The sequence below is a fragment of the Artibeus jamaicensis genome, unplaced genomic scaffold, assembly GCF_021234435.1.
Source record: "Artibeus jamaicensis isolate MK-2021 breed Jamaican fruit bat unplaced genomic scaffold, CSHL_Jam_final contig_233, whole genome shotgun sequence".
In the NCBI taxonomy this organism is placed as follows: domain Eukaryota; kingdom Metazoa; phylum Chordata; class Mammalia; order Chiroptera; family Phyllostomidae; genus Artibeus; species Artibeus jamaicensis.
The window spans coordinates 64,887,682-64,959,770 of record NW_026521486.1 but is presented as its reverse complement, the minus strand read 5'-3'; the positions used below and the strand labels follow the sequence as shown (position 1 = coordinate 64,959,770).

The 72,089-nt window shown below is 37.9% G+C and overlaps 1 protein-coding gene across 5 annotated transcripts; it reads right to left on the bottom strand.

Moving 5' to 3' along the window:
• Window positions 1-37,462: 37,462 nt before the first annotated feature.
• Window positions 37,463-66,890, bottom strand: CPSF6 (cleavage and polyadenylation specific factor 6). 5 transcript variants are annotated; one of them, XM_037132138.2, is made up of 11 exons: window positions 66,741-66,890; window positions 58,096-58,305; window positions 56,058-56,161; window positions 53,089-53,234; window positions 52,029-52,202; window positions 51,787-51,897; window positions 50,797-51,301; window positions 48,201-48,316; window positions 47,384-47,537; window positions 44,759-44,951; window positions 37,463-38,074 (listed from the first exon to the last, which is right to left on the bottom strand). In XM_037132138.2, the coding sequence occupies exons 1-10, from the start codon at window positions 66,798-66,800 to the stop codon at window positions 44,762-44,764; spliced, it is 1,770 nt and encodes a 589-aa protein (XP_036988033.1). In that variant the 5' UTR covers window positions 66,801-66,890; the 3' UTR covers window positions 37,463-38,074; window positions 44,759-44,761. The 5 variants fall into 5 exon arrangements, with proteins under 5 accessions (XP_036988033.1, XP_036988036.1, XP_036988037.1 ...); XM_037132141.2 differs by having other exon boundaries at window positions 44,759-44,948; window positions 66,741-66,889; XM_037132139.2 differs by lacking the exon at window positions 37,463-38,074 and adding an exon at window positions 44,386-44,678.
• Between the last annotated feature and the right edge of the window lie 5,199 nt (window positions 66,891-72,089).

Here is a 72,089-nt window from a genome sequence, read left to right as displayed (position 1 = left end):
TTCCATAGTGGCTGCATCATTGTACATTCCCACCAGCAGTGCACAAGGGTTCCAATTTGTTTTTAAATTAAAATTTTATAGTGGCCATTTTAATGGGTATGAAGTGATACCCTATTTTTGCTTTGATTTGCATTTTTCTAATGTTTAGTGATACTGAGCATCTTTTCATATTCTTGTTGGACATTTGTGTGTCTTTGGAGAAATACGTATTCAGGACCTTTGCTCATTTTTTAATCAGGTTAATTGCTTTTTTTGTTATTGAGATGTTAGAGTTCTTTATATATCTGGATATTAATGCTTTATCAGATATATGATTTATAATTTTCTCCTGTTCCATGGTTGTCTTTTTATTGTTGATTGCTTCCTTTAATGTGCACAAGTTTATAGGTTCAATGTGGTCCCATTAATCTATTATCGATTTTGTAGCCTGTGCTTTTGGTATCATATCCAAATCATTGCCAAATCCAATGTCATCAAATTTTCTCCTATATTTTCATCTAAAAGTTTTATCATTTTAGGTCTTCTATTTGGGTCTTTAATCCATTTGGAGTTAAATTTTGTATATTGTATAAGATAAGGGTCCAGGTTCATTCTCTTGTATGTGGACATTCAGTTTTCCCGACACCATTTTTGGAAGACTGTCCTTTCTCCATTGTGGACTAGGCACCCATGACAAAGATCCTCTGACCACACATGTGAGGGCTCGTTTCTGGACTTTCTCATCTGTTTCAGTGGTCTCTGTCTGTACTGTCATTTTTTTTTGTTGCCGAAATTGTCCCCCACGTGGCCAGGGGAGCCACACCCATTCTAGTTGGCTTCTGGCTCATTTTGATGTGTCTGCACCATTCTTTGACAACTGCCTTGCTTCCTGGCACAAGATGTTCTGTTCTTTCACTTTGCCTGTGACCGTCTCAAAATCAGCCGTTTCTCTAAGGAGTCTTGATTACTTTTAGTGAATAGGACATTTAGAAGCCAAGATTCGGATGCCAGCTGTCCCTACTGATATTAAAGTGTCACTGTTCCTAGGCCCTCTCAGTGAACAGACATAGGGAATATATTTACGTACATAAAACTCCAATCCAAAACCGCAGGTTTCAGTCTAGTTTTCACCCTTTCTGTATTTTTAACTCTCTACTCAGATGATGTGAAATCTATCTTCTATTTTCCTTTTCCCCGTTTAATCAGTTCCCCCTGTGTAACAAATCTCCCATCTCCACTGCCACCCGCTGACCCACACAGATACCTCCTCTCCTGCTTGGGCCCTGCCACCCACACCAGGCGGCCCCCCTGCATGAATGCCCTCCTCAGACCCGCTTACCGTCTCTGACTCCCAAGCTGGGTTACTCCCATTCATAGATGCCCCCTCACCCTACACACTGTGCCAACCCACAGTTATTCGGCTTTCCTCACCTCTCTCAGGCTCTGACTCCTGTGCCAGGATACAGCCATCATGGACCCCTCCTCATTCACCTTGGATAATAACACGCTACAAGGCTGTTCCTCCGCATGGCCACTTGGGACCCTCCCCTTGCCCTTCCCACACACACAGCCCTTCCTCAGGCACCTTGCTCATTCTATGGGGGCTCTGACAGCGATGTAAGGCTGCCCCCGTGTGGGCAGCCTCATCCCTTTGCTTGGGCTCTGATACCACACAGTGGGCCAGCGCCCTGCATGGATTTCCTCCTCACCCTGCTCAGGTGAGGCCAGATCAACCTCTTTTATTCTCTGAAAGGTTTTGTGTAATTGGTGTCACTGCTTCCTTGAAAGAACTCACCTGTAGTTTCCTTTGTGAAAAGCACGAAATTCAATTTTTTCAGCAGATGAAGGGCTACTCACTTTTCTTCTGTTAGTTTTGGTAAGTTGGTTTTTGCCTTAGGAATGTTTCCAATGAATTTAAATGTTCAAGAGTATTAGCATAATTTGGCTGTCAAATGTCCTTATTTTTTAAATTATGCAGAAGTTACGTTAATTTCCTCCTTCGATTCCTGATACTGGTTAGTAGTACCTTCTCCTCAGTCTCTCTCTGTCTCATTAGGGTTTATCTACTTTATCATCTTTTCCAAGTACCAATTGTTGGCTGTGTTGACTCTGTTTACTATTTCACTAATTTCTGTATTTATCTCTATAATTGTCTTTCTTTTATTTTTTAAAAAAATTGTTATCATTTTGGTATCTTATTGAGGTATTAATAGCTGCTTAGATTGGGAGAATAGTAAACTTTTCCTGTAAAGGTCCAGATAGTAAATATTTTAGGCTTTGTTGCTCAGCGTTCTCTTCCATCTCCCATGAATTTGTGTATGATCACTATCCTAGAAATTTTTAATACTTTATTTTTTTCATTAGGTATTAGCTTAAAGAAGTACTTTAGAAAGAAGTACGGATAGAAGGGACTTTATATGATTCTAATAAATAATACCTTATTTGGCCTACATTGTTATTATGCTGTTAGTAGTACAAAAGCAGCCACAGACACACACACAAGAATGTGTGTGGCTGTGTCCCAATACACCTTTATTTACAAAAGCAGGTAGAAGGCTGGATTTGGCCCATGAGCCACATGTCGCTGACCCCTGACTTAGGTCATTAGATCCCTTACACACCTGTTTCCATGGTCTGTTATTTCTCTTGGCTTTCAGCCATATCTTGTCTTCTGGTAAGTCAGGTTATTTTGGAGTGGATGTTGGAATTGCACTTGATAAACTGTAGCTAGTTTAAAGTTTGGGGTGATGTTATTCTTCCTCTAGCTAACTACTTTTTCTTCTGACAGGCAGGTAGCCTACTGTCACTTGTAGTCTCTTTAATCCAAACAGGAATGAGATAATTTGATGCTGGATGAACACACATGCATTCCAAATTATAATTGGAGGCGTATACTTTTCCCTTGCAGCTCTCAACTCTAATTTTTGTCCCTTCAGCTCCCTGCATCTATTAAAAACTGTGTTAGCTTCTAGACCTATGGGCCTCTACTTTCAAACCTGACAAGAGAGGTGGTCTTAAATGCCAAACTCATAACCCTTTTCCTAGATTTTAATACCATATTTCTTTATGCATTGCTTGCTTTCTGATACTGTCAAACAGAGATACAGGGGTGGGCAAAAGGAAGTTACTAATAACACAACAGGACTCTACAAGATGGCAGCAGAGTAGGTGGAAGCTATACTAACCTACTCCCAGGACCAAACTGGAATTACAACTAAATTATAGAAAAATCATTCTGAACAACCAACTGAACTCTAGGCGGAGAGAAGCCTTCTAACCAAAGACTTATGGGAGAAAACACATCACCACAACGACACTGGCAGGGACTAGGAAGAAGGCAAGAGATGGCTGGCTGGGCTCCCACAAGTGGCAACTGAAGTCACAGAGGAATATTTCAGCAGCTGGGGCAGAGGGGTTGGTTCCCCCTGAGGAGTGTGGGGTCTAAATCCCAAGCTGGGCTCCCCAGCCTAGAGCACCAGAACAGGGAAAGGAACCCAAGTAACACACAACTGTGAAAAGTAGCAGGGTTTCTGTCCACCAGGGAGATATGGCTATAGATGCAGAGTGCCTCTTAAAGGGTCAACACACAAAATTTCGTTTGCAGCCACTTACCCTGAGCTCCAGCACAGGGAGGGCAGAGCAGACTAGAGACATGTGAGGAGAGACTGGAGTTGGTGGCTCTGGGGAGAAAGCTGAAGTGTCAGCCACCAGGATCCCTGTGATGAATCAATTCCCCACACTGCAGAAGCCATCTTTCTCAGGCAGAGCATTCTCCTCCAAGTGGTATCAGCCTGGGGGAAGCAATAGCCTCACCTGTGGAATCCCTCTATCCCACCCTGTGGAGCTTAAGCCAGGCTGCTGAGTACAGCAGGAGGCTGTTTCAGTGATGAAGCCTGACAGCAAAGTTGTGTCTCTGAGACTTCAGCTGACGTTCCCCTGGCCCTGTTCCTGGTAAAAGCTGGCCTCGGTGTGCAGCTTGGTTCTTTCTGAGGCCCAGCAGAGGGAGCCACAAGCTGTGGATTGCTGATACCTCCAAACAGGTTGCGCATGGCAAGTCACATGACATGGTCTGCACCATGACTCAGTCTGCACCAGACTCTTTGTAGATCTACTTAATACATAGAAACAAACACTAAGATGCAACCCAAATGGGAAGACAAATAAACAGGCCCCAAATGAAAGAACAAATGAAAGAATTCTCCAGAAGAACTAAATGAAATGGAGGGAATACAGCATTACATCAAGAATATGATACACAATGATCAAGTGGGACTTATTCTGGGAAGGCAAGTTTGGTACAGCATTCGCAAATCAATAAATGTGATTCGCCACATAAACAAAATGAAGGATAAAACCACATGATTATATCAACAGATGCAGAAAAAGCATTTGATAAAATCCAGCACCCTTTACAATAAAATACTCTCAGGAAAGTGGGAATAGGGGGAACATACATCAACATAATAAAGGCCATATGTAACAAACACACTGCCAGCATCATACTCAAAGGGCAAAAACTACAAGCGTTCCCTTTAAGATTGGGAACAGGGCAGAGGTGCCCACTTTCGCCTTTCTTAACCAACATAGTACTGGAAGTCCTCATATAGCAATCAGACAAGAAGAAGAAATAAAATCACCCAAATTAGAAAGAAAGTAGTCAAACTGTATTTGCAGATGACATGGCACTGTACATAGAGAACCCCAAAGATTACAGAACCCCAAAGATTCTACCAAGAAACTACTAGAATTCAGTAAATGAATTCAGTAAAGTATCAGGATACAAAATTAGTATCTAGAAATCAGTTGCATTTTTATATGCCAATAATGAACTATTTGAAAGGGAAATTAAGAAAACAATCCCATTCGCAATTGCTTCAAATAGAATAAAATACCTAGGAATAAACCTAGCCATGGATGTAAAAGACCTATATTTGGACAGTTATAAGACACTGGAGAAAGAAGTTGAAGAAAGAAGATACAAATAAGTGGAAACACATATCATGTTCACAAACAGGAAGAATTAACATTATTAAAATATCCAGACTACCTAAAGCAATCTATAGATTCAGTGCAATTATTATCAAGATACCAATGACATATTCCACAGAACTAGAACAAATATTTCCAAAATTTCCATTGAGCCACAAAAGGCCCCAAATAGCAACAGTGATCTTCACACAGAAGAAAAAGGTTTTTTTTAGAAATCACAATACTGCCGTGGCTGGTGTAGCTCTGTGGATTGAGCGCAGACCTGTGAACCAGAAGATTGTGGTTCAATTCCCAGTCAGGGCACATGCCTGGGTTGCAGGCCAGTTCCCAGGGGACACATGAGAGGCAACCATACATTGATATTTCTCTCCCTCTCTCCTTCCCTTCCCCTCTAAAGATAAATAAAAAATTTAAAAAATCACAATATCTAATATCAAACTATACTATAAGGACATAGTCATCAAAACAGCATAGTACTGAGGACTTCTGCCAAGATGGAGGCATAGGTGGAGGCATAGGTGGAGACGCCTTGCCTTCTCACACAACCAAGTTTAGAGACAACTGAATATTAGCAACAGAAAACACAGCCAGAACACAGAAAACTGAACTTTTCGGAAGTCTGATAACAACAAATTCTTCAGCCTGACCGGTAGGAGGGACGAAACCAGCAGCTGGTGGAGCGAGGTAGCACACGAAAACTCAGTCAGACGGACTCAGGCGCGAGGAATCCAGGCGCAGGGTTGGACCTAGTAAGCGACTCAGCGAGTGACCTCGGGGGAAACAGCGAGGGAGCAGGGCTGCGGGTTGACTGTGGTCGCACATTCGTGTGCAGATAGACCAGCGAGGGAGTGGGCGGTTAGACGGGACCCAGCGGGCCCCAGCAGCAGGCGCTGCCATTCCCCTGCTCTGACCCCGCCTCCACATACAGCGTCATAACCCAGTGACCTGAGTAGCCCTGCCCTGGTGAACCACCTAAGCTCTGCTCCTCACCCAGCAGCGCAAAACACCAGAGGGGGTCCACATTTCCCCGCTCTGACCACGCCCCCACATACAGCGTCACAACCCAGCCACCTGGGAGTCCAAGGCTCCGCTCCTCATACTTAACAGGCGCAAACAGACCAAAAATGGCTCAAGAAGATCTCAAAGCCCCAGAGCCTATAAATCTAAGCGATGAAGAAATAGCAAAACTTTCAGACGCACAGTTTAAAACACTGGTGATCAGGATGCTCACAGATCTGGTTGATTATAGCCACAAATTAGAGAAACATATGAAGGCGAAACTAATTGAAATTAATGGAATTGCACAGGAAACCAATGGTGATGAAAAGGAAACTGGGACTCAAGTCAATGAAGTGGACCAGAAGAAAGCAAATAATGGCCAAACAGAGAAGAGTGAAGAAGCAAGAATTCAAAAAAATGAGGAGAGTCTTAGGAACCTCCAGGACATCTTTAAACGCTCCAACATCCGAATTATAGGGGTACCAGAAGGGGGAAAGGAACAGCCACCAGTGGAAAACTTATTTGAACAAATAATAAAGGAGAATTTCCCCAAGCTGGCAAAGGAAATAGACTTCCAGGAAATCCAGGAAGCTCAGAGAGTTCCAAAGAAGTTGAACCCAAGAAGAAACACACCAAGGCACATCATAATTACATTAGCCAAGATTAACATGAAGGAGAGAATCCTACAAGCAGCAAGAGATAAGGGGACAGTCACCTACAAAGGAGTTCCCATCAGACTGTCAGCAAATTTCTCAAAAGAGACCTTACAGGCAACAAGGGGCTGGAAAGAAGTATTCCAAGTCATGAAATCCAAAGACCTACAACCAAGATTACTCTATCCAGCAAAACTTTCATTTAGAATGGAAGGACAGATAAAGTGCTTCTCAGATAAGATCAAATTCAAGGAGTTCATCATCACCAAGCTTTTATTATATAAAATGTTAAAGGGACTTATCTAAGAAAAAGAAGTTTAAAAAACATGAACAGTGAAAGGACAGAAAACTCACAGTTATTAACAACCACACCTACAACAAAAGCAAACTAAAAGGACAGCTAGATCAGGAGTGGAAACATAGAAATGAAGATCTCAAGGAGGGTTAGCAACAGGGGAGTGGGAGGAGGAGAAGGGGGAGAAGGTACAGAAAATAAGTAGCATAGATGGTAGATAGAAAATAGATGGTGGGGCAAGAATAGTATGGGAAATATAGAATCTAAAGAACTTGAGACACATGGTCATAAATTAAAGGGGGGTAATGGTGGGGACGGGGGGTAGGGTGCAGGGGAATGAAGGGGGGAATAGAACAACTGTAACAGCATAATCAATTCAAAAAAAATAAATAAATTTATATAAAAAATAAGGAGTTAAAAAATAAATTCTTTTTTATTTCAAAAAAAAAATTAAATTAGACACCTCACAAGAATAAATTCAAAACTGATTAAAGACTTAAATGTTAGACCCAAAACCATAAAAATTCCAGAAGAAAGTAAAAGCAGTAAAATCTTGGACATTACCCATAGCAATATTTTTCCTGATATATATCCTCAGGCAAGGGGAGAAAAAGGAAAAATAAACACACAGGATTACATCAAATTAAAAAGTTTTTGCACAGCAAAGGAAACCATCAACAAAATAAAAAGGCAACCTATTGAATGGAAAAACATATTTGCTGATACATCTGACAAGGTGTTATTATTCAAAATTTATAAAGAAATTATAAAACTCAACACCAAAAAAATCCCCCAAAACAAAAACAAATAACCTAATTTAAAATGGGAAAAGGACCCAACAGACACTTCTCCAAAAGAAGACATACACATGGCCAATAGACCTATGAAAAGATTCTCAGCATCACTGATCATCAGAAAAATGCAAATTAAAACCACAACGAGATAACACCTCACACCTGTCAGGATGGCTATCATCTATAAATCAATAAACAAGTGCTGGCAAGGATGTGGAAAAAAGGGAACACTTCTGAACTGTTGGTGGAAATGCAGATTGGTGCGGCCACTGAAGAAAGCATTAATTATGGATTTTCCTCAAAAAAATTAAAAATTGAACTGTCTTATGACCCAGTGATTCTACTTCTGGGAATTAAAAAGAAAACAAAACCCAAAACATGAATTGAAAAGAACATAAGCAATAGTATGTTCATTGCAGTGTTGTTTACAATTGCCAAGATATGGAAGCAGCCCAAGTGTCCATCTATAGATGAGTGAATAAAACAACTATGGTACATATACACAATGGAATACTCGTCAGCCATGAATTTTTAAAAATATTTTATTTATTTATCTTTAGAGGGGAAGGGAAGGAGAGAGGAAGAGGAACATCAATGTGTGGTTGCCTCTCATGTGTCCCCTGCTCGGAACTGGCCTGCAACTCAGGCATGTGCCCTGACTGGGAATCGAACCACGATCCTTTGGTTCGCAGACCTGTGCTCAATCCACTGAGCCACACCAGCCAGGGCCTCAGCCATAGAAATTTTTTACCCTGTGACAGAATTAATGGACCTAGAGAACATTATGTTAAGTGAAATGAACCAGTCAGAGAAATACAAGTACCATACTATTTCACCCACATATGGAATCTGATGAACAAACTGAACAAGCAAAATACAGGCAGATTCATAGATAGAGAGCAGATGACAACTCTAGGGTTTGGGGTGGGGTTAGAGGGTGGAGGGATGGAGCAAAAAGAAAAAATACTCATGGACATGGACAACAGTGTGAAGACTGCAGGTGGAGGAGTGTATAAGGGGGTTAATGGCAATGAGAAATACAGTTAAAAGGCAACTATTAATAATACAATGAATAAATAAATAATAAACTATGTATTTTGCATACTCACAACTATAAACCTACTCTTGTCCACTCCTGTATAATTTCTCTGCTTTTAAAATAGTATTCAGTGAAACAGTACACCCAAGACATCTATTCTGCCAATGCTGGAAACAGAATTCTTTGTACTAATCATTATTTTTTAGCCTAGAGGGGCCCTTTTCAATATATAGATTGCTGCCTTCAGTTCAGGAAATTGTTGATTTTCTCCTTAGAACTTCATTCAATTCCTGGTATAAATGTTACCCTTTTTGCCTGCCTTCCTGTTATTTCTGCTATTATTACATTCCTTCTTAAAGCATTAATTCTTAAACTTAAAAAAAAAACCAACCCAGCAACAACACTGATATCATGGTGCTCCTTTCCATTTTATTTCCATTTCTATAATGGTTTTGCTTTTTTACTTCTTTCTTAAGTCAGTCATTTCACAGTTTATCTTCTGTTATCTGGCCATCTGTATTCTTGTATTTTTGCATTGCTTTCTTCTACCATGGCAGTACAGTAGTCTCCCCTTATCTGTGGTTTCACTTATCAGGGTTTCAGTTACTTCAGTCAACTGTAACCTAAAAATATTAAAATTCCCCCCAGACTAGAAAAGGCTAAAGGAGTTTATCAACACCAAGTTAGTATTAAAAGAAATGTTAAAGGGGCTTTCTTTCCCTTTAATTTTATATACTTTTGCAGTCCTTTAAGTTTATTTATTTATTTTGAATTAAAAAAAATTACATTTCAATGATTATGCTATTAGGGTTGTCCTGATTTTCCTCCTTTGCCTGCAATTCACCCAGCAGCCCCCACTCCCTCAGGCAATCCCTACACCATTTTTTTGTATCTCTGGGTCATAAGTTCTTCTCCACTCCACATCCTACACTGTATTTTCCATCCCCACAGCTATTCTGTAACTGCCTATTTGCACTTCTTTTTTTGTTGTTGTTAATTCAGCTTTTTATTTATTCATATTTAGAAACAAAACCAATTACCATAGTCTAGAGTATTATTTTGTATACAGATATTATTTGCACTTCTTATTCTCCTCACCTCCTCACTCATTCCCTCACACCTACCTTCCACCTGGCGACCATCAAAATGTTCTACAAATCCATGATTCTGTCTCTGTTCTTGTTTGTTGTTTGATTTTTAGATTGAACTTTTCATAGATAATGTGTTTACCACTATTTAGTTACTCCTAGTTTTAATCTTTTTCTCAAAAAAGGCCCTTTAACATTTCATATAACAATGGTTTTACGATGATGAACTCCTTTAGTTTTTTCTTGTCTGGGAAGCTCTTCATCTGCCCTTTGATTCTAAATGATAGCTTTGCTGGGTAGAGCAATCTTGGCTCTAGGTCTTTGCTTTTCAGGACTTTGCATATTTCTTGCTATTCCTTTTGAGCCTGCAGATTCTTTTGAGAAATTAGCTTGACAGTGTTATGGGAACTCTCCTATAAGTAATTAACTTCTTTTCTCTTGTTGCTTATAAGATTCTCTCTTAGTCTTTTAACTTTAACATTTTAATTATGATGTCTTGGAGTGGGCCTCTGTGCATCCACCTTTCTAGGGACTGTCTGTGCTTCCTGGACTTGCATGTCTATTTCCTTCACCAAATTAAGTGAAGTTTTCTTTCATTATTTTTTTCATTCATTTTTTTTTCAAATAGATTTCCAGTTTTTTGCTCTTTCTCTTCTTCTCACACCCCTATGATGTGAATGTTGAGCCTCTTGAAGTTGTTCTAGAGGCTGCTTACACTATCCTTGTTTTTTGGATATTTTTTTTCTCATTGTTCTGATTGGTTGTTTTGCTTTTGCTTTCTTATGTTCCAAATCATTGATTTGATTCTCAGCTTCATCCACTCTACTGTTGTTTCCCTGTACATTGTTCTTTATTTAAAATTATTTTATTGTTGTTCAAGTAGTTGTTTACATTTACATTGCCACCACTCCCCCCAACCCCAGGCACCCCCCTCCCTCCCGATTCCACCCTCCATTGTTCTTTATTTCAGTTAGTGTGACCTTTGTTTCTGACTGGATCTTTTTTATGCAGTTGGGGCCCTCAGTAAGTTCCCTGAGCATCCTTATAAACAGTGTTTTGAACTCTTCCTCTGATAGATTGCTTATCTCCATTTTGTTTAGTTCTTTTTATGGAATTTTGATGTTTTTCACTTGGGCCATATTCCCTTGTCTCTATTTTGGCAGCCTCCCTGTGTTGTTTTGATGTATGAGGTAGAGCTGCTATGACTCCCTGTCTTGGTAGTGTGGCCTAATATAGTAGGTGTCCTGTAGGGTCCAGTGGCACAGACTCCCCTATCACCTAAGCTGGGTACTTGAGTTGTGCCCTCCATGTGAACCAAGTACACCCTCCTCTTGTAGCTGAGGCTTGATTGCTATTGGTAGGTCAATGGGAGGGATTTACCCAGGCCAGTCACTTACAAGGAGTGCCTGTGACCACTAGACCACCAACCTCTACCCTCCGTGGAGGATTAGCTGTGCAGGGTGGTGGTGCTCTGCTGTGGTCTGTAGCTGTTCACTGGGTGTACAGGCTTGGAATTTCTTGGGTGGTGCAGGCCAAGGTCAGACTCTACCTGTGTTCTCCCTGGGGCCACTCTGCCTGACCTATAAAGCAATCTGAGATGGCTGCTACTTGTGCTGGGCTTGGAGATTCCCAGGCAAAGCCAAGCTGTTAATCTAGGGTGGCCCAGGCCTGGGGCCACTTAGCAAGAGGTTTAGGTGCAGAGAACTCACTGAAGCCAGCTTTTGCTTGTTTGATTTAGGAAGTTGTGAAGCATGAGCCAAGACCAGCCATTTTATGGAAAAATCACAGTTAACAGTTTGGGTGGGCCCATAAGTTGGGTGGAACAGAGTCTCAGGGGATCTCCAGGGCAGGGCACTGTTATCCAGGTTGATTAAGTCTCAGATACAGCACCCACTTGCCAGCTCTGTGGCTTATGGGTGGAAGGCTGAGAAAAGGGACAACAGCCTCTGCCTTTCTGTCTGGGAGAATGCTGTCCCTCAGCTCCCACCTTGATGGCAGACACTTCAGTTCCCCGTCTGCCACTGGTGCCTTTCAAGCTGCTCCCTTGGTGCTGGAGCTGGGAGGGAGTGAGTCTGAGTAAGTTCATGTGTGCATTCTTTAAAGGGAACTGCTTGGCACTCCAGAAGTTTCTTTCACCTGCTCAACCCCTGCAGGTATTTTGCAGCCAGAAGTCATGGGGACTTACCTTCCTGGCACTGGAACCCTGAGTTGGGGGGCCTGATGTGGAGCTGGGACTCCTTGCTCCTCATATACTCCTCCTGAATTTCTTCTGCCATATGTGGACGTGGGACCAGCCCATTCCGTGTCTCTGCCCCTCCTGCCAGTCTGGATGGATGTGGCTTCTTTAAATCTGTAGTTGTCAGACTTCCATTCAACTCAGTTTCTGACCGTTTGAGTGATGGCTATTCTATATTTTAGTTGTAATTTTTATGTGGTTGTATAAAGAGTTAGGCCGTATTTACCTATGCCTCCATCTTGACCAGATTACATTTTAAATTGCATTTTTCTGTTACCATTTAGCCCTCTGCACCCCCACAAACACCCCACTGTTTCCATGTCCATGAGTCCTTTTCCCTTTCTGCTCAACCCCACCACCCCCTAACATCCTCCCCCCACTAGCTGTCATCTGTCCTCCATCTGAGACTGTCTCCGTTTTGCTTGTTAGTTCAGTTTGTTCATTTGATTCCACATGTGAGTGAAATCATATGGTATTTGTCTTCTTCTGACTGTCTTGGTTGTAAAAAAGAAAATTTTATGCTTTGAGACGGAATAGATGGACCTGGAGAACATTATAAAGTGACTTCTTTAAGAAGGAAACCCCCTTCTCAGAAAAAAAAGAAAAAAACCATAAATATGATAACAAAGTGGCAATAAATATGTACCTAGCAAGAATCACTTTAAATGTAAGTAGATTAAATGCTTCAATCAAAAGACATAGAGCAGCTGAATGGGTAAGAAATCAAAACCCAAGCCCTGGCTGGCTGGTTGTAGCTCAGTGGATTCAACACAGGCCTGCGAACCAGAGGATCGAGGTTCGATTCCCAGTCAGGGCACATACCTGCGTTGCAGGCCAGTTCCCTGCAGGCCAGGTCCCAGCAAGGGATGCACAAGAGGCAACCATACATTGATGTTTCTCTCCCTCTCTCCTTCCTCTCTAAAGATAAATAAATAAAATTTAAAAATCAAAACCCATACATATGCTGTCTACAAGAGCCTCACTGTTGGGAGCTGCCCTGCCTGGTGTCAGGAGCTGTAACCCCAACCCTGTGGCTAAGGCTGAGTGAGAGACCTTCAAACCGTAAGCCACTAAGGAGACAAAGCTTATCTCCCTGACAGGGGCTCCACTTCTGCTCCTTTCACTTCATCCGTAACTGGCCCCCTATGCTTAAGCAGTTAGCCAATGACAGGTATGATTCCCCAAGGGGGAAACGACCTAAGACAGGACAATCATGGGGAGGTTCCAGGGAAGGACTTGGGGTGCTACAGCAAAAGGGGGTGAAGGACCCTCACCCCTTAGCTTTGACAAAGCCCGAGTCTTCATTCCGTCTGCAAGAAGTCTCCTAATCTCTTGGCTGCCTTACTTAGGTCTGAAATAATGACAGAGGGCAGTACAGCCCTGTGCTGGAAAGGGCAGGCTCCCCAGGTGGTCAGGCCTAAGAAAGAACATGAACTCCTGTGAAACCTGCTTTCCTAAGAATACTCTCAATTAAATGATAAAGGTCGGAGCAGGAAATAAGTTTGTTTCCCAAAGTTTTGTAGCTAACAGACCCTGACTCAGAATAAGCCCTCATAGTTCTTTGTATGGTATCTATTGTTTGATCCTTACTGCCTGACAATAATCAATGAACTTTACCTGTATTCCTGTGCTAATTGAACCCAATAAAACCCCGTCAAGGCAAGGGTCAGTGCACTCTCCCCTTGAGGGGCCAAGCTGCTCCGAGGTGCTCCCCCCTTAAGGGAGTAGCCGTGCTGTGCCCTTTTCCTCCTCAGGACTCAGTAGTCCATGTGAATTTGTCTCATGTCTCATCCATAACATCGCGGACACTGTGGGCCAGTGTCTGCGTCACCCCACCTCAGAACAAAATGCACGCACAGACCGAGAACACGGAAAAGGGTATGCCATGGAAGTGGAAACAAACAAGAAGAGCTGGGGTAGCAGCACTTACTTACATCAGACAAAACACACTTCCAAGGAGAGATTATCTTAGGTAAACCTGACCTAATCTGAGGTATCCTTTAACAGAGGACTTAGAGGCTGACTGTGGAAGAAGCCATAGACTGCTGCTGGCCCCACAGCAACAACGTCCAACATGAAGCACCTCTGCACAGGGCCACATGTCAGGCAATGCCAGCTGCTCTCCAGAGGCTGAGCCTTAGACCTACAACCACAAACAACTAACAGCAAGAGGATTCATTTAACTTTGAAACTGCCATTATTTTTCATGTCAAAGATCAGAAGTTTCTGACAGCAAAATCTACATATGCAGTTTATTCTTTTTTTTTAAATGTTTGGTAATAAGCCATTGCCAGATATGTGATTTGCAAGTATGTGACTTTTTTTTTAAAGATTTTATTTATTTATTTATTTTTAGAGAGGAAAGGAAGGAGAAAAGGAGAGAAACATCAATGTGTGGTTGCCTCTCGTTGAGTCCCCTGCTGGGAACTGGCCTGCAACCCAGGCATGTGCCCTGACTGGGAATCGAACCGCGATCGTGTGGTTCGCAGGCCCGCGCTCAATCCTCTGAGCTATGCCAGCCAGGGCTGCAATTTATTTTAAATAATATGGTTGGTGATCTGTACTAGTTATTTGTTGCTGCATTACAAATTACAACATACTTAGTAGCTTAACCTAGCACCCATTTATTATCTCAGTTTCTGCAGGTCAGAAGTCAAAGCACAGCCCAGACGAGTCTTCTGCTCAGGGTCCCACAGGCTGAAATCAAGGTATTGAGGGGTGTGAGTTCCTTATTTGGAGGTCAGGGATCTCTTCCATTTCCCATGAATTTGTATATAATTATCCCAATTTATTTTTTACCCTCACCCAAGAACTTTTATTTTTCATTGTTTTTAGAAAGAAAGAAGGGGGTGGGGAGGGGAGATAGGGAAACACTGATGCAGGAGAAAGATCTATGGGTTGGACTCCCATACGCACTTGGACGAGACCTCACGCACCCAAACCTCAACCCAGACATGTATCCTGACCAGGAATCAAACCCACAACCCTTTGGTTACTGGGCTACACTGGCCAGGGCTATCCCAATGATTTAACATTTTGTTTTCATTAGGTATTAACTTAAAGAACTACTTTAGATAGAAATGTGAATAGAAAGGTCTTCATGTGAATATAATAGATATTGTAATATCTTAAATTTCCCCAACCATTGGCATTGTCATGGTCCGATGCCTAACACTACATCACAATGCCCATACCATTCACCTCACCTCGCCTGGTAGGCATTTTATAACCCACATCATCACTGGAGGGCGAGTACGGTTACGGAGTTTGAGAGAACACATTCCCATAACTCTTACCACAGGATATTGTTATAATTGTTCCGTTTTACTATCATTGTTGTTAATCTCTTACTGTGCCTAATTTATAAATCAAACTTTATCATACACACATGGTATATATAGGGTTTGGCACTATCTGAGGTTCAGGCATTCACTGGGGGTCTTGGGATGTATCCCTCATAAATAAGGAGGGATACTATAACTGCTTCATTGTCTGTCGGTTTTATAATTCATGTCAGGTGTCTGGCAGGCCCAGTGCCTGGGGCAAGAGTACAGATGTGAGTTCTGACCAGGTCTAAATTTAAAAGTATAAATTAAGCTTTAAAACTATTAAGTAAAATATATTCTACCCTTCTACCTTGACAAATGTGGGAGGGGAAATGCCAAAAAAACACCAACAACCCTCAGAATTATCATCTGGAGGTCGGGCCCCATGTACCACAGGCTTCCCCAACGAGGTGAATGTTCTAGGAACCCATCTGTAACAGTGTACCAGCTGGTGGTGTTGTCAGAGGCTGCATTCAGCGTCAGTGAATCCCTTTTGAAGACTCAATGCATTGCCCATTTCATGAAGGGTGATTTATGAGCACGCCCGCCCACACTGTGCTGAGTGCTCAGCAGTGTTTGACTAAAGTGACATGCTCCCCATGCCCTACCCCCTGTTCACCTGATCTTGCCCCCAACAGCTTTTGTTTGTTTGTTTACCCAGATGTAAAAAAAGTCCTCAAAGGGAAACATTTTGCCAATGTGGAAGAGGTGAAACAAAAAATGGCAGAAGCACCAAAAAGTACCAAAATGGACAAGTTCCAAAACTGTTTTCAGCAATGGAAAAAAGTCTCAATAGGTGTATTGCAAAGTAATGGAGAGTACTTTGAAGGAGACTGAAGTTTAAATGTAATAATATGTAATTTTTTAATAAATAAATTGAGTTTTGGGGGCCCCCCACATATACCTTTAAAACAACAAAAATGTGTAAAGCTATATTATTGAAATTCAGTAAATATCAGATAACTTAATTATTATTGCACATGTCTAAGTGTTCTCTTGATGAGCCAGCAGTTCGTATATAAATTAAGCACATATATTTCATGTTATATTACTTGTTCCATGAATTTTAATTTCGGCCTCTATTTCAGCACAACCACTAATAAGATTGTTATACTATCTTCACATAATTTGTGTTCCACTGACAGTAATGATCTACAGCATTACAAATTTAAACATGATTACATTAAAACTAATATTTTCTTAAGTGCAGGAATTTTTGTATTTGTGCTGAATTTGACAAGTTAATCTTCTGTTTTCTAAAATTTGACACTGAAATCCTCCCTGCTCTATGAAGCAATGTAAGTAGCAGTGCAATCCACAAACGTGCTGTGGTGTTTGACAGTTCTTTTGTTTTGAGGATATTGCTCAAAATAATTAGAGAAACATTTCCCTCAGAGGACTGAATGGGGACATTCACACAGAACTTCACAGTTACCAGTACTAATTGCATTGTGCTAATACTGAACACCAGATCCAATGTGACAGAGCAAATTTACTGTTAATTTGTGTGCTTGTGGTATGTGGGTCCCTCCAAAGTGTGGGACCCAGAGCAGGGACCCCTTTTGTCTGGGTTTAAGATTAGTACTGGTATTTGATTATAATTTTCACCTTCTCTATGGAATATTTTCCTGGTTACTCTTTGACGACAAGCTTTACTGATCTTCCTCACTTTTTCCCTCTAATGTCTTTGTATCAGTATAATGCCAAATATTTCACACTATATATCCTTGCTTTTTTTTTTTCACCCCTATGCTGGCTGTAAAAGCTGTCCTTCCTCCCCCACTACTCCAGCAGTCCTCTGTACATTTGCAAGTTTTCAATACTATTTATGTATTTCATCATTTGTGGATTTTGACATCCAGTTTTGCTGGAAATAGTTTGCATGGTGTTACGAGTTGAACTGTGTTCCCCCTCTCCTCCTCCTTCAAAGGCAGGTGGGAGTCCTAACTTCTAGTAGCTCAGAATGTGACCTTGACATTGCAGATGTGATTAGTTAAGAGTCATACCAGAGTAGGGTGAGCCCCTAACCCAACATGACTGGTGTCCTTAAAAACACAGAGCCACAGAAACTCAAGAGACACACAGAGAGGAGGCCATGTCATGGTTAAGGCAGATTGTGGTCATGCCACTGCAGAACTGCCAACAAGGTACCAGAAGCTGGGAAGATGCAAGGATGACCCTATGGTTTTCAGAGAGCACGGCCCTTCCTGCATCTAGGTTTCACACTTCTTGGCCCCAGAACAGTGGCTCAACAGATTTGTTGTTTTTGTGGTACTGTTTACAGCAGCACTAGGAAACCAATACACAGGGTGTGTCTACTGCCATTCCTGCCATCTTCCCAAAGCTCTGGTTGGTTTTAAGGAAAAGATGGAAAGAACTTCGCATCTAAGCTGTTGCCAAGTTCACTGGTCACCATTCTTCACTTGTACAAAAAAATTCAGTCACTAGAACTGCCTACATGATTGCCCCCAAAAGAACAGGTACCTATTCCATATGCTAATCACAAATGATCCTGACTAAATAATAAGGGGTATTTACACATATAGAGGTGACTAAACTTCCCATAGTGTGGGACTGCAAAATGTAAAGCTTTTGAGTGACTGTTTATGTCCTTGCTAAGTGCTTGCTTTGTTACTGACAGAGGCTGTCTGTAGTTACATACCTAGTTCTGGTACAAGTCCATCGTGCCCTCCGAATCCCATAGAAGAACATGAGTGTACTACATAAGAAAATGGGAAGCTCCATTGTTAGAGCTGGTGAAGCCCTAGTGAGGTCTCTATTCCAGACCTTTGTGTACTCCTGCTATTCCCTGACCAGTATTATTAGTTCATTAGAGGGTAGTTTCTAAAAACATGTACTTCTTGGGAGCTTCAACTTTGTACAAGGCAAATATGGAAGATGGCCTTTAAAATGTGGCTTGGCCATTCTGAATAAATCAGGACACTTGGTTTGCACACTTCAGGCTTCTGTTGATTAATAACATCCCCTTCCAGCTACTTTCCCATTTCCTTGCTCTTTGCAATACTCTTAAGACTATCTCCTTTCCTCCCATTCCACCCTGAATTCATTCCAGTCATCCCTCTCCCTCACTACAGTCACCAAAGAATTCCAGATCATCAAATCAAATGGCCAATTCAGTCACCTTATTGAATCCCTCAGCAATATGTGACACACACTTTACTCCCCTTTTGTGAAACTTGGCTTCCGAGACACCCTCATTTTTACCCCTTTGTCTCCTCCTCTCTCCCTCCCTTTTCTCTTTCTCGTCTGTCATTTAACAGGCTGCCCCCTTCAGTCTTCTTCGTGTCATTCTCTTTTCCCTATTTGTAGGCATAGGAGTTACGCTACCATTCAGTCTGCTCACCTTTTCTCTTTATCCATCATCACTCTCCCAAGAATCTCACCTTGTCCCACTGGTTTAAGTACTATTCAGACACTGATACTTCCCACAGTGATTTCTCCAGCACTGAAATCGTCCCGAATTCCAGATGTGCCGAAGTGACGACTTGACACCTCCACTTGGGCTAGTTTGGAAGTAGTTTTCTCAAACTCAACACACGCAACACAAAACTTTTAACTTCCACTCCCACCAAAAAATGTTTTCACCCCACCGCTAGTTTTCATTCACCTCAGTGAAAAACAACATACTTTACTTTGTTTCTTAGGTTGAAAGCTTTGTAAATATCCTTGCCTTCTCTCATTTCACCTCTTGTCCAACAACAAATGAAGTTGGCTGTATCTTAAAAGTATACTCAAGCCCTGGCTGGTGTAGCTCAGTAGATTGAGCGTGGGCCTGCGAACCACATGATCGCGGTTCGATTCCCAGTCAGGGCACATGCCTGGGTTGCAGGCCGGTTCCCTGCAGGCCAGTCCCCAGCAGGGGACGCACGAAAGGCAACCATACATTGATGTTTCTCTCCCTCTCTCCTTCCCCCCCTTCCCCTCTAAAGATAAATAAATAATAAAATCTTAAAAAAAAAAAAAGTATACTCAAAATCTTAAGTTTTTTCCACTGCTACTTAATCATTTAAGCCACTATAGCTTCTTACCAACACTAATGCAAAACCATCCCCATTGGTCTGTCCACTTCCATAACTGCTCCCTAACAACCTGATCTTCGGATAGAAAGCAACGATAAAACGTAGGATTGTATCACTCCTCTGCTTATGCCCTTGAATGCTTCCTGTCACACCACAAGTAGAAGCTAAAATCTTTACCACTGCCTAGAAGCCCTATGTACCCATGTCCTCACATTCCTCCCTAAACCCATTTCTGACCATTCTCTTCCATCACCCTACCAGCCTTTGCTGCTACACTCACCTTTTAGGGCATTTGCACTCAACTATTTCCTCTGCTAGAATGGTTTTCTCGGTATCAACTCTACCTTCAGATCTCCGCCTGCACTGTACATTATAAAGCCCTTCCCTGATGAGCTTACATAAAAATACCCTTCTTTATTTCACTTAGTAACTTAACAGAAACTGGTATGTGACCGTTGTATTTCCTCACTGTAAGTACCAAGAGAAGGATGCCTGTCACATTCAGTGCTGTTTCTAGCACCTGCATCAGTGGCCGGCATATTTGTTGAATGAATGAATCCTATCTGATGCTAGAGAGGCTGACTGTACAGTGTCCCTATTTGACCTCACATAAACCTGTTCCCAGACTTCCTGAATACTGCAGCACCACCTCTTTTGTGGCTACCCCTGGAAAGTACACGTGTAAAAGCAGGCAAATAGTGACATTTCTGAGCTACATTCTCAACAAAATTATCTTCATATTATCCAACAAAAACTCATTCATAGATTAGGGTGCTTCCAAGCTGATGAAAATATACCCATTGTTTCATGGAAAAATTAACTTCTCATTTCTTCACTAATCACAAGATACAGGAATTTCTCTTTCTAGTTTGGCTCTAGAGCAGTACCTGGCACCTAGCAGGTAACTCAGTTCCTGAAAAAACAAATACACAGACCCATGGGCAACAAGGGCCTTTCAAATACTGGAAGACACTACTCACTGCCACCCCAATACTAACCTCCCTCACCGGCTCGGCCCGCCATCTAATGGTAGTTGCTTCCCACACAGTACTAGGGCCCATTCTGCCCTCATCAGACTCTGGTTCTGGTGACCTCCATCTTGGCCAATTTTTTCAGGAAGCAGACTCCAACTGAGGACATCATTCCAAAATTTAGGGCCTGTTAGCATAAATAGCTGTTTTCCAAGAGTATTTTAAAAAGGAGGCATCACACTACCATGAAAAGGGCATAAATGGTTTGGCACTGGTAGATTACTGTCTTGAGTACAAAGGTTTTGGGCATAAAACTCCTGAATGGTCTACCCAGTGAGGGATGGTGTTCAGTGTCCATCCAAGTACTTTACTTGTAATGATCACTGCATCCCACCCAATGACGACAAATTTCAGGATGTTTATCCTGTTACGGACCCTTGCTGGTAACTGTACTCCCTGTGTCCACTCTAGTACCCTAGACCCTGTGACCAGGAACTTGGCTTCCTCTGCCCAAGTACTTCTTTTAAAATTTAAAAAAAAATTTTAGATAGGGGGTGTGGAGGGAGAGAAACATCAACGAGAGGGAAGCATTAGTTGGCTGCCTTCTGTACACAACTCAACTGAGAAATGAACCTGAGACCCAGGCATGTGCCCTGACTGGGAATCAAACCAGCAACCTTGCATTTTGCAAGCCAATGCCCAACTAACTGAGCCACACCAGCCAGGCTGAAAGTACTTTGAGAGAAACTTAAGTGTCGTAAGATCACGTTAGATAAATATCTTATGGCGTCCTTTGGTGTTACTTTTAAAATAAAATGTAACAGTGGTAGTTTTAAGATATGCTTTTTCTTTTAACTTTTAAATTATTTTTAGAGGAGAAGGGAGGGACAAAGAAAGGGAAACTTCAATGTGTGTGGTTGCCTCTCACACACCAACTGGGGACCTGGCCCGCAACCCAGGCATGTGCCCTACCTGGGACTTCAAGCAGCAGTCCCCAGGCCAGCACTCTATCCAGTCACACCAGCCAAGGCTAACGTGGTTTTTCAAGTTACACCATATCCTTTTCCCAGGTTGAGAATCTGATAAAATGAAAAACTGTTTAAAACATTGCCTACTTACTATCTCCATGCCCTCCCTGGACTGTTATCTCCCACTTCAAGTCAACTGTACTTAAAAAAAAAAAAAAAAGCTATACATAGTAAACTGTTTTAAAGCATTTTATAGTTTTGCGAGAAATAACAAGCATTCCTCTAACTCCCTCCTCCAGAACTGACTTCTAATACTTTTGTATTATTTCCCTAATATAGGAATCTCTAACACACATTCACAATTTTGCCTGCTTGGGAACTTTCTAGAAATGGAATAAAACTTTATGAATACTTGCTTTTCCAGGCAACGTTTCTCATTTATGTTGCTGTATGCTGGAATTCTCATTATTTCCAGGCTACCCAGTATTTTGTTGTGAAAATATTCTATTTATGTACCCTTAAGGTTGGTGGATATCTGAGCTGTTCCAAGTTTTTTGGCTTTTTGCTTTTGCTAATAGAAATGTTGTTGTAACATCCTGGTAAATGCCTTCCAGCGCAGAGATGGGAGCTGCCCATGTGTTGTGTGTACAGGTACGTGCACATTTGCTTTACAAAATGATAAACTGCTTTCCAAAGTGATTTGATCAGCTTTATCCCTTTCAGCAGTATTTTTCATTGGACCATATCCAATATTTGGAACTAATTAAACTTATTCTTTTGGTCAATTTTGTAGGTGTGAAACAGCACTGATTTTAATACGCATTTCTTAAATTACTAATGGAATTAAAGTTTCATAGTTATTTTCTATGAAATGGCAGTTCATATCTGTTGCCCCCTTTTCTAAGGGGTTTTTGTCATTCTCTTGCAGATCAGTATTACATATATTTTTAACTTTTTTTTATTGATTATGCCATTACATTTGCTCTATTCCCCCCTCCATCCTGCATACCCCTCCCCCACCATTTCTCCCTTTAGTTCATGAACACGTGTCTCAAATTCTTTAGATTCTGTATTTCCCCTGCTATTCTTACCCTCCCCCCTATCTATTTTCTATCTACTGTCTATGCTACTTATTTTCTGTACCTTCTCCCCTCTTCCCCTCCTCCCACTCCCCTGTTGCTAACCCTCCATGAGATCTTCATTTCTATGGTTCTGCTCCTGATCTAGCTGTCCTCTTAGTTTGCTTTTGTTTTAGATGTGGTTCTTAATAACTGTGAGTTTGCTGTCCTTTCACTGTTCATCTTTTTTATCTTCTTTTTCTTAGGTAAGTCCCTTTAACATTTCATATAATAAGGGCTTGGTGATGATGAACTCCTTGAATTTGGTCTTATCTGAGAAGCGCTTTATCTGTCCTTCCATTCTAAATGAAAACTTTGCTGGGTAGAGCAATCTTGGTTGTAGATCTTTGGTTTTCATGACTTGGAATACTTCTTTCCAGCCCCTTCTTGCCTGTAAGGTCTCTTTTGAGAAATCAGCTGACAGTCTGATGGGAACTCCTTTGTAGGTGACTGTCCCCTTAGCTCGTGCTTCTAGGATTCTCTCCTTCATTTTAATCTTGGCTAATGTAATGATGATGTGCCTTGGTGTGTTCCTTCTTGGGTCCAACTTCTTTGGGACTCTCTGAGCTTCCAGGATTTCCTGGAAGTCTATTTCCTTTGCCAGCTTGGGGAAATTCTCCTTTATTATTTGTTCCAATAAGTTTTCCACTGGTGGCTGTTCCTTTCCCCCTTCTGGTACCCCTATAATTCGGATGTTGGAACATTTAAAGATGTCCTGGAGGTTCCTAAGCTTCTCCTCATTTTTCTGAATTCTTGTTTCTTCATTCTTTTCTGTTTGATCATTTTTTTCTTCCTTCTGGTCCACTCCCTTGGTTTGAGTCCCAATTTTCTTTCCATTACTACTGGTTTCCTTTGTATTACCATTCATTTCAATTAGTTTAGCTTCCGTATGTTTCTCTAATTTGTGACTAAAATCAACCAGTTCTGTAAGGATCCTGATAACCAGTGTTTTGGACTGTGCATCTGAAAGACTGGCTATTTCTTCATCGCTTAGATCTATCGGTTCTGGGGCTCTGAGTTGTCCTAGAGCCATTTTTGGTCTATTCGTGCTGTTAAGTAAGTGGAGCGAAGCCTTAGTTGTTTACCAGGATGGGGAGACCCAGGTCGCTGGTTTGTGACGCTGTGTGTGGGGGCGTGGTCAGAGAGGAAGCAATGGCGGTCCTCTCTGCTAGCCCAGCCCGTCCAGTCACACCACACGCCTCCGGCTTGTTTATCCGATCGGAATTGTGCGAGGCTGCTGCCCCAAGCAGACTTCCCTTCTCACTGGTTTCTCCGCACGTAAATGCACGACCAACCGACCCGCCGCGCCTCTTCCCTGTGCGCTCCCGCTCCGCTCCCACAGCCAGCTCGCTCACGATCAGTGCTTTCGGCTGCTTGCGCGCTCACCGCGCACCGCCCGGGAATTTTTTCTTGCTAACCTGCTCCGCTGCTGGCCTCGCTTCTCGTACCGGTCCAGCTGAGTATCTAGTTGTCCTTTGGACTCCGTATTGTCGGTTTTCCGTGTGGCTTGGTTGTGACTGCTGTTAAAAATAGTTGTTCTTAGATTTGGTTGTGCACAGAGCAAGGTGGTTCCTCCACCTACGTCTCCATCTTGGCAGAAGTCCCAGTATTACATATTCTTGATATTAGTGCTTTACCAGTCTTAAGTATCTTCCCCCAGTTTGGTTCTATTTTGCTCATTTGTTTCATCAGATCCCACTTGTAGGGGAGATTATGTAGTACTCGTCTTTCACTGCCTAGCTTATTTCACTTATATTCTCCAGATCCATCCATGTTGCATAGGAGTTCCTTCTTTCTGCTGCATAATATTCCACTGTGTAAATGTACATTTTTCGATCTACTCACCTGATGGGCACTTAGGCTGTTTCCAGCACTTGGCTTGAACAAGGGATGTGTTAAGTTCTTTTGAATTGGTGTTTTAGTGCTATTATCTGTAGTCTATCATACCATGTCATATCCTCTGTAAATAATGGCCACTGGTAAGTCCCACCGTCACATTCTCTAGGCTGGCTCCTGTGACTTCAAGGTTGACTATTCCTTTGCTACTCAATCTAAATGTTTCTTCACCTATAAAATAAGAAACCCCAGTAGGACTGTTTTGCGTTTACACATGGGGAAATGGCAGCATGGTCTCTTCAATTCCTTTCTTTCAGACAGCACATTGTTTTATTTCTTTGTGTGCTCAAGGGATTTTACACACTGCACTCATTTTGAGTATTCATTCAGTAGAAATTAGTTTATTTCCAGATGTCCAAAGGGTAGAAAGTATATTCCTTGGCTTGTATACCCTTCCTGAATCCTGTACTTAGTACAAGGTAGGCACTCAAATGCTTAAAAATATACGCTTTCACCTAGTGTTTAAAAAAAGCAGTATTGCGTAGCTAAGTAAAATTAAGACCACTCTTTTATGCCTACCATGAGAATTCTGTTCAGAATGACATCAGAACACTACACACTTCTTCAAAGAAATACTAAATATATTCTCTAATTAAAGTATCTGTATATATAAGCACAAAATACGTAGGTACAGAATACCTTCTCTTCAAATGACTTTGTGTGCAACGAGAAAATTTAGAAACATTTTCAGTATAAGAATGAAAATGAAAAAGGTTTAATCATTTCACCAGAATAATCAAAAGTACTCCTTCAATCTGACTGTACTGTTGGTTGACTTAACATGGACATTGATTTAGAAAAGAATCTCTGATATCCCTCTTGGTAACTGAAGCTTGGCTTGGAACTTTTAGTTCTTATGGTTGCCCCCTTTACTGGTGGTATTCCTTTGGTTCTGAATGCACTCAACTAAACTGTTCCCTCAGTTACAAAATGGAGTTCATAAATCATGGCCTACGCTTTTCTTACATAAAGTCACCACTAGATGGCAACACACTAACATTTTAAAATGTTTTAAAACATGTAAAACATTTACGCTGCTGTGAACACAAAATATTTAAATATACCAGTTTTCACCTCCAAAATTGATGGATTTTTGAAAGCATTGTTTTTTAAATCCTCACCCAAAGTTATGCTTATTGATTGTTTGATAAAGAAGGAAGGCGGGGGTGGGGATGGGCCAGAGAAACATGGATTGCTTCCTGTATACCTGGCCAGAGCTAAAAAGCATCCATTATTGAAAAACACGAATGTGAGAAATATGCATTTTCACATACAGCTGGAATGAAGGTAAATCAGAAGGCAACTTCCTGTGTCAAAAACCTTAAATGTCCATATTCATTGAATCAAGCACTCTGACAAAATTATTTTTGTAAAACATTTAGATTAACATATTAGCATAATCACTGCAGTGTCCTTTATACTTGTAGAAAAATCTAGTGGAACAACCTGAATATCCAATGGCAAGAACTGATTAAAATCATGGTATAAGTTGAAATACCTGGTAGCCATTAAAAGCTGTTTTAAAACACAATCTGTCCATTTTTAATACGCATATAAATCACTTGAGAGACCTTTCCAAAACCAGATTCTGATTTGGGAAGTCTGAGGTGGGGCCTCAGATTCAGTGTTTGTAACAAGTTCTCAGCCCAGGTGATGCTGACATTGAGCCTGTGGACCTCACTTACAGGAGGAGCAAGCTTTGGCACCATTTAATGACACAGGAAAATGTCAATACTGTGGAGTGCTCCCCACATAACAACTTATGTTACACATTCTATGCAACTGAGTTATTCACACAATATACACATTTAAGAACTTCTGCTCCAATTATGTTGTTTGCTCCTAAACTATGACAGTACTTTTTCCTGATGTCACAACTTAAAATTATGTAAGCCAATAAAATGTGAGTGCACACAAAATTGGCTCAATAAAAACTAAGTTAATGTTTTGACATTCCACATTATACCCTTTAGGAAAGTAAGTGTTGGTCAGGATGTGGAGAAACTAAAGTCGCACGTGTTGCTGGTGGGATTGCAAGATGGAGTAACTGCTGTGGAAGTTTTGGGGTTTCTTAAAGGTAAACAGTTATCATATGACCCAACAATTCCAATCCTAGGTACATATCCAAAACCCAAGCATAGACTTAGATACTTACACACCAATGTTTATCACAGAATTAGTCACCATAGCCAAAACATGGAAACCCAAATGTGCACTGGTAAACAAAACCTGGTAATATGCTTACAATGGAATATTATTCAGCCATAAAAATGAAATTCTGATGTTACATAGATGACCTTTGAAAACAAGTGAAATAAGCTGGTCACATAGGACCACATATTGTATGATTCTACTCATTTAAGATGCCTAGTACAGGCAAGTTCAGACACAAAGTACAGTAGAGGTTGCCAGCAGTAGAGAGTTAAGTTTAATGAGAATTTTTTTTTTAATTCCAGAAATGGACAATGGTGATGGCTGCACTGTGAATTTACTTACTGCCTCTGAAGTATACACTTAAAGTGGTTAAAATGGTAACTTTGTTACATTTTACATTTTTAAAGATGCTAAATTAGCATAAACAAAATATGCTAGACCTACTCTGTGTGCCGTATGTTGATGCAGGCACTTAGTACTTAACAGAAAATAAAATTGTTTATATCACAATGGACAATAAACACAACACATACTGAGTTTGGTAATAATATGTTAGGTAAAAAAAAATGCTTAGAAAAAGAAGAGTAAGGGAGAATGCTTAAAGAATAAAGAGTAGTAGCCCCGCCCCCATTCAATAGAAAGGTGAAAATAAACCTCAAGTTGCTGTATAAGACATCCAAAGCATTCTAGGCAGGGAAATGGCCTATGCAAAGGCTTTGAAAAATGAGGCCTGGAATGTAGTGAGCATGGGAGGAAGGTAGGTAATGGGAAATCTGGTCAGAGAACTGGGGCCAAATCATGGAGAAACCTTTGTAAGGACTAAAGCTTTACTCTTGTAGAAATGAGGAGCCATTGGAGGTTTTTGAACTGAGACAGTAAAAACTCGACAGATGTGCTAAGAAAACTGTAGGGGCATAAAAGCAGAACAATCTATTAGGAATACTGCAGTAATACAGGCAAATAATGAGGTAAGTGGTCAGGTTCTAGGTATTTTCTAACGGCAGACAGAGATTTCCTGATGTACTGAATATGGAGTATAAAGGGTTAAGGATGATTTCAACATTTTTGCGCCCAAGGAACTGAGAAGATGGTGTTGGTGTTAGCTGCTGGGGAAGACTGTGGGCTGACTAGGTGGTGGGGAATGGCTGAGTGAAGAGTTGAGATGCCTATTATATTCAAGTAAAAATGTCCAGTAGGTACTTAAGTCTCTGGTTTGGGGAAAAAGGTCTGAATTGGAAATCTAAACTTAGAAAACTGACAATATTAATTCATAAATCCATGGACAGGAGTGCTAAGAAATGCAAGAGACTGAATCTCCTGGGAATACCCCAAAATTAAAAGGTTAGGAAAGAGATCTAGCAAAGGAAACTCAGGATGGATGGTATAGTGAAAATTTAAATTAAAACCTTCATCTCGACTCCCTACTTTACCTATTTATGCTAACCGATCAATTAACTTCTGAGAAGAGGGCTTGATGTCTTCAACATTCGTGTAAGCAGGGGTCTAGTAGCTTTAGGTAGATTTACCGACAGGTACGCTCAATATGGATGAGAGAAGCCGTGCCATTCGCCTCTGTCCTCCAATTAGTGTTCACATACTCAGATCATTTAGAAAGCCATAAACCAATTGCTATGTAAGTTTATGGCAGGAAGTCTCCCTGTTGGTGCAAATGCACAATGCATGTTTACAGATAATGTGAAATATAGGATAGCTATTATGTAGGTAGAAACTGCAAGTATCGATGAAACATTTTTCATACAATTAACAAGATACCATACACTTTGTGGAAATATACATTCTAAAGTAATATATTCTGAAATGCTCAACAGTTCAGGTATTGAAAGAGCCTTTACAGTTAGCACTTAAGGGCAGCGGAGGCTTAGTTTGGTAAAATTTAGCAAGTCACTGAAAAAAGCTGATCTGGAATCAAACCCATTCTAACTTCCACTCACCATTCTGCTATCCAGAAACCCTCACACACCACTGGCTTGCTTGTAAAAGTACACTATCACTAACAGGGTGATATAAGAGTAAGTACAAGAGCAATTTTTTAAAATGGTGATGGCAACAAAACACCCCATCTCCACCACAAAAATATGGATACATGAGTGATTCTATTCTGTAGCTGGGTTGAAAACCACTGAATTGAAAAGCAATGGAGAAATTATGTCTGTCCCGTCCTGTAGCTTGATCCAACTACCTACCTTCTGTGACTGCACATATTACTAAGTGACTGCTGCCACAAAAACGAAGCCTTTCAGCTATATTAACCAAGTCCTGACCACACTTCCACATTAGCTCATTCTCTCAAACTTACGCCATGACCCACTGTACAATGCCCTCAATCTTACCTTTTAAAAAATCCTCACCCAAGAACATGCTTACTGGAAACATCGATTGGTTCCAATACATGCCCAGAATGGGGACTGAACCCACAGCCCAGGTAGGTGCCCTGACCAGGGACCAAATGCCCAACCTGTTGCTGTATGGAATGGCATGCCAATTCTGAGCCAGCCAGACTTGGGGTGCCCTCAATCTTATCTTAAAAAGTCACTAGATAGGTCTTAAAATTTCTACCACCTACCTAAAGCTTGATCTATTCATATCTTTGCTCTTTAGAAGATGTGTCCTTTCAATCCAAAGCCTCGTTTCATACTACTTAAATGAGTTTGAGTTTCCCAAACTAAGAGCCCGAAAAGTTCTACTAGACTCCTCATTCCCCCACTCTCCATTCTCCCCATATTTAGTTGGTTTCTTCTCTAACAGATACTAAAGTTACAGCTTTAACAACATCTACTAAACTCCAAAACAATATGGCTACATGACTAGTTACTGTTTCTTGAATTTCAAAAGCACTTAGTTCATATGGCCGCACACATCTTTTACCAGTTTCTCATTTCAGTCAATGGCATTCCATTACATAAGCTCTAAGTCATCCTTCTTGTCATACCCAAACTTCCACTAAATACTGTCAACTCTGCCTTTCACTAATTTCTCCCATATGTCCCTGTAATTGAAGACTTTTAATAGTTCCATCAGTTTACCTCACTTTCCCTACTGTAATCTGCAACCAAGATGTCTGAAATGCTATTCTAATTGAGACACTTACATGACCCCACATCATACTTGAGACAATACTTAATGTGACTTACAAGCCCTGAAACGTCCTATCCCTTGCCTATTTCTTGAGCCCCACACAGAGGATATGACCCTCACTGCTTATTTCAGCCAAACTGACATTCTTCTAATTTCTAATATGCCTTCATGCCAAAAGGCCTTCGGTTCAAACCTCTTTGCTTCTAGAAGATTCTTCCCTTCACTGTTCACCAAGGTCTGTTATTTCTTCTTTAGGTCTCAGTATATAATATTAAAGAAATAAAACCTGTTTTCTGAATGTAGCTTTTTTGTAAAGAATGTATATAACCTTTACCTGGCACTGACAATGATAGCTGATTGGAACTGATGTAAAGTCAAAAAACTTGCTAGTAAAATATAAAAGGGATACCATTTCTAATACTGTTTTATGGCAGTTAGTGGTTAGGAAATAAAAGTAGGACACTGAAAAAAACTTGTCTCTAATTCCTTTATTTGAAAATCCCCACCCTGGCCAGGTAGCTTCGATAGTTAAGAGAATTGTCCCTATAGACCAAGGTTGTGTGTGGGTTTGTTCCTGGTCAGGGCACATACAGAAGCCAAACCAATGGATGCATGGATGGGTGGAACAAAATTGATGTTTCTCTTCCTCTCTCTAAAACCAGCAAAAAAAAAAAGAAAACAAAAACCAGTAAAATGAAAAAGAAAAAAAAAATTTTAAGCCCCCTTCACTAAACTAGGCCTTAACTGACTCATAAAAGTTGTGCGTGGCACCTGCTTTAAATAATCTAGTTGAGGTACCTAATAATCTTTTCTTTCAGTGAAACACTTTTTGCAAGAATCTTAATTCAAGTACCAGTGAGGATCGATGAATGGAATGTTCTTTAAAATGTACACATGTAATAAAGTATTAGATTAACTTCTTACTCATTAGTCATTTCAACTGTTTAGATTATTACCTTCAATATACTCTGAAGCACAGATGAGAAATCTGGGGCATGATGTAATACCAGACACAAGAAAACTTACTGAAATCACAATGTTACTATTTTAAGTAAACTTATTTAATAGACTATTTAAAATTTTTATTCTTATAATGTAATGTTTATTTTAATACCTTTTAATCTTTATTGTATTTTTTCCATTACCACAATTTATTGTTTTAAAAGTACTGGTAACATTTTTGTTGTGCTCCACAAACATTTTATTGATTCAAGTCTAGTAATCCTCAAAACTAGGCAAATGTTTTCTGAATCCTTAGAATACTATGCTTCTAAATCTTTAATTTTAACCAGATACTATCTGCTATAAGAACCACCAAATGCCAACACAGGAAGAACCATCATCCAGGAGGCCAACTTAAAATACAGAAAACAGTCCAAATTTTACTATACTTCATATGGCCAATAGATATACGAGGTCTGTCGGGAAAAAGTCCAGCGACTGTTAATGTAATGAGAACGGTTTGCAGGACATCCATGTAACCTGGCAGCCAAGGAGAGTGGACTGAAATGTGCACATGTGAATGACAACTTCACTGTACTAGGCATTGGGGGCTGTGGATGCCTTTCAGTGAGCATATGTACCATGTGGCTGTCACATTCAATATGACTGGACGTGAGGACTTCCAGCCAAGATGGAAGTGTAGGTAGATACACTTTGCCTCCACGAACAACCAAAAGAACAAATTTTAAAAACAATAAACCACCAGAACTGCCAGAAAATAGAACTGCATGGAAGTCCGACAACAAAGGAATTAAACATTCAGACTCACAGGAGGGGTGGAGACAAGCAGCCAGGCAGAGAGAAGGGGTGGCAGAGCAGTGGCTAGCAGAGCAGGCTGCCCTGTTTTCTGAATGGGAGTCCCACAATCCCATGTGGATAAACCAGGAGGAACAACTGAGGAGTTAACACTGTGCAACCCAGGGTACCAGTGTGGGGAAATAAAGCCTCAAAACCTGACTGAAAAAAACCTGTGGGGTTGCTGGGAGAAACTCCCAGCCTCACAGTAGGTTCACTGGAGAGACCCACAGGGTACTAGAACGTATACAAACCCACCCACCTGAGAATCAGCACCAGAAGGGCCCGAATTGCTTCTGGGTAGTGGAGGAAGTAAATGAAAGTCGGCCAGAGCCCAGCTAGCAGCACTGTTCTCTCTCAAACCCCTCTCCCACATACGTGCCATGACACAGCTATATGGGTTGCCCCACCCTGGCAAATACCTAAGGCTCCGTACCTTACAGGCCCGCCAAGACATACATAATTAAGGAGAATTTCCCCAATTTGGCAAAAGAAATAGACTCATAGGAAGTCCTGGAAGCCCAGAGTCCCAAAGAAGTTGGACCCAAGGAAGCACACACCAAGGCACATAATTACATTACCCAGGATTAATGAGAATCTGAAAAGGATCAAGAAAAAGAGATAGTTACCTACAAGGGAGTTCCCATCAGACTGTCAGCTGGTTTCTCAAAAGAGACCTTACAGGCAAGAAGGGGCTGGAAAGAAGTATTCCAAGTCATGAAAGGCAAGGACCTACATCCAAGATTACTCTATCCAGCAAAGCTGTCATTTAGAATGCAAGGGCAGATCAAGTGCTTCTCAGATAAAAAGGAGTTCATCATCACCAAGCCCTTATGATATGAAAGATCAAAACTATGAACAGTAAAACTGACAATCATTTCACAACCATCAACAACCGAACCTCAAAAAAACCAAACCAAACCAAAACAAAAAACCCCATAAATGAACTAAGCAAAAAACTAGAACAGGAACAGATTCACAGAAACAGATACCACATGGAGGGAGGAGTTGGGAGGAAATGGGGGAAAAAGGCACAGGGAATAAGCATAAATGGTACGTACAAAATAGACAGGGGAAAGTCAAGAACAGCACGGTAAGTGTAGAAGCCAAAGACCTTGTATATATGACCCATGGACATGAACTAAAGTGGGGAAATGGTGGTTGGAGGGGAGAAAAAAATGGGACAACTGTAATAACATAATCAATAAAATACACTTAAATAACTGTGAGCAGAACAACAAATCTGCATCAAATTTTGCATTAGTCTTAAATATTCCTCTGAAGAAACTATTCAGATGATTCAAAAGGCCATAGCTACGGGCAACTGGTGATTGGCAGCTTCATCGTGAAAATGTGCCTACTCATACATCAAGTCTCGTGCAGTTTTTTGTGTTGTTGTTGTTTTTTTTTTTTTGCAAAACATCAATTCACCCTGGTCACTCAGTCCCCCTATAGCCCAGGCTTGGCACCCTGTGAACCTCTGGCTTTCCCCAAAACTAAAAATCACCCTTGAAAGGGAAGAGATTTCAGATGGTCAATGAGATTCAGGAAAATACTATGGGGCAGCTGATGGTAATTGGGAGAACTGTGTGGGCTCCCAAGTTGCCTACTTTGAAGAGGACTGAGGCATCATTGTCCTATGTATAATGGTTCTTGTATCTACTTCAATAAATGCCTCTTTTTCATACTACATAGCTGGATACCTTCTGGACAGACCTCGTACATTATTTAAACCATATACAATGCTGAATGAATTACAAATCAAACAAAAAGGACAAACTGCAAAGTATTATCAAAACTGGTTTTATTATCAATACAAGATAAATACCATGCTTGTTACTAGTGCAGTTTAAGGCCAACAATGGCCATATTGCAAACTGCTGAACAATCACCTAAATGCTAAAGAAAAAAAAAGACAGAAAGTAAACATTAAACACAAAATTGCAATTACAAACATTTTAATAAAATGGAATGAGCTCTCTAAGAGAAGCAAACATGGAAGTCTAGTGCTCATGGACACCAAAAATAAGTACTTTTGATCAAATATCACCTTACCTTTTTGCACAGAAATCTTATTGTGTGAAGTCACCAGAGTCAATAGCTAAAATTTCAAGACTTTCTTTGGCCTTCTAGTATTAGACAAATTATTTACAAACTGTGATTCAGTAATTCATGGATACTGGAATATGATACAATTTTTTTTGTTAAGGGCATTCCATTGAAAATTGTAAAACAACTTTGTAAGGCTGCACAAGGCTGTAAACTACTTTGCTAATATACCACTGGATGAAGAGGAAGAAGGAATAATAGACCTTTTTTTAAGGCTAAAGTCATCAATGTTATAGATGCATTCCTTAGAATACACTGTGATTTACCCCAAAGGATCCTTTCCCATTAAATACCACCTGAGTACTTCAATTTTCAACGTAAAAAAATAAACATGAATTCACCACTGTATTTTAAAATAACTTATAAAATGCTGAGAAGTGTTACGTAGTAACAATGCAACAAGAAAAAATCCATCTTCAAAATGAAATGTATTTTTCCTGAATGCCGGTTCTGTCCAAATATGAAATGACTGTAAAACATTTACATCCATACTCTCATATGGAATGAAAAATTCTCCGTAGTATTTACTATCCACAGACACCATTTCAAGATTTGTGTGACTTCAATTAAATTCTACTTAATATTTAAGACTCCCATTATAATGTTAATATAGCAGGAAATCTTTAAAACATTAAAATCTGTCTGTATCTAACCAAATGTTTATACGTCCCATACAAAAACCATAGTAGCTGCATACTCAGTGTGAATGCCAACAACCTGAAATTTTAAGAAAACATTGGTTAAGACAAACCTAAATCAATCTGAGCAGGATACAATTGTCTGAATATTTTGAATATTCAGAAAAATTCATATTGCTTCTTTCTAATCCCAAGAAAGAAAAGTGTTAAGAACTTTCCTCTCAGAAGCCTAGACATTTTAGCACATTTTCAACTTACAATGAAACTTTAATTCTGTATCTTCTGATTTCTCTAAATCAAAAATCTCACATTACTAACGCAAAGAATGCTATATGTAAGGCCACATCTTAATAAATTTATAATTTTTGGTTGAATATTTATTAAAAAAAATTAGTCTAAGGCTTCTAAGAGTCAAGTTGCTAAAAAATAAATACACCAGTGTTTAAACTGAAGATTAATATAAAACAAAACACACACACAGACACACACACTTTAAGAACAGAAAGATAGAATGCTTTGCTACAAAAATCCCACTTAATGTATTTTAGCACAAAAATGTCCAACATGTACAATGGGTAAGCGTGCATTTAAGTACATACAACTGTGGGAAACATTTACAAACAGCTATGGGATGCAAATGGACTTAATGAATTAAAATTTAAAAGGCAGATAAGTATCTGTAAAACACCAAGAATTTCAATACTGTATTACCATAAAGAATTAGAACATACACTTTCTCTTAAAAAGCTACACCTTAAAACACAAAATTGGAGCCATCTTATGAGATACAGAAAATGCAATTAACACTCAGGTAGTAAAAACCAAAATGTAGAGAGCACTCCAACAGGAAGTTTGTAGTAGAATCTTATTGTATAAAACAGTATGTGTTTAGTTATTGGCACATTTAAATACGTAAGGGAAAAGTTACCCTTCCAACAATTTCCCCCTTTCACTATAAAATGTTATACAACGTTCATTAAAACCTCCATGTTTAGGAACTGACCTTAAAAAACTAGTAAGAAACAAAACAATGTTCTCCACAGGAGATTTAAATAAATAATACCTTAAGCTATAATGCATAAGTTATTTGTGAACTGGAAACTGTAGTTAACCGCTTAAGAATAATATTCTGGGTAAATGGGACATTAAATGGACTATGACCACTAGCCACTGGAACTTAGGCCAGATCTTGCTTATGAAAACTGACAAAATAAACGCTTCCAAATTTACACTGGAATATCCTTCCCATCACATATGTCCTTTAACTAAAGGTAGCACACTTCAATTCAAAGTGTTGCTTCAAGAAGCAATACCATTCGAGTGCTGTATCACTCACATGTAACTTTATTGGCTGAAAGGAATGTTGCTGCACAGCACTAATAAATGCTATGGTTTAAAATTAACTTCAAGTTTGTTTTCATATCCACTATAATTATTACTAAGAAGAAACTGAAAGGTCTCCAGGACTCTTTTTTTGGTGTGTTTGTAAGTAAAGGTTTATCTCTTTGGATTGTTTTTATACATTGAGAGAAATGTTTTGTTTTTGTTTTTTTTCCAAATCACATCAGCCCACAGACAACAGAAGGGATATAAATAAAACAAGTCTTGCAATTTTCACCTTTCCAGCTATACATTCATGTGCTATCAGGTAGAGAAAGACGGCAAACATTAATTGGTCAAACCAAAAAGCTATTTCCCTTTGACAATACTTAAAAATAATGGACTAGCAGCAAGCAATTCTAGTACATGCACACTGTGTGCAATAAGCCACATAATGAAATCAGCCATGTAGGGAGAGGAGTGACACAGAATGAACAATTAAAGGGTTCCACTGATAAAAAGTGAAAAAGTAAATGAAGAATTTAATTAGCATAAAATTTCCAGTTTCATCAAGTTCAAATGCAGTTAAGAGTTTTATGGTTCCATTTAAAAATTGTTCAGAGAAAATTTTATTATCATGGATATTTACTTACCTTTTAAGCTTACTATTACCTAATTTCCCCTATATTATATATTTATGTCCATACTTTGCATTAGGACATTATAATGAAAATATAAAAAACTAGGAAAATGACAAAAAAACCACACCTATACACAAGAAAATCAATTGATACAACTGTCAGATAATGTTCAAAAGGCAAGTGCATTTTCAACAAAAGACTTTAAAATTTGAGAGCAAACAGTTCTAATAAACACCAATGATCCATGCATAAATACTCTCACAAAATATTCTAAAATAAAACTGGCAATATCATGAATAATTTGAAACAGCTAGTTTTGTAGGAACTTGTGTGACAGCGCACAAGAGGAAAGTGAGGACTGCAGTGCAGTTCTCTAGAGGGCTTCTACAGTTGCACATGACATAATATCTGGGATACCTAAAAATACCTTAAGCACTGTCCTAAAATTTGGTGATACTTTGAAAAAAACCAATGTATATCATCAAAGATCTCTCAAAAATAACCAGATTTCAAAAACATTAAAATCAAATTATAACCTTAAGGTTTTAAACTCAAATTTCTGTAGTGATTCAGAATAACCTTCCTATAAAATGTCTAATCAAGTGACACTGCCTATGCTATTTTTGCAATTTAGGAACATATGCTAGTCAAGTGCTTCTACTGTAGGCCTATATGCAAGGCAGGTTTGGGGGAAAAAAAAAAAAAAACACCTTTGATTAAGTAACTCTAGCATGAACCAATAGGCTGCATGAAAAATACAGAATTCCTTAAACTGTGGAGATACGGTATACCTATAAGTTCCCGTTACACACACAGGAGAATACAACCTGATGTTAATAAACCTCGCATCCTTCAGAAATCTATATAGTAACCAGAAAATAAAGCTAAGGCTTTCTTTACTTCATTCTGTCTGTTGCGTGACTGTATTTACACTGCCCAGGGCTTCAAAAATTAACTACGAGCACTATCAATATAAAACCACAAATAACTGCCGCATCAAATCAGAACTGTCAAAATATTTTTTCAATGCCAGCAGTTTACAATTAAGCATTTCAGTACATCTGTGCTGTAATTAAGCTGCAGTACTGTAGCAAGTAACATATGAGTCTTTACTAAATTGTTAAAACCACAAAATCGTTTTGAACCCTACACACTGCCTGAATTGCTGTCTGTGAAGTTTCATTTTTACAGGTTTACATACCATTCAGCAAAAATCACAAGCTAACTAGATAAAAACAGCTAGAAAAGCAGAATATAGAAATATTAAATATCCATTTAATCACCTATCCTAATGTCAAAATCAAGGGCAACAGACACTTAATTAGTATGTTTAATTCACTGAACGCAAGATTAGATTGATGCATATCCAAAAATGCTATTGCAATGCGTTTTTAAAGGACAGTATAAATGTCATAGTAACATTATCTTTAGATATTGCTGAACACAAGACTTTCCCTGAGGTGTAAACATCAAATAACTTGAACAGCTTTACACATCAGCCCCATTAAACAGTTTATTACAACACTACATCTATTGTAATCAAAGTGGTGCTGTTTACAGACATTATCATATGAACATTTTTAACAAGAACATACTACTATAAAAACAAGCATTTACTTGACATTTTCCAATTGCTTGCACATTATAATGGCCAAAAAGTATATAACCAGTAATAAAGTTGCAAAAGCTATAACTTTTTAAATCACACAGGTTTTCTTCAAATAAAAACAGTTAAGCAACATAAAAAATAAAAGTAGAGCTACTGGTTACCATTTATGCAGATTTGCTTTATTCAGATCTATTCCTGTTCATTTTATCCATGAATCCTTACAGGTTCAGTTCAATCACAAGAAGCAAACTGCTGGACAAGCGTCATGTTTCCCTCATGAAGACTGTTTTTGTCTTGGAAGGTGTTCCTCTTCCTTCAGCTGTAATGTGTCAAAATTTGTGATGTAGATTTTGCTATTCCCCATCATACACAGAAAAACGCTGGCTTAACTATACATACACAAGTCGTGCATGTACTTCACTGTTACGTACTCTAGCACAAAATAAGAATTAACTGAAACAGTAGCTGCCTTTGTGGTGGAGAAATGCTCCCAATTTATATGATAATTAAAACCGAGACATTCTGATTTCATTCTTCGTGGAAATTACAGCCTTATAAATTTAATGACTGAAACATAAGTGAAAATATAACAGCTACTGTTTCTGTGATAAAAACATTTGTAAGTCATTTTCTAAAGTATGCATACTACAAAAATAAATGAAAAATGCTTGAACGATTTAATGTGATTATTTTTCATTCAGCCACATATCAATTCTACAGAACGCATTAACAATTAAATGCGAACTGAATATAAAATGCAATAAATTAGTTTACAAATTAGTTGTATTTATTTGACAGCATACAGGAACTTCTGAAATATTATCAATCAAAAGGTCCTCCATGTTACAATATTTATAAATAAATTTTATGAATATATAGCTCAGTATGCACATTTAAATAAATAACATCCACATACAAATCTTTAGACATAATACAAATTTAAAACATTTACTTTCACTCTATTTCACCTGTATTTAAACTAACCAAAAACAAACTAAAAATCTACAATGATAAATTTCATTGAAAACTCACATAAAGAAAAAATAACCAATATATCTGATAAACTAAAATTTCAAGAATACATAAGTATGTAAACTTCAAGCAGAGCTTCACAAAAGAGATATTTAATTAACTTGGATATAAATCATTACTGAAGTACCAGGTATTTAAAATATAAATGCAAAGAGAACATTTCAATAAATCTTATGATTGAAATAGTAAGAGGCAAAAGAGCACAATATTTTAGTGGTATTTTGCCATTAAATTAAGAAATATTCTTGCTCTAATAAGAGTAATTAATATTCTGTTGAAACTACAAATCTCACCATTTATGTCCTTTCCACTAGCTGTGAGAATCTTAAGATCATCAGTACAGATATACATAATATTTACACTGCCTAGTAGTAAAACCTAAACCACATGGCTGCAAAAAAAAAAAAAAAAAAAAAAAACCAGGGCTATAATCCTGGACTTTCTCTTTTAAATGGTTTCTACTTGCCCATGTTCTTCAAAAAGATAATAATTTAAGCCATTTCTAATGTCACCTGATACTGTACCCTTATATCTTATTGTTGATGAACTTTTGGTAGAATTATTTCATGGAAAAAATCTAGAAAGGCTGCTTTCATGTATTATTTTTATTTGCAATGTACTTTTAACACTAGTGTCATAGTATTAAAGTGACAACAAATATGAAAAAATGGATTACTGAAAAAAGTCATAAATCTTACTGCCAAAAAAATGCTAGCTCCCTGTTTTTTGTTTTGTTAATTGATTATGCTTGGAAGGATGAGTCATTAAAAGGCAAAGTTTATTTGATGTGACAGTGAGCAAAATAAAAACACCTAACCCCTCCAAAAAACATATTGCATACATTGCAACTTTACGTCATTCATCACTCCAATGGTAAATTTTACTGATTTTAATGTAGGAAATCCTGTTCATAAAATCACAACACATCTTTATCCAAGACGAATGCACTCATCTTTTGCATGATTTATACTTTTGAGTTAGATCTTTACTATTAATAAGTCTCTCGTTTTCACCATACAGACATAAAATCTGGGGAATACTCTGACAATTTGTATTTCTATCTCTAAACACATTACAGTTATTCATTGTGGAAATACAAAATTTACAAACTCAAATGGAAGCAAATTTGAAGGCAACACAACCCATATCCAATAGTCCAATTCCATATTATAGTCTTAAATTTCTAAGTAGACATCTACATAAACAAAGATATCAAAAAGCTTAAAAGTGACAAATACATCCAGTGCTTGTTTTCAAAATACCATTTGGTCAAATATTTTCATGTCAAATCCACACAATTACTTGCTTTAGCTATCAGTCATAAAAGGAAGATCTATGATAACAGGTATTAAAAACTAAGTTGACAAATGGAACCTACACCTTCTCAATGAAGTCTGTCAAGTGAGCACTAAATAAAACTTCAATACAGAGAGGCATCTGCATTTTCAGATTAACGAGAGATCAAGCCAATACTAACAACTCAAATGATGAATTCTGTTAAAAACTATCTAACCAAATTTGTTAGCAACAGTATCTTAAATGCATGGCAAATCTGACCTTCAAGTAAGATTCAAATATATATTAATATGGCTCTTTTGAGGCTTTCATATTAATAATTGAACTTTAACAATTCTAATATTTTATTTTTATCTGAAATGTACTTATTTTTTAAATTTATTTATAGTTTAATTGTTGTTCAAGTATAGTTTTCTGTCTTTTACTCCCATCCCAGCCACCTCCAAATAATTCTAATACTTTAAAGATGTGCTTTTATTAACTCAGTGAAATAAAATTCACTTTTATCTCAAAACTTCTCCTTAATGAGAGGAATGGAGATGGGGTGAGCAAAAGAAACAGAAGTAACGTACTATAAGTTAAATCTTTTTGAAAATCAAAATTCCTCCCTACATCAAGAATGTATTATACAAAATTCTGCTTAGTGTAGATGTTTTACAAAAAATTTCCTTACTACCCAAACATTTCGTATTTCCATCTTTCAACCTTTAGACATAGTACTTACCTCATTTTAACTAAAACCTTTTAGTACACTATAAACCCTTTACATGATTGTTGCTATAGGCAGTTCACTAAAGAGTAGAAATAACCTTCACCACAAACAAAACTCAGCTTCGCCCTTAAAATTTCACAAAATGAACATTTCAAAATAAGCTGTTTGTGTGATTTAGAATTCACTGTGAGCATATAAATATGCTACTGCAGAAAGCAAATTGGTAAATCTGGATAGTGTATATGGCAAACTTAGCCCTTGGTTAGTTATCAGGTTTTCATTAAACAATGGTAACTAGTCGTTCAAAACATTATTCATTCAAAACAATCTAATTTACAAACTAAAATGGCAATAAACTTCATACTAAGATGATGGTGAGAGCAAAGTGACTCACATTGGCACTGATTATTTTTTTTTAAGAGGGAACCTTAATTGTCAACAACCATATTCTTAAACCACAGTGAGCAAAGAACACACTATACAGTCATTCAAGGGATCACTTCCTACCCTCCCACACTTAACAATTAAGATAGCTGTGTAGTCAGACAGGTTTTGCAAGTAATACTAAAACCAAGAAAAATTAGAGCAAAAGAAGTGAAAGCTAGCATATCCAAATGAAGCAGTTAGGATATCCGGTAAAACACAAAGAAATCACAGGGCTGGATTATATTAAGGCAGATCTCAGATGACCTAAGAGTTACAGACATAATTTTTCAATCTCATTACCACCAGTATCCTTCATCAGGTAATTAAGAGAATTTAATTTTCACACAAGCCTCAAAGTAATACTAACTATTAAGAAAACGAAACATCTTAATACATAAGAAAAAACTTATGGTTCTTTTGGCTTGTTTTTCCCCAAATAAATGAAAAGTCATAAACTGAATAAGGAATGCAAAGTGCCCTAAATCTTATGCAATACCAAGCTCTTAAGATCATAACATTTATGGCTAAGGTAATCATTCAACAAAAAGTAAAAGTATTTAATCCATATTTCATACATGATGCTGACATTTTTTTATCAAAGAAATGGATAATAATTTGAGAATATATAAACCTCATTTATCAGGGATGAAGAAAAAGTATTTTAAAAATAATTTGGTTTTAATACTCTTTAGTACACAAAGAGAAACTGAACTGTTAACAGAAATTTACTGAGTAGGGTTGTTCCAAACAAGTAGTAAGTGGAATGCAACCTAAAACAATTCAACTATGAAAGTAAAATTATTTCTGTAAGAAGTGTACAATCTTAAAACACTGAAATACTTTTGTTTTGCTCAGAGTGGTCTGAGAATAGAGGCAGAAGTTACAGAATTTGAAGCACAATGCATTTACATACCAAAAATGTACAATACTGATATTCCCATTAAAATATTATCTACTTAAAATTAGATATTGTACGCTTTTGGAAAAACTAATACATTTTAAAAATGAGAGAATGCAATTAACATTACCAACAGTTTGAACACAAAAAAATTAAGATGGAACAGACATTAACAACTTGCCAACATCATTATGTTTCCAGTTAAATTAAGAACTTGCCCTTTTAGCCATTCATCAGCACTTTAATAATAGATTACATTATTGTTTTACTTATATACAAACTTACTGGCATTCACTTTAGCTTCCAAGTTACTCTTATTCCATTTAGTCAATTTAAGATTTACATGAAAGCTCAAAAGGACTCATATTTAAAAACTTCTGAAAAGGTCAACAGACCTTATTATTATGGTTATTAAATGTGCAAAAATTTCACTGTATTTAATCCCAGTCCCCATTCATGTCTACACACGCAATAAGTAAGTTTGGTATAGCAAAGGTATAATATTCCAGAATAACAGAATTTTCTGCACTGGAAATGCTCATGTAAAATTTTGCTTGGATGAAGGCACATAACAATATTACAACTCAATTCTGATTAATGTACAAACAAAACATGGAAATTTTGGTATGGTACACATCAGTGATTAATAAGAAATGTCAACAAATAGTTTGCAAGTTAGGAATTCACAGTTAATGTCTGAATCCTTAACGAAACTCAAGCCATAATCTATTTAGGTGTACCCATTACTAGGAATGTAATGTTAGTTAACTCAAACACTATGCTACTTTTTAAATAGAACCAGTTAAAACACCACCAACAACAAAAACCCAATCTCATTAATTAATTTTGGGTACAAACTGGTCCAGAAGTCCCTGATGAAGACATATAATCTTAAGAGATGACTGAAAATGTATGCAGCTTTCATTAACATGCTTTCAGTAAATGGAATCTTGTTGAAAGCTGACAAAGTCTAAATAAAAATTTAACTTGTAGGATCTATACCTTATTAAATAAATGAAATGGCTGATATAGTTAAGCATTCAGGTAAAGTTGGCCACAATTCACCTTAAGCAACTGATGGACAGAGAATTTTTTGGTAAGATGAGATCAGATCTATTCAACCAAAGGGAAAAACACCCTGTATGTTTAAATTTTAATGTTTGATTTTTACATGATACAACATTCAATTCTTATTCATATCCAAAACACAGCATCAATTTCAATAAGCTTAATTTTAAAAGTAAAAGGTGATTTGCATCCTATTAAAAATGTTTTGAGTTATTTATACTGAGTTCTATAATACATGAAGGACTTTTAAAATTAAAATTTTGATACTCAAAATGCATATTTGAAATGCAAGGAAAAGTTTTAAAACTGGTCTTTTCACTTCAAAGATCCCTTAAAACTGAAAATAATTAATGAAACGCCTACTGTGTACCATAAAAATAAGATTTACATACTTACTTTCTAAATAGTATTATTAAAAAAAAATTTACCATTTGCTAAAATATACCTACTATAGTTAAAGAAACTGCTATTCTACCACAAAATTATACATTTGATAGTTTTTGATTTTGTCCATTACAATTTAAATACTAACAATTACCATCACTTAATTTTTCCGTGTTTCCCATGATTAAGGAAAACAATTGTGTGAAGAGTAGTTATGTATAAAGGGTTTGTTTTAGCCTAATGAGTATGCCACCAACACATAAAGAAAACAGTATTTGTTTACAGAATAACCTTTGTGTAATATGCACGTCTTTGTAGTGCCCTCCTCCCACTTTTCACATGAATAAAAATAAAGTTACATGTGAAAATGAAGTAGAAACATAACTTTTCCTGCTTTATGAAAAATGTACACAAGAAAGTTTTAAAATACAAAAAAAAGACAATGATTATGGTTTATGAATGAGACATCAAAAGAAAATTATTTCAAAGTTATTCTAATCTGGGATGTATAATTTGATATGATTTAAAAGTCACAAATATGAAGTACCCTGAACCCATTTAAATGAAATAAGTTTTACATCTTCTTTGCAAATTATACTATATCTTTTCTTTTAAAAACAAAAACCAGACACTAGAAAAAATGTATTAACTAAATAATGTTTTTGGTTTTTTTTTTAAGTAGAAATGCTCCTTCAAAGTTGAGTAACCATCCTGTACATTTAAAAGTTTTAGGGATAAGTTAAGTTCGTTCCAGGAGAGAAACTTGAAACTTATTTTTTAAAGTCCATGCACTTTACATATATATATTTATACATATGAAGTAACTCCCTGTATTTTTATATTTTAAATCACATGCTAACTATGTGATTAAGAGAATTCTAATTTTTAGACTTTAGAAGTAAACAATGAGTCCTCTTGATTATTTTCTTGCTCTCTTAAAACCCTTAACAATCTGAAAGCTACAAGTTATAACTCAGCAATACAATATTCAAAGATAAGAGGTCAAGATTTTTTTACCTGTTATTACTTACCTGCCATTTGTTTCAGATGCTTCCAGAAGATTAAATTCATAACAAGTAGTTGGACCATTTAAAATGTAGATACATACTGTATAAACAACAGCCTTGGAGTTATGATGACTGTTAATAATGTACGTACTAAATTCAGCAGGAATAAGGAATACTCACCTTCTAACGATGACGATACTCGCGCTCTCGGTCGCGCTCTCGGTCTCGGTCCCGATCCCGGTCCCGGTGTCTCTCTCGTTCTCTACTTCTCTCTCTATAATAATCATCGTGACGATCTCTACTGCGGGATTTATGACGCCGACTCTTTTCTCTTGATCTACTGTGGTCCCTCTCTCTTGATCGTTCACGTCTTCTAAAAGAAATTACTGGATTAATGCTCTCCGTAACTGCATAGCTTAAAAAGATTTTCAATATTCTGCTGTTTAACGCCAAAAATACCAAAGGCAAAAAAATTCTTTGTCAGTCTAGCTTTAAGACTTACAATATCCTGAACTGTTGATAATGATTTATTAACTCACCTAAAAGTATGAAGTAGAAATTCCATTTTTTTTTAAATATCCACCCCCAAATTGGGAACCTGTCACACCAGGGCAACACACCATATCATCTGTTATATCTATATAAGTGGTAGTCTAAAACAGAAATGTATTGTTTACTGAATGAAAAACAGAAAGGTGAAGGATAAAGTTTCAAAGAACTTTTGTTTCAAGCTAAAGAACATAGAGAAGGTAGTTTTGTAAATTCATGAAATCACTCAATATACAATGGAACTTAAATATATAAATAGCACCTATTAACACAGATTATCTAAACCTATATATAAATATTAATTTTACATTTATAACTAACCAAAATATGCTACTGCTCTAAGATCTTTTCTAAAAATATATACATGTTTGCTTCAAGGGCTGGGAAGTGTGGTAAACAGCAGAGAAGAAAACCTAGTAATTGCGACCACTAGTAAAGACTGGAATACCATTCACATTGTTACTTAATGAAGAAAAATGTCTCAAGAACCACTTAAAAAACAGGTAACTTAACAAAGTATGTTGCCTAAAGTACTTTTAGAAATTCTACTCTAAATCTGAAATTCACAGTAAGGAGATAACACTGTTTATGAGTTTGAATTTCTAGTTTGTGTTTTTGCAACAGACAACTACATGTAACAATCATTTATTAGATGCTTACTTTGGATTTCAACAGTGTAAAAGAAGACTGTGTAAGATATGGTTTTTAGCTATGACTAATTTGTTCAGACAAAAATCCTTACACTGGGCCCTTACAAAAGGTAATAATTATAAAGTTGGGGACCATAACAAGGATAAGCTCCTTTTCCTTAATTTTATGAAACAGACTTTACCACCAGATAAAGTACGCAAAAGACAGATCTAAGAGTATCATGTGAAAATTAAAGATCTAACTTTCAAAAATATGCAAAATTTCAAGGTTAGCAGTAATGCTAAAAAATGGAATTTACCTAACAAAAAAACTAAGAATAGTTCTTTCATTCATGAACTCCCTTGCTCAAGAAATGTTTGTTTAGCACCCACTCTGTACAGTCATTAGAAGTACTGCAGTGAAAGCCACTATGGAAAACGAGTATGGAGGTTCCTTAAGAACAGAGCTACCATATGACCCAGGAATCCCTTTTCTGGGTACCTACCAAAAAAATTAGAAAACATTTATTCATAAAGACACAATGTACCCCTAGGTTCAATGCAGCATTACGCATGGTAGCCGAGACATGAAAATAACCAAAGGGTCTGTCGATGGATAACTGGATGAAGATGTCCATACACATTTACAATGTTTGTACACACAATAAAATACTACCTGGCTGTAAGAAAGGATGAAATACTGCCATTAGCAACAACATGGACAGACCCTAACAGCAGCATGCCAAACAGATCAGATAGAAAAGGACAAGAACCATGATTTCATTCCTATGTCAGAGAGAAAACGGAAAGCAACAAACAAACAATAAAACTCATCGACAGACAACAGTATGGTGATTACCATAGGGTAAGGGAGGCAGGAAGATTTTGAAGAAGGTAAAAGTAGAGGTCAATATATGATGATGAAAGGAGATAGACTTTTGGTGGTGAACACACAATGTAACATGCAGATGATATATTATTGAATTGTACACTTGATTATTATATAATGTTACTGTCACCCCAGTAAAGTTAATTTAAAAAAAAGAAACACTGTAGTGAACAGTATGAGGAAGTCCCCTTCCATCTTTCAAAATGTACAGTGAAAAAAATGTGAATTAACAATAAGACTGTAGTAAGTACTATGAAGGAAGTAACAGAACATGACAAAATATCTCAGAAGACAGACCCTGATAGAAGTTAGAGTAGAGGCATGAAAAATAAGAAACCATGTGATGAGCCAAGGAAAAGGGCTCCTAAAAGAATGTCAAGCATAAAAATGGCGAGATGATCAAGTGTTTGAGGTGTCAAGAGAAAGAGAAGGGAGACCAGTATAGCAAGAGAATTGTAAGCAAGCAGAGAGGTACACAATGAGGATGAAAAGACAGGGACTATTATTACACAGTCTGTCTACAGTCTTATTTTAAGAGTAACTGGAAGTCCTTACGGGGTTTTAAGCAAATAAACACCAGACATTTGATTCAGAGTTTAAAAAAAAATACAAAGAACTCTAATTAATGAGTAAAGAGTAGTAAGTATAATCAAAGTCCTATTTTAAAGTCCCAAACGTATTATTTTTCTATCTGTAAAAGCAGTAGTTTTAAATAAACATGAGACAGGAAAGTTTTACCTTGATCCAGAACCATAAGACTTGGATTCAATCCCATGAAGGCAATCTTGCAAAGAGCTAATAAGAACTTTGCAACGATCATCAGCAGATACTTTGGATTGTTTAATTAAAGAAATTGCAGTTACCAATGTCTCAATAGCACTCCCATAATCACCTGTGAGGGGAAGACAAGCTCAAGTCAAATGAATTTTGTTTTCAAAACAACATCAAACCACCTGGAGTAAGAGTGATAAAAGCATTTTACAAAAGGAGTGAACTTTAAAACAATCACAGAAAATGTCTTAATTTTTTCTTTTTTTCAGTGTTTCACCATTTGGAAGAAGAAAGTACAACTTATTATTATTATTATTATAGCTGTGTAAAGCAGGTTAGCACTTTGTAAATATGATAATAAATGAGTTGCCCTAAGGCCCCTGAATTAATGTCAGGGACAAGATTTAAGCCTATACCTAAAAATTTTTAATTAGGTGTTTTTCCATTAAACTGTGACACACAGCGTTCTTCAATACCTTTTAAAATAAAATACAGGTAATGATTTGGAAACATAAAAATAATTACTACAGCCAAATGATTATGCTTAATAACATAAATAAGAAGTATTAGCCCTGACTAGTGTTGCTCAGTGGACTGAGTGCCAGCCTGCAATTCAACGGGTTGCTGATTCGATTCCCAGTCAGGGCACATGCCTCGGTTGTGGGCCAGGTTCCCAGTGGGGGGTGTGCAAGAGACAAGCACACATTAGTATTTCTCTCCCTCTCTTTCTCACTCCCTTCCCCTCTCTCTAAAAATAAAATAAAATAGGAAGAAATATACAAACCAGCACTGGCATCAGACACAGCTCTTGAAATAGCACTGCTTGAGATTGCCCTGTTTCTGTTCATGATTTCTTCAAACTCAGCTTCACTCAATGGTGTTCTTGCTGTATCCATTTCCCTATGAAATCAGAAAAAAACCCTTAAATCAGACTCAACAGATTTTCTAAATTAGTATTAATAGTATAAAGCATTTCATACTGGTTGCTTTTGACAAAGGCCTTAAAACTAATGTTTACTTTTCCAGATTGAAGCATACTATTTTCTCCTACAAAGAAAGCAAATCTAAGCAAAATTCTTATACCAATATCTAACAGCTGAAATGAAGTAGCTTAGAAATCTTGTCTTTCTGAGGTCCAGAAACAATATATGAACATCCCTACAATATAATATTCTTCAGACATACAAAAATAGGTATAAAAAGTTGTTCTGATGAATACACACACACACATGCACAGTTGACTACAAAAAACATAACCTATGCAATCAAGAGCAGGAATTTGGTTTCATTATATTTGGATCCTCTAGGCAGAGGGCCCAAATCACAACTGAAGAATAATAAATGTCTGATGGCCCTGGGCGGTGTGGTTCAGGGGACTGAGTGCCAACCTGCAAACCAAAGTACTGCCAGTCTGATTCCCAGTCAGAGCACATGCCTGAGTCGCAGGCCAGGGACATGCAAGAGGCAACCACACATTGATGTTTCTCTCCCTTTCTCCCTCCTTTACCCTCTCCCTCTGTCTAAAAATAAATAAATAAAATCTCAAAAAAAAAAAGGCTGATAAAATTTCAGGACAGACAAGATCTTGTTTGCCACTGAATCCCTAGAACAGTATCTGGAAAATAAAAAGTACTAAGTGTAAATATTTGTTGAAAAAATGAGTAAAATGCCAAGATTTTCTAAAGCTGCTTGAGAAAGAAAACTTTAAAAATTGTACATGCACAGTACAGGATAAGGTAAACTGTTTGGTATCTCAGCTACTAGTTACTTGGTAAGACACTAAAGTTTAGGATATTGAGTTGAGGCTATTCACAGGTCATCTACTTTTTGCATGCTTGGTAAGGTGTTAATTTTATTTCCAAAACTTTATAAATATCCTGACCAAATTATAAGTTGTTCAAAATTATATGATCTCAACTAAATGCTGTGACTTCTGTCCATTGAAAATCAGCACACACATCACCTATTAAAAAACTGGTCAATAATACCTCCTCCAATTCTTGAAAACCTGACACTGGATATGATTCAAATTTTAAGCTGTTAAACCAGTCATCCAACCCAACCCTTTACTAAAGGTAAACACTTGATATGCAGTTAGTTGGTCATGGGAATTGAAGTGAATAAAATAAAAATTACACTAACTTAGCGGTTGTAACATTTTCTTCTATAAAAAATGAAGCATTTTTGGTAAATCAGAAAGATGCAAGCAACCTCTATGAAGAGATAACTATTAACAGACTTTGTTTACAACATCAAATTTACTAGGGTGGAGCATCTGGGCAATTATATGGTATTACGAAGACAATGAAATCCATTCTGGAAAACTCTCAGACAAAATGAAACACAAAGTAGTTTAACAGTGATAATTAAAGAATACAAGATCAAACAATAATCTCAAAAGAAACTGAAGGGGCAAACATTGGAAATTTTTTTAGAAGATATTATTAATTTTTTTAGACAGGGGAAGGGAAGGAGAAAAAGAGGGAGAGAAACATCACTGTGTGATTGCCTCTAGCATACCACTCACTGGGGACCTGGCCCACAACCCAGGCATGTGCCCTGACTGGGAATCAAACTAGCAGCCCACGGGTTGCTGGCCAGCACTCAATCCACTGAGCCACACCAGCCAGGGCCATTTCTTGGAAATGATAAACACAGCTTTCCAAGTTATGACAGTATAAATAATTCTTAAATTACTTTAAAAAGGGGCTAAGACATCGCTTAGTTCAACAGGAGCTCTACCCAGCTTTTCTTCAAAGTTGCCAATATTTTAATTTCCACAAGGCCTATGTTTTATAACCCTTCGTCTACCCAAATATTCTTGTACATTATTTAATGTTCCCATTTTAATTAAAAGTCAGTAATGTGCTACTCAGGACTCACAGGCAGCATGAGATACTCTGTAGTAGTTATCAAATAAACTCATCTAATTCTTAAAACAATAAAGAAACTTTAGAGTGTTCTGTGTAGTGCCATCAATAAATGAGATTCAAATTTTAAAATCTTAAAAATAGAATTCTGTATGCTGAAATTATTTTTATTTTTTGCAGACATGATGACCCTTAAACATTATTTTTTAGATAATAATTTCAAAAATAATAAATTATCTTTTTAAACCTCTTTAACCTAAAAAATGAAGAAATGAATCTCCAGGACTTAGTGACTTGCCCTAAATCACATGGCTATATATGTGGCAGAGCTGGATTATTCCCAAACCCAGTTCTGTATGTTTTTCACCATGTCATACTGTGCCTTTTCTAAATAAGAAGAGAAAACTATGTAACTGGAGAAAAGGCCATAATTTTTTCTTAAAAACCTCAGTGATGGAGCCTAGAATATCTTTTACCAAACACACAATTTGAAAACACGTATTAACTTACCTTCCAGGAGGCCCATAGTCACCCCTGTCATATGGCGGAGGTCGGCCATAAGGATCTGTTGGGGGTGGACCCCGGCTATCTGATGTAGGCATGCCGCTGTTAGTTGGTGGAGGAAAGAAAGCTGGGTTCACATGTGGAGCTGGCGGTGGAGCACCTGGAGGTGGTCCAGGAAGATGCGGAGGAGGAGCAAGTGTAAGGGGTGGCCCAAGAGGACCAGGTGGGCGAGGTGGAAAAGGGCCTGGAGGTGGAGGTGGTCCCTGTTGTGGAGGTGGTGGACCAGGAGGGGGGCCGTAGCCTGGAACTGGAGGTGGAGGTCCAGGAGGAAGAGGACCCAATGGAGGCTGTCCAAAAGGTTGTCCAGGAAAAAGAACTGGTGGTGGAGGGCGATCTCCTCGATTAGGAGGCCCAGCTAAAGGAGGAGGCAGAACCTGACCAGGAGGTGGAGGACCTGGTGGACCAGGTGGCCCTGGAGGGCCTAGGGGTGGACGTGGTGGAGTCTGTCCAGCTACAGAATAAAGTGCAGAGAGGGAGAGAAAAAGGGACAGGGAGAAGGAAAGAGAGGGAGGGGGGAGAGAGGGGGAGAAAAACACTTCAATAAGTTATTTTTAACCTTTATGCCAAGGTTATACTTTTAAAGCATAACTCACAGACCAAGATGCTTTCTCTTTAAATAAAACCCATGTGGTAAATGCTACACTAACAATTACAAAGGTGAAGTCTATCCTTACAAATTTAACTTCTCAATTTATGCTTAAGAAAAATTACTGAAACAAAAACTTGACAAAAGACAATAATGCTTAGAGATAGTTTCCATCTTTCAGTATACACACATTTCTTATGGTGAAATAACCCACCTTATATTCTACTCTGATGCCAAGCTAGAAAGTGAAACAAGGAAAAATGGTCTTGAAAGATTTTAAGAGGTAAGAAAATAAGACGGATGTAAATATTCTATATATAAGTCAAGCAAGTTTGGAGAAAAATAAAGACCTTTTAGGCCAAAAATGGGTATTTCCTCTATGCTGTGCCCCATATGCCATGGAATCCTAGTTTCCAGGAACAAAGGCCGAGTTCCTTTAACAAGATGCTTGATCAAATTTCCTGGATTCCAAAAATAGCATAACAAGGAGAGTAAGACACATTAATAATGCATTACTTGAAAAGAGAGAAAAGGAAAAGAGGTATATTAGATAGATACATTTTTATCCATGGTAATTTAAGAAAAATTTTACCTGGAAAAGGTGGGGGTGGCCCTCCTGGTCCTGCTGGCCCAGGAAATCTGTCCCCACCGGGAACAGCCCCTGGAAAACGGCCCCGTCCTCTACCACCTTGTGGAAATGTTGCACGTGAACTGCCTCCCGGAGGACCAGCTTTACCTTCCCCAGACATTTGTCCTGATTGTGTAGCTGCAAATATCCAAATACTCATAAATAGCATTTATTAAAATAGTTCTCTGAAATGTAACCACTGTTATTAGAAACAACCATATTTCAAAGTTCATTTATACTATACACTAACTTGCAGGTGTCTTGGGTCTATCCAAACTACTTCATAAGTATTGGTTAGGAAAACATTCACATTTACTTAAGTTCCTTTCAAGTATCAAATATTCAGGCATACATGTACTTCTAAGAAATAAATGAGTTACTTTCAAAATACAGTACTCTGCAGCAGCCAAGACCAAAATTCTCCAACAGAAATCTGAATTTCATTAAACATAAATCATTTAAATTTTGCAACATTTTCTTCAGTTAAGCCTTAAGTGCCACTTTGAATTTCTGTTAATTACATGATCATTCATATTAAATTATCTCTGTAAGTGATAACATTCATAAGTGGGTAATGGCAAATCTTTTCTATATTCACTTTACCAAGTGGTGAAAGGTCTTGGTACCAAGCAGAAATCAACGAATATTTTCTGGTTATCAGTGGGTTCTCCACCACCATAACACACATCCACATTAAGTTTGCTTCAATCTAAGGATTAGAATGTAGTTTCTTCCTTTCTCTAGGATGGGAATGACAGGAAAAGCATGGTAGGGCTATAGAACTTGCACACTGTTGAGTAATATTGGGTTTGTGACACCTAGAGAAAAATGGGAGGAGGTTTCCAGTACACAGAACCACAGTAATAACCAGTAATTAAATCAAACTGAAAGCATGGACTTTCGAAAATGGGTTCACCAACAAACTAAATATTAAGATGACTTTTCTAGTATCATATCTAATAAATGCTAGCAACTTTGATTAAAATACACCTCTTCTAATAAAAGCCTCAGAGGAATTGCTTACTTTTCCTGGACTGCATTTCAAATTGACTCAGGAACTGTTTATTGCATGGAGTTACAACAGGATTCTGACCATGAAGTTCTCTTTTAGGCAACAGATCCATTAATTTTTTTGAGGATGCTTCAGATCCAACACCAACAAGGGCAAACCTAAGAGATGTTTAAAGGGGCAGGGTAGAAAGTGAGGTGGCATTAATGTTACTATTATTAAAAATGAAATAGCCTGAATTTAATTTTATCTAAAATAAAATATTTCTTAATTTAAGCTGTACAAGTTCACACTTTCATCTTTAACTTTTTAAAATAATGTACAATTCACTCATTTAAAGGATACGGTTCGGTGGTTTTTTTAGTACATTCAGAGTTTTACAACCATCACCACAACCAGCTTTAGAATATTTTATTACCCCTAAATAAAACCTCAAACCCATTAGCCATCCATCACTGCATTTCCTCCCTCCCACCCCCTAACCCTAAGCAGTCACTAATCCACTTTCTAAATATGGATTTGCCCATTTCATATAAATGACATCATACAATAAAATATGCAGCCCTTTGTGACTGGCTTCTTTTGCTTAGCATAATGCTTTCAAGGTTTAATCATGTTCATGTATCTGTACTTATTCCTATTTATGGCAGAATAATATTCAACTGTATGAATAGGACATATTTAAAAAATCCATTCACTGATGGATATTTGAGTTGTTTCTACTTTCTGGTTACCATGAATAATTCCACTGTGAAACGATGGTCAACCACCAGGGAAATGTAAATCAAAACCACAAGGAGATACCACATTACATCCACTAGAATAGCTTTAATCAAAAAGACAATTACCAAGTATTAGTGAGGATGAGGAGAAATTGGACCCCTCATACATTGCTGATGAGAATGTAACATAGCACAGCCACTTTGATAATCTGGCAATTCCTCAGAAAGTTAAATATTGAGTTAACACATAATCCAGTAATTCCACTTCTGCATGTATGTGTGTATCCAACAGAATTGCAAATATATGTTCATACAGAGCTGATACATGAATATTCATAGGGGGATTATTTATAATAGCAAATGCTGAAACACCCCAATGTCCATCAAATAATGGGTGAGACTGCTAAAAAAGTATATTCCTAAAATGGAATATGTGGCCATTAAAATAATTAAGTACTGATACATGCTGCAACATGGATGAACCTTGAAAACATTATGCTAAGTGAAAGAAGGGACCCCTTGTTGTATGATTCCGTTTATATGGAATGTTCAGGATAAGCAAATCCATACAGACAGACTGCTTAATAGATATAAGATTTCTTTTGAGGGTGAGGAAATGTTCTGGAATGAGTTAGTGGCAATGGTTAAACAACTTTATAAGTATACTAGAATACTTTAAAAGGATGAATTTTATCACAATTAAGAAAAATACATTTGAAACAAAAAATGATTACCAATTTTGCACAGCTACAGAACATTCTAGACTATTATCAGAAGGGCTCTTAGGAGTTTAGAATCCTTTTCTCCCTAATGTTCAAAATGGTCATTAACTAGATTCCTTATTCTGGTCAACAGAAAAATTTTGCTGTTTTGAGTCAAGATTAAATTTAGAAAAAATTTAATAAATTCATTAATTTAACAAATATTTATTGAGCAACATAATACCTCCTACATACCAGGCAACATTCTAGGGCTAGGGATACAGTAGCAAACAGAACAGAACCCCTTTCATGCAGCTTATAATGTATAGGAGACAGGGTAATAAATGAGTAAAAATACACTAGTCACAGGAAAAAAAGAAAAAGAAACAAACACCATGATGAGAACAGAAGGTGCTGTTTTGCACAACATGGTCAGGGAGGGAACTTTAAAACACAGCCCTGAACAAAGTGAGATCCATGTGCATGGTTGGGGAGAAAGTAAACCAAAAGAGGAAACCTCTAATGTAAAGGTCCTAAGTAGGAATGTGTCTGAGGAACAAACAAAGAGAAACTGTGTAAAGAGACAAAAGAGTGGTGGGAGATAATGTCAGAGAGGTGCTGGTGAAACAGATCACACAGTGCCCATAACCAGAGTAAAAATTCTGGCTTTTACTGAGTGACATAGGAAGCCATTAAAAGATTCTGAGTAGATAAATATTTGTTACTTTTTCCCAACTTCTATATGCACTATAAACTATAGATCAGGCTAAAAGCAGGAACACCAAAGGAGCTACTGCAAATGCCCAGGAGATAGCTTTAAATAAAATAATTAATGCCTGCTGTAACACATTTATGTAGGTAAAACTGTAACGACCCAAATAAAAATGGTAAAATGAATTACAATAGAATACAAAGTATGATGGAAAGAATTAGACATTCGAGAGAATGTTTATTTATCGATAAATACTTGTTTTACTCCTTGTAGCTAACATTATAAAACATGTGAATCCTGGGGGTTTTTTTGTAATAAAAATATCAAGAAGCACTATGAAGAAATCTGAAAGTATACTCACTAAAATGTTCAAAGTGATCATCTATGGATGGTGTGATTATGGTTTTTAATTTTTTTTACTTTTGAATAACTAATGTTTTATTATGTTCCTATAATGACCTTACCTCATTTATATAGTTTAACAGTTTAGAAAACTAAAGGAAAACGTTACGTATGTGCCAGTTGCCCATCTTCCCCCACCCTTTAATCACAAGAATAGTAACACTTCTTCAAAGTGTCATCTCAATAATCATGTAACCACAGGCAGAGAAAATTGAGGAAAACTAAATAGACATTATCTGTCCACACTTCCAACTCCACTAGCTGTAGTGAGCTGGATCACATGGCTAATGAATTGAGTACAATTCTTTTCTTTACCCAAGAACCTCCTGCCAATCAATGTGAATAAAGCATCCTGCACACATTTATAGTTAACGGTAGCTTTAAGGAAACTTACCCCCCAAATTATAACACTAGTTATTAACTTATATTGGGGGGAAAAAAACTTACCCCTTTGATTGGCCATTTGCCCGATTTTCAAAAAATTTTATCTCCAAAATATCATTTACTCCCAAAGAATGAACTGCTTCAGTTAAATCTTCATCTGTTGTCCACTGCAAGACATTTCCCCTCCATTAAGCATCAAAATATATATGATTTTATTGTTTCAATTTAATTTTTAAGAGTAAACTCAAAATAAAAGAAAATAAATGCTCAGCACAATTAAGTGCAGTTACTGTAAGTTAGTCTCCAATTTTAAAAGAGCACATAGAACCTGAGGACAAAACTTTAGAAACCCTCAGATACAAACCCTTACAGATAGAAGACATTTTTTTTTTTACCCGTAGTAAGTTTCTGATCTCTTCCAACTTTAAACTGCAAAGATTTTAAATTTTCAATTAAAATAAATCTCACTTGTCATTTCCTCCCCTTAAAGGCAATTTTTTTTTTGGGGGGGGGGATAAATCCCATTTAAAACAAAAAGATGAAAAGAAAAAACTAATAACATGTACTGAGTACCTCTCATGTATTTTATATCAAATATTTAACTCTTACAACAATCTTACAAATCCTATTAATCCCATTTCACATACGCAATAAAAAGACTAAAGAGTCTGTCTAACATCACACTCTAATAAATGGAGGAACTGATATTCGAAGCCTCACTTAGCAACCTTTCTATACTGCTACAGTCTCCAATATTATAAAATTGTCAGACTAGGCGGCAGAAGATCAATTAATTTTTTTAATGTAAAAACTGAAAAATAAAATGCTATCAGGAAAGTGGAAGAGGGTCAACTTTTTAATTTTTATTGAATTTACTGGAGTAACATTGGTTAATAAGTTATATCGGTTTCAAGTGTTAATTCTATAATACATCATGTGTGCACTGCAGCGATTTAAATTTTTTTTTCATCTCATGGTACACATAAACTAATTACTAAAATTCTGCAGCACACCAAAAAATATTTTTGTTCATCTTACAAAAGAAGGTATAATGTTGATTCATTCACACCAGAGGGCTACTGTTGTGCTGGCTGTTGTCATTTTTTACTTCGCAACCTAAGGAAAAAGAGGTCAGTGCCCTGACTAAACAGTCATGTATTGCATGTTTTAATTCTTGTGGCACTTCAGTTGAAAATAGTTGGAATATGCCATAGCCAGGTAGTCCAGTTGGTCAGAGCATTATCCAGATACAGCATGGTTGCAGGTTCAATTCCCAGCCAGTGCACATATTACGAGAATCAGCCAATGAATGCATAAATAAATGAAACAACAAAATAACTGGTTCTTTCTTTCTCTCCCTTCCCCTCTCTCAAATCAACTTTTTAAAAAATCACTGGTATACTGTTCTGTGTGTTCAGCACCCAAAGCCAAGTCTCCTTCTGAGAAAGGGTAAGTTTTGATTACTAGACAATTTTTAAACTTCCCAGTATACATAATACATGTTTCCAAGTAGAGACATAAAAATTCTATAGGACTGCTTTAGCATTTAAAATTGAATGCTAATGAAATTAACAAGTTATATTAAACACCCAGTTAATGAAACTGCCAACCACTAATCTTACAGTCTCATAAACTAAAATTAAAATGTACACAGCAATATTTCCATAAATCAGATTTCGAATTTAAGAGCAAAAATTAAACTCAACAAGTCTATAAGATGAATTGTGTCTCTTTCTCTCCTATAGTTCTGAATCCTGGTTTTGAGACCTTATATGAACATTTTTTTTCCTTTGAAAATTGAGACTGATGAAATCTGGAAGTGGGAGAAAACAAAGGACTTGAAGACAAACTAGTTGAACTATATTTAATTGGATTCTCTACCAAAATAAGTTGAATGACTACAAAATTCAAAATGATAAGATCTGGAATTTATGTTTTAAAGGTACTTTTATTGCTCTCCTCATTGCATAAGCAAACATACAGAACAACCAATCTAGTAACTTCAAATTCTTATTTTATAAAACTCAAGAAAACACATTAACTATTGGAGTAGTTAAAAATCAATTGCCAACAATCTAACTCGTATTGTAAATTTACTTACCCATGTTAGGTTTCCAATGTACAATGCAATTCTCTTTCCAGTATATGTATAGACAACATTTGGTGCTGCTCCTTTACCCACATCATCACCAACAGTTGGTGGGAGAGTATCCATGTAATCCCGATCTTCGGGGGCATCTCCATTATTTGCCGATGGAGAGATGACATCGTCATACAAATCTATCTGATCGTGCCCACCATATTCAGCTTCCTGAGATACAGAAATAATGCTCTAAATTATATAATAGACTACTACACTAAATAGATTTGAATACAAATTTATTCAACTATTAATTTTTAGAAATTCATTCAACTATTTGTCTTAAAAATCTGGTAGAAGATCAAAAGACCCAAAGATATCAGTAAAAATCTTCTCACTTTATGTCTCACATGTGTTCTTGAACAGTGACCATAAATGGCTATACAATAAATCCAATTTTTCTCACTGTTATAACACAGAGAATAATGTTCCTCTGGGAAAAGCACATGGAGACAAAACAATGTAAAACTTCTTGAATGTCATTTTTAAAGTGAAAGTAACAATACACTAATTAATACAAACATGAGCTTTTAAAAAATTGACACTAAAGTACAAACAAAAATCAGAGCCATTACAAATCCTTAATATTTAACTGCAGAAAAACAGCTATTTGCTGTGGTATTCAGGATCTTGTTTCCTAGCACTGTGAAATCCATTAGTTTTAGGAAAAAGCACAGCGAGCTAAGCCATAGGGAAGGAATGATGAAATGTGGGTATGTAAATAATTCCAAATGTCATAACAAATGAACAAAGGAAAGAGAAACAATAAATAAAAAAAAAACAAGTAAAACTATACAAATTGGTGTCTAGCAATAGTTTTATTAGTCTCAGTCAACAAACAATTACTGCCTGACTTTTTAGATATCTAGTTAATTAGCAAGAGAAAAAGGACATCGGCCTGTGAACAAAGGGTCACGGGTTTGACTTCCAGTCAGGGCACATGCCTAGGTTGGACGGACCAGGTCCCCAATGTGGGGCACTCAAGAGGCAAACACACATCGATGTTTCTCTCCCTCTCTTTTTCCTTCCCTTTCCTTCTCTAAAAGTATACAAATAAAATGTTAAAAAATAAAAGGATATGAATAAGGATATAGTAAAGCTTTGTCACTGTCACCAGCAGAATTAAAGCAATGCTAGAGGATACGACTTGCATGTCAAAATAAGCAGGAAGAGGAAAACAAAAAAGAAATATAAAGAGAAAAAAAATAAAAAGGGTTCAATTTATAAATAAAAGGAAACGCAGGGATTGGCAGAACACTCAACACCACTTACAACTGCCTTTGGTAACCATTACTGGAATACTGGCTTAACTCCCTGTATCAGAGAAAAATCTATTTTCATTTTTCTCCCTTTCTACCATTAAGTGCCTAAAATCAATGTGAACTATTTTATTCCTGTGATGTAGAATACAGGGTGGGGACAAAAGCAGGTTTACAGTTGCTTGTAAGGAAAATAATACAATAAAGAAAAATACAAGAATTAAACTCACTCAAAACTGTAAACCTATGTTTGCCCCACCCTGTATTTGAGATAATAGAGGCAATCAGCTACAAAGCAACAAACAAAGAATTCAGACATAATTTATATCCTCCCATTAACAGTTTATTATTATTAAAAAGGAGCTATTATACAAATGGCACAGTAAGAGAAGCTAACAGTTTTAGGGACTATTACACAAACGAAGAATGACCCAGAGATAGCATTTGTAATACGACTGTGAACAGATCAACAAAATATTATCACAGGCCCCATAGGAACATAGTGTTACTCAGAATGAAGGCAGAATAAAAAAAAATTTTAAGAGAAAAGAAAAAAACCTAGGAGAAATACCATTTATACACATAGCCAAAGGGACCTGAAATTTGTAAAGTCATCTTCAGGTAATCTACTGCATAAGAGAGCCAATCAATTTACGAATTATACAACAGAATCTTTACATAATAATTGTTATGAGATAGAATGTAAGGCATTTAATGAAGGACCCAAAATCTCAAGCCATAAATCAAAACCATGTTTAGCAACAGGCAGAAACTAATACAAGTCACTAAATAATGCCATAATTTAATTGTTTATACAGCAATACCAAAATAATCTTTCAGAAATGAGTTTTTGATAAAGTAACATGCTCAAATTGCAGTGACAGTAAAAATGAGTGGTTCCACACATTTGAAAGACTAAAGAGCTTCCCACAAGGGGTAGTAGTAGGTCCTTTAAAATATTTTGCAACTGGGTTCTGCACCTCAAAAAGAATGATTACTATTATTATATAAAGGGAGTTGTTATTTCCTCAGCAGAGACTACAATCATAATATATGGTCTGAGGGAGAGTAAAAAAGAATGCAAGGGCTATTAATAACAGGACTAAAATAATATTTAAGTTTATACTTTCACTAAACATGTTAACACATTATTTGATTTTTCATTGGTTGTAAATCTAGAAAAATGTTTACCTAAGTAGACAACAACTTACAAGGGTAACTGCAGCTACACTAACCTGGTCAATCGCAATCACTATTTTTGTCCACCTATGAATTCCTATGTTGACACCAATCAATTTTCCACAGTGGTATGGTTCTACCAATATTAAGGATCAGCCAATTTGGTAGTTAGACTACCAATTGGCTGAAGTATGATACTAATTGAGACCATATTCCTGGGGTTTGATCTCCTGTGGATGGACTGGTTAGCTTGGCTCTGTTCCCAGGCCGCAGCCTGTACTTCTAGCCCCAAGAGTATGCATTTGGATGTGGTGAAAAAATATTAAGGACTCTAAATACATCTGTTATCATTACTAAAAATTCAACTCAAAGCATTTACTCTTTTCTATTATCAGTAATCTTCCTTTTCAGTTTCAGCATATCACACTTATCCTCCACATTAAAAAATACACAGAACACATCCTTTTGTTCCCACTTTAAAAAGAGGGAAAACATGCATATTGTATGCAAAATGTGTATCATAAAGAGATTTCTGAAAGACTACTGAACAAACAAAAATAGGGCTTCTACTTTGTCAAAAAGAAATGGTCAACAATGTCAGGTTCTACTATGTAAGGTATTTTCAATTAGTATCTTTAGGGAATTTTAAAGGCATTCAAAAACAAGAAAATATCAACATTACCCTTCTGATTATTTTAGATACCAAATGCTGCACAATCTTAACTATCTCCTTTTCATAGTAGCTAATCACCAATAGAGCTGCACATTATATGTAACTTCCAATTATTTACAGTGCTTAGGGTACATTTTAAAAATCGACTAATTTTTTTCATTCCCTACATTTTAAATCACTACAATCATTCTAAAGGCTAGGTAGGCATCCTCTCAAGATTTTGCACTCCAAAATATACATGATATACAAGTAGCTGTTGCCAAGTCAGAGAAAACAGTTAAAAATAACATGGACAGTAACCAAAATTCTGTTAATTCCTTTTTAAAGCAATGTTTCTCAAAAGTTTTTTCATTATCACAATCGCCCTCCTCCCAAAGAGTTATTTTTAAACATTTTCCCTAATCACCTCCCATAAAATTTTAATATCACTGATACACTGTATATACTAAATACCACTGTTAGAATGACCATGGTATAGCTGTACCATATACTTTATTCCCCCCAACAAGCCCAACACTGCTTTTGGTCTGAAAATTGTAATGTCATTCTTGCATTATATGATACTACCAGTAATGGCACAGTAAAGGCCACTTATTTCAAAATCCCAATACTGGAGGGCGAAAAAAAAAAAAAAAATCAAAGGAATTTAACAGTCACTCCCATTTAGAGACATATAAGCAGGGGAAAGTTACACTTTGTATTAACAAATGTATTCTAGATCAAGAAAGAAAAACACTAGCACACAAAACCCAGTATCAGATAACCCAATCTAATATCTATTTATCTTTTAAAAAATATATTCATTTTTTGCCCTGGCCAGGTATCTCAGGTGGTTAGAGAACCATCATGACATGCCAACACTGCAGGTTTGCTCTCTGGTCAGGGCGTAATACAAGAAGCAATCAATGAATGCATAAGTAAGTGGAACAAATTGATGTTTGTTTTTCTCTCTCTCAAAAAGTAATAAATAGAGATTTTTTAAAAAGAAAATAAATCATTTTCTGATTTTGTGTAATTATATTAAATAGATATTAAAATTAGTTTGTAATCCCTGTAAAAAGATCAATTGATAGTAAAGGAAGCCAAGTTCTTACTAAAAATATGCCACATAAACCACAAAGTAGACAATTTATAGGCAGCTGAATGGATCACACTTAAAAACAATAGAATTGAGACCCTAATCAGTGTGACTCTGTTGCTTGGAGGTCATCCTACAAAGCAAGAGGTCATTGGTTCAATTCCCAGTCAGGAGACATGCATGGGTTTGGTTACAAGAGGCAACCAATCAATTGATGTTTCTCTATCACCACAGCTATGTTTCTCTCCCTCCCTTCCCCACACTCAAAACAAAATCTTTAAAAATAGTAATAATACATAAGAGTTTTAACTTTCCTAAACATTTACACCCAAGTTTCCGAATCAGTCTCTACTTACCCAATTCTCAACCTTATATCTGTATCTTAAAAGGGTTTTCTATTAAATATAAACTTTTCAGAAATAAGGTTTCACTAATATCTGTCTAATAAACTCATTTCCCAATACTGGCTAGACAACTGGCAACAGTAGATACATAATGATCAAATATAAAGTAGAATGACTCATGAAATAAAGGCAAGCTGACTTATAAGGCTGTTTGGGTCCATAACTTCTAAGTGAATTTTTTTCCTGGCTACTACCAAACACACCATTTCATTATAAAGTTGGGTGGTCAGATTACTAAAGCAGCACTGATATCAGTGAGTAACCTACTGTCAGATTAGTAACTAAATTCTACATTCAGAGCTTTTGATCCCCAACAAGCAAAATACACACTACCTCAATGCATACAGTATCAGCTTTCCTGAAGTTCACAGAATTGTTGACTTTCCCCTTCCCTGCCAGCAAAAATTCTACAGGTAAAGAAATACATAAAGGAGTGGATTCTACAATACACAACCTGTCAAGAGTGTAAAAATTATGTAGGTGCCTCTCATCCACACTACAGTGCATTCTATCTAAACTTTGCATCCTTCCTTGTTGGCATATAATAGAAACTCAAGGAATGTTTTTGAACTGAGTTAAAAAAATTTTTTTGAGTTTAATAAAAGTAAAAGTCTATTGGGCTAGTAACACTGTATTTGAGTACAAATCCTAGGTCAAATTAAACTGATACACAATAAAAGGCTAAAACAAAACTGCTTTCGTCTCAATTCCAAATTCAAGTTAATTCAGAGATTTGGAAGTGGTTCAAAATCTCCTTCCACTGGAACTGTTCTCAATTTGGTTACATCCAAAGACCTTCAACTTAAAAACTAAAGTGTTTGCATAAAAATTAGCCCAGTCCCTGTGCCTTTTCTCCTCTTCAACTTTCTTTTTGAAATCAATTTATACTGTGCTTTCCTGAAACACACACACACATACACCCTTCGTAAAAGTATGACTATTTAAAATAGAAGAGTCTCTGGATGGGTAGCTCAGCTGGTAGGAGCATCATTGCAGATCTGATCAGGTACAAAAGTCAACCAATGAATGGACTAAGTGGACAAATAGAGGTTTCTTTCTTTCTCTCTTTCTTCCCCCCTGAATTCAATAAAATTTAAAAACAGAAAGAAGAAATGGAAAATACAGAGACCACAAAGATTTTTTTAATTTTATTTTTTAAAGATTTCATTTATTTACTTTTAGACAGAGGAGAAGGGAGGGAGAAACATCAATGTGTGGTTGCCTCTCCTGCGCCCCCTACTGGCCACCTGGCCCGCAACCCATGCATGGGTGCTGACTGGGAATCGGACTGGAGACCCTTTGGTTCACAGGCCAGTACTTAATCCATTGAGACACACTAGCCAGGGCAGACTACAAAGAATTTCAAAGTATACAAATTCAATGAAAACTGCAGCTCACATTAAAGAACAAAGATTTTTAAAAATGTTTACAGCAGTTTAGAAGCTAAAATAAGTCAATACTAGCTATATTTAGTAAAACATTTTACTTAGCTATAATAGTCAGTTTACTACAATAACCAATATAAATTATACCACCTAATAATATAGTGCAAAGTCAGTAATAATTTTGTAGTTGTTTCTAATTGTGATAAAAATTTCAGGAAAAAATCAATATTAACATTAAAAAAAAAAAACAAAAAACAGGATGAGCCCTGGCAGGGTAGCTTAGCTAGCTACCAGTGTCCTCCTGATACACCAAGGTTGCAGTCTCACTTCCCCAGTCAGAACACCTACAAGAATCAACCAGTGAATGCATAACTAGAGCAACAAATCAAAGTTTCTCTCCCATCCCCACTCCTCTCTAAAAATCAGTCAATAAATAATTAAAAAACAGGATGAACCTTGAAAACCAACTATCCTTTTGTGTCTATTTAACCCCATTAAGTATTCAAAAGTACAAACATTTTACTAGTAAAATTATACAACTATATGTGAGATAAAATGCTGTAGGTACCATCAACAGAAAGTTTTAAAAGAAGCGAATAAAGCAGTTCCCCCTCAGGACCACAAAATTTTAATTGTTACCTCCTGCTCAGTCAGCACTAGTAATACCAGAGATAAAGAAGTTTATCATTCCATTCACCTATACAAAATAGAGAAATGCTCATCCAAATTAAGCCTGGGAAAGCCTAAAATACACTTCACAAAGAGGTCCTGAAAGAGCTTAATTTCTAAAATTGCACCTCAATTCTTCATTTATTGTGTGTAGAAAAGCAAAGCAAATGTATATACTCTTGTAAGAAAAGCTAAGAAAGACAGTCTTGAACATTTAATTGCTCCTTTAGTTGCAGGTAAGGCCCGCTTTTTGGATGAAATGTTGAATGTTTTTCCAGGGAAAAAAAATCCTGGAGGTCTTTATTGGCTTTAAAAGCATTAGATCTGTCTGTGCACCACTGCACATGATTTTCTAGCTTGTCACTGACATAACCGAAGCACCATATATTCCAAATACAAGCACAATAAAAAAGAACAAAGATCTTAAAACCTAACGTTTGATTACAATGAATTACATTTAGGCATACTCGGTCTCTAATGGAGTAGGAAACAGTTAAAGGTAACTAAAATAATTTTTCTTTTCTAATGTTGAAACCAGGGCCACAAAGTCTTTCCTGAAAAAGAAAATGATAAGCCTTTCTAGCTTTCCCAAATAAAATAAACTTAATTAAGCCCCTAGTCACACAAAAGATCCCTAATGGAGGGAGAAAAGAAACACAATTGACCGATAGAATTTTAAGTTTCTCATACAGACCTGGAAAATATTTTAAAAAATAAAGCTTTTTTTGTGCACTACGGTATTAGGCACAGCTTGATCTTTAAAAGGTGTTACTACACCAAAGACAGTAAAGACGTAAAGGGCAGGCTCAGAGCTTAAACGGCACTACTCTGGTCACAAACGGGACCTTTACGAGGATGCCCAACATAACGCGGCGGCTGGTTCTAGGCCAGCTGTGGCCTGTGAGATGACCGGGAAAACCTTGCATTCTCACTTTCTCTAACCTTCCAAAACATAAATCAGACCCCTCCCAGGGCATTGAGCATTTTGCTCTTAAAAATCAAGTCATATCTACAACCCTTTATTTTTAAACGGCATCACAAGAATTTCGGACGAACGTTCTTTACTTTAATCACTCCTCTGATCTCTAGTTGACCTACCATCTTTTTTGTTCCATCCAACCATTCTGCTTTCAAGTCTTCCTTTTGGCCCAGACCACCTATCTTCCCAGGTATTTTCATCAAAAAGGCCAAGAATAACTGGGCCTCAAAGGCACCGCAAGCCCTCCACCACCGAGGCACGGCCAGTACACCGACTTTTAACAGGAGCCGTGGGTCCAAAAGTCAAAGGACTTGTTGCAAACGCGCCCACATCTAAGCCGCCGCAAGAAAATGTTAAGGAAGGAGGAAGGAGGAAGGCGCCACGCCGAAGCCTGTCGCAAAGACGGAGAGCGCCCAAGGAAACCCGGCGCGCGGGTTACAAAGGGCGGTGAATGCGGCCTTCCATGCGGCGACCGTGCGCCGACAGAAAGACAAAATGGAGCGCGGAGAAATCGGAGCCCGAGAGGCCCGGCCGGGGAAGAGGCTGCGGATGGCGCGCGCCTCGCCGGGCTTCCTCGTCAACCCGCGGCGGAGGACCGGGCGCGGCAGCTGCCCGTTCTTCCCGCCGTGCACACGCGGTCCCACCGCCCGGGCCTAGCGCGGCGGGAAGCGCCCGTCGGCCGCCGCCAACAATGGGGAGCGAGGCGCCGGCGAGGGAGGAGCCAGCTGCGGGGCCACTACGGCCCGCGTCCGCGCTCACAGCCCCGCGGCGGGCCAGGCCGCCCGCGGCCCACCAAACGACGCGGTAGAACGGGGCGCGGGGGCGGGGGGTCGCCGCGCAGGGGTCGGGCGGCACGGCCCACCGACGGCAAAAGCACACGGTCTGCAGCCGCGCCGGCTCGCAGCCCTCGGTAGGCCCAAATGAGCTCGTGGGCCGCAGTACCCCCCGCTTCGGTGGCGTGGACCCGGGCTCTCGCGTACCTGGTTGAACTCTTCGCCCACATCCGCGTAAATGTCTATGTGGTCCACGCCGTCCGCCATCTTCCCTCGGCCTCGGCCGCCGCCACCGCCGCCGCCTCCTGCAGGTCCGCCCGCAGCGGCAGCAGCAGCCGAACTAGCGGCGGGGGCGGGGCACGCTGCGTCACTTCCGAGGCACCGAGCGGGGAGGGGTAGTGAGGCTGGGGCGCCTCCGCGACGCGAGGTTGGGGGGCGGAGGTCGCTTCAGCAATCCAGCTTCTGGGCGGGCTGAGAGGGGAAACTACTTCCCTGAGGGCGAGGGCGGAGGCGGTTTCTTTTGTGTGTCCTTGGGAGGGTGGTGAGGAGCGGGGGTCGTCCCAGTTCTTTTCACAGATTGCGTTTCCTCGCCGCCCCTGGCGCAATCAAACGTCTTGTATATTTTCACTTCACAGTTTTTCTTACATTTCTCACAGCTAGGGCCTCGAGAAAGGCGGGAGTTCCACGTCCCCCATTAAATACACAGTGGAGCCCAGCTTTCTGTGAGAGACTGGAGAGCGACAACAATGTCTACTTACCCCTGCATCCTCGCTCGGACACAGAGAACGTTTCCTTTGCCTGGTAGACTCTAGATAGCCGTTGATGGTTATCTTGAGTTATTTGCATGCTACTTAGGTTATTTGCATTCTATTTATATTTACAGCTCCGACTCCTGCCTTGTCTTTTTCATCTCCTCTTACCCGTTCACTGCCCCTCATTTTTTTTCCTCCCCAGATCTGCAGTTGGTTTTCTTTGGAATAGTTCAGATGCTTGTAACTCCAATGCAATCATACTAGAGCCCACCCAACAAGGTGCAGGCATTTTGAGGCAAGGGGCTTCTCTCATAGAATCATAGAATGCCCCTTCCCGCCGCTGTGCGGGGCGGGGCGGGGATAACACTGAAAAGGGTGTTACTAGGTCCATACATCTGAACTTACAGATGAGGTAAATTCTGAGACCTAATAGAATGGATGGAATTTAACCGGGATCACGTGGTCGATAAAGGAAGAGCTGTTACCACCAATGCTTGATTCAAAGGTGTCTCCCAGTTTGAAACCTTTCGTCATTATTTCTTTTCTACCACATTAAAGTGTATTTCCTAAGATCCAGACTGGCCAGAAATCATTCATACCTTGATAAGCCAAGCAATATCTGTTCTGGATATGGTAGAAAAACCTTTGCTGGAGTCATGAAGACCAATGTGGTGCTGTGGATACAGACTTCTAGTAACACACCAGCTAGATGACATCAGTCAAGTTACCTAAGTTCTCTCATGTTCAATCTCAGAATCTTAAAATCAGGGTGACAATATTTACCTCGCCAAGGTTGAAGGTTGATGGTAGCTTTAAATGAGGTAGTTTGCAAAAATGCCCTATCCTTTTCTGCTTTTGAAAAATACTGTACTGATTTCCTTTTTTCAGTGGGGCTTTATGGGAGAGCCATTCATGGTAAGGGATAGTGATGTGGTAGGCACAATGATGGCCCCTCATAGAAGGCTACATTCCAATCCTCAGAACCTGTGAATATGCCACCTTACAATGCAAATGGATTTTTCAGATAGGATTCCACTAAGGATACTGAGGTAAGGAGATTACCCGTGTTTTCCTGGTGGGTCCGAAGTAATCACAAGTGAAAGAAGAGTCCGAGAAGGGGATTTGACAACAGAAGCAGTTTATGTTCTTTCTTTCAGTACACTTCCAACTAACTTCAAGATTCTGACTTCTGTTGTTGCCTTTAAAAAATTAGATGTCAGTATGGCTGTTTCTTTTTATTATATGATTTTTTTTTTAGAGAGAGAAAAAAACACCGATTTGCAGCTCCAGCTGCTTGACTCTTGTATGTACCCCAACAGGGTTGAACCCCAAACCTCCCACATGACTCAAACCAACTGAGTTACCCAGCCAGGGCAGCATCCTTGACTCTTTGAAGTTCACTGGGGGGGTTTCCCTGGCTGCTTTTGAGATTTTTTTTTCTCTTAGACTTTGATTTTCTGCTCTTTCGCTATGTATCTTTGGAAGAACCCTCAAGATAAAGACAGCACAAGCTCTCTTTGGAGCCCTCCCACATCTTTCTTTCCTCTCAGACATCCATCTTTTCTCTCCTAAACTCTAGGGGTTCCCACAAGACTTGCAACTGGGGGAGCAGTGGGGGGCAGCAAGCAGCAATAGCTGCTCCTGGGCTTACCCCATGAGCTTGTCTCCAAGGCCCCATTGACTTTTCAGTGAGCTAATAGCAGCCTTGCCATGGCTCACTTTTTTCCTATTCACATTTCTAGAGAACCAAAGTAGAGCACCGCCTGGGCTCTCTCTCCTGTTGCTTTTTCTGTTTTAGACTTTCTGGTGAACTAAAAGCAGCCTCACCTGGGCTTACGTCTTTCACTGTAACTTTTACTTCTGAGTGAGTCCATGTAGCCCAGTGTGGCTCACTTTTTTTCTTATAAAATAAGCCAAAGCAGAGCACTACTTATTCTCTCTCCTGTTGCTTCTTCTACCCTAAGCCATTCCTTTGTTTCACTGTCCCCAGCATTGATAAATGCACTCTCAAAATCTCTTAGATTCATATTGTGAAATCTTTTTTGCATGAAGTCAAGAACTCATACACTATCTGCTGGCCTGAGGCAGACCCACTGTGTGACACTGATAATTGCACTATCCGAAGTCCCATTGAGTCTGTTGCTGGTTTTTTGTTCTAGTTATTTGTCATGTTTTGTTTGTGCTGTTTCTCACTCATGTTGTCTTGTTACCTGACTATCTTTGTGCGCTCAACATAATAATGTGAAAAAATAATGTGAAAAAATAATGTGAGACTTACGATTTTTCTTTAATAAATAAAGGATTTTCATTTTCTTCTGGCAGGATCTTGGAGTACCAGCAAACAGGATCACCCTAATCTAGATGATTGAGAATCTCGGGGGGTGATTGATTTAGTTTGGTTCACCCTTACCTCCCAGGGTACTGTCGTTCTGACGACCAGCCCAAAACATGGTTTGCCAGAGATACCCCACATGACAGGACCTAGACTCCATATTTTGTTCCCCTAGATGTCAGAATTGCAGCTTAACCTCTCAACCATATTGTTTGAACCTGAAAATGCCCTCAAGGGCAAGAGCACTCTGAATTTTATTTCAAGTTTTTTTAAAAGATTTTTTATTTATTTTTAAAGAGAGGGGGAAAAACATCAATGTGAGAGGGAAACATCAATCGGTTGCTCCCTGCATGTGCCCAACTGAGGACCAAACCTGCAACCCAGGCATGCTCCCCAACTGGAAATCAAACTGCCAGCCCTCCTCTGCAAAATGATGTCCAACCAACTGAATCACACCAGTCAGGGCTTGTCTCAGATACAAAAAAGAAACAATAGACCCCACATGGAGTCACTTGTAGTAAGTCCTACTGAGACTGAATACCTAACCTAATTATAGTTTCAGCCTCTTCCAGGAATGGAATTTTAAGCCAGTTAGTCTGGAATTTTTTGGTTAACACTCGTGAGGTAATCTGCTTGGTAAGATCCTCTTCCTTCCACTAAGGAGAAGTGATGTTGCCTGAAATAATTCACTCTTTTAACTTTTTTGACCTATCCCATTTCTGCCTATAAAAGCCATCCATTCTGTACAGCTCATCAGCACACCTTTCTGCTTACTAGATGGGATGCTACCCAATTCATGAATTTTTCAATAAAGACAATTAGGTATTTAATTGTCATTATGCAGCTGAATTTGGGGTTCTTTAATATGGGGTGCCTCCTTGCTTAGCAATGTTTAAAAATGAAATATTATAAATTTAAAAATACCTTATACATATCGGCCTTTTTGTTAGGCATCTTGTAGTTATTAATGTGCATAGATGAAAAATTGGACGCTTGTTTTTTTGTCCTGGCTTTACTGCTGACTAGCTTAGTAACCTTGGAGAAATCCTTTACCTCAAGTTCTCCATGAAGGTCCCTCTCAGTTCTGAAATTCTATTATTCAAATCTACATAGAATTGAAAGTCCAAAGTGCCTTGGGAGGAATTTAACTATTGTATGTTAATTGTTGCAGAGGAATTTCCTTCTAGCCTACCTGCATTAGTTTTATATTGCTGTTGTAACAAATAACCACAAATTTAGTGGCTTGAAATGACACAAATTTATTATCTTACAGTTCCAGAAGTCCAAAATAGATGTCAATGGGCTAAAATCAAAGTGTCGGCAGGGCTGCATTGCTTCTGGAAGCTCTATTTTCTTGCCTTTTCCAGCTTCTAGAAGCTGGCCGCATGTTTTGGCTGTGACCATCATCCCATAATTGCATCACTCCAACAATATAAACAATATAAAATCAAATATCTAGGAAGAGTAGTAAAGGAGTTGGAAAAAAAGTAAATAAAGTTTGCTGTACATCTACTTCTCCGTATAAAGGAATTATTTTCCTCGCTGTTGCACATAGCTATGCAACATAGCTATGCTCCAGGGTTTAAATCACCACCGTTTGAGAAAATGGCCATCTATTTTAGTTTAAATTACAAAATCTAAAGAGAAAGCAACTGTATACCTCAGTTTTTATAAAAGTCTACTTGTCTAATTGAGTTTGTCTAAGAGGGCAGGAACATGGAATAAGAACAGGGCTCATGAATTCTACTCTTGAGTGTGGAAAAGGTGGAAAATGGTCAGAGAAAGATGGTTACTTTGAGCTAAGCAGACATGGGAAAGGTTGTCTAACACATTCTCCCATTGGATGACATAGACAAAAGCTGATGGTTGGGAAAAATCTATAATCCATAAATATTTAACACATGCTATCATACTAACTTACTCCAAATAAATAAATGTCATTATCACTGTAGGAACATGACTTTAGTTCTAAGGTACTTTAGGCCATACTTTAACCATGTGGTCCCCAGACTTTTAAAAACTCTAACCTCTAATAATATAATATTTATAAACATGCAATCATAACATAGGTAAATACAAACATTTTATTAAGGCATTTCATATTACCATGTTATATATCATGAACATACATATAAATATAACATTTTATATAATGAAATAAGCAATATTTTAAAATGTCTTGCTAATCATAACCTCATATCATCATTAGTGGACATAAATGCATATTTCAAATAGTCTTCTTGAAATTTGGGGGCCAACTCTTGTCAGATCTGACTGTATTGTCATTGTTTTCATCTTATTATGGGGCTCACAAGAATTTGTACTAGAGGGATACAAATGTTGGCTCTGCTGTTTTCTTGTCTTTCATTTGTACTTACATTATTACTATTAGTTGTGAACCAGGGTCTCTCAGGATACTTTTTAAGACACTTGGGCATTTTGTGATGGTTAACTTACTTAAAGCTAGAAAAT

Excerpts from the sequence above, each read along its gene's own strand:
- CPSF6 (XM_037132138.2), bottom strand. The coding sequence starts at position 66,800 with ATGGCGGACGGCGTGGACCACATAGACATTTACGCGGATGTGGGCGAA. Across the intron at positions 52,203-53,088 it reads TGAAATGCAGTCCAGGAAAA|CTACACAATCAGGACAAATG; the intron begins GTAAGCAATTCC and ends GGATATTTGCAG. Across the intron at positions 44,952-47,383 it reads TCTTATGGTTCTGGATCAAG|AAGACGTGAACGATCAAGAG; the intron begins GTAAAACTTTCC and ends AATTTCTTTTAG.